The sequence below is a fragment of the Camellia sinensis genome, chromosome 15 (genome assembly GCF_055761805.1).
Source record: "Camellia sinensis isolate YWXY chromosome 15, ASM5576180v1, whole genome shotgun sequence".
Classification (NCBI taxonomy): domain Eukaryota; kingdom Viridiplantae; phylum Streptophyta; class Magnoliopsida; order Ericales; family Theaceae; genus Camellia; species Camellia sinensis.
The window spans coordinates 51518267-51590355 of record NC_138975.1 but is presented as its reverse complement, the minus strand read 5'-3'; the positions used below and the strand labels follow the sequence as shown (position 1 = coordinate 51590355).

The 72089-nt window shown below is 39.5% G+C and overlaps 1 protein-coding gene across 1 annotated transcript; it reads right to left on the bottom strand.

The window, feature by feature from the left end:
- Window positions 1–34564: 34564 nt before the first annotated feature.
- LOC145812991 (uncharacterized) lies at window positions 34565–36799 on the bottom strand. Its single transcript, XM_082908246.1, has 2 exons — window positions 34925–36799; window positions 34565–34810 (listed from the first exon to the last, which is right to left on the bottom strand). Exons 1-2 carry the CDS (start codon window positions 36797–36799, stop codon window positions 34565–34567), a joined length of 2121 nt encoding a protein of 706 aa, XP_082764372.1.
- Between the last annotated feature and the right edge of the window lie 35290 nt (window positions 36800–72089).

Sequence of the window (72089 nt, the reverse complement as noted above, 5' to 3'; positions counted from 1 at the left end):
TCCGATGGGCCCTTTTACAGCTGAGATTCTTCAACAATATCTGGTTGGTCGTCAAGCCACCCCGTGACCTCTGCTGACTCCTCAAAATCGAACCAGTTGACCATCATGTCCTCCGTATCTTGTTTGTTGAAAATTTGGAGGTCAGCAATGTCCCCTTCCAGAACTGCTAAGTCCTCTATCCTTTGATCAAGTCCGTCCCCTTGTAGTACCCAAATTTCTGCCCCTACCGGCAATTCTACATTTGGCCTAATCTACCGCGCTGACACAATGTAACCACTCGGGTTTTACACCTCCTCAGCAAAGCTCCCCAATTCCTCAGTCCCTGAATCCACTGTACCACTTTCCTCCGAAATCATCCCTATTTTGTCTTCAACAACCACCACCATTGGCTCGGGTTGGGTTCGGGAGATGTCTAACATGCACAAGTCAGTACTGTCAGGAAGGAACACCTCCAGCTTGGCTAGATGAGATGGGGTGATATATATGCTGGGGTCATATGACATGACCCCGGTCTGGATAAAGTTGACGTGTTTGGGAGGTAGAGCGTGGTTGTGTGGTGGGAGAGGGTTGGTTGTGACATTGGGTTTCTCTGGAGGCACAATCACCCTGTTGTCGATGTGATCCTGGATCTCGTGACGTAATCTATAGCATTGGTCGATGTCATGACCATGCTGTTGGTGAAACGCGCAGTACTTCATTGGGTTATGGGAGGGGGGAAGTTTTTCTGGCAATGGTCGCGGCTCCAGGGGTTTCAAGTGCCCTTTTCTGGTTAAAACCCCTAAAGCTTTGGACAGGGGCATATATAGTGGAATGAAGGCTCTTTGGTTCTTGGGTGCGTATCTGGCTGCTTGCGACCTCCTACCGAACACGCCGGAGAATGGTCTAGCCGCAAGGGGTCTTGGGGGAGTGGTGGTGACCATGCTTACTTCCGAAGCTCTAGTAGTTGTAGCACTGCTTGTGCCTGTATTGTTGTTTCGGTTGAAGTTTCTCCTGGGTTACTCTTTGTCATTGTTAATCAAACCCTGCTTCAAGGAATCCTCGATCTGTACTCCCATTTCATGCAGATCTAAAAAGGTAGGAAAGGGGAGCATGATCATTTTCTGCATCAGTTTGGGTTGGAGGTTGCGCACAACCATCCGTATTTGATCCTTATCCGTCAGCCTTATGGTCATCATTGAGGCCTTGGCCCTCCAGCGGGTTACGAATTCAGAGAAACTCTCCTTAGGCCTCTGTCTTGTGGTCTCGAGATCATGGGTTATAATTTCGATTTGCGTGTTATAGGAGTACTACGCAATGAAAGCCTCGGCCATCTCATCCCAGTTCTGCTTGACATCATCTTCTAATTTTGCGTACTAGATGGCCGCCACACCCGACAGGGTCCGGCCAAACAATGAAAGCTTCTGTAGTCAGGTGAGGCCCATCGGCCTTAGTATATCTGAAAACAGTTGTAAGTGCACCATTGGATCCCCGGACCCATCAAAGCGGTCGATATGTGGCATCTTAAATCTGTCCGGCAGCGTCACGGCTACGTCGGTGTACCCATCTTCGATATCTGGAATGGTCTTGACACCCTGAGATTTCTTGAACAGCTTTTCAAGCTTGCTTACTTTTAATGCCGTGGGGTCCACCTTGAATTCGAAGGGAGAATCCGGTTGATTAATAGGAGTGGGTGGTTGAGGTAGAATCGGAGGCAGAGCTGGCGCCGTTGGGATGTTTGTATCCTCCTGGGCGTTCTGGACATTCGCCGTCTCCCCGGGTATTGGGACTCTTGGTGGGGGGAATTCGGTATGAAGTAGATGCTCCGGTTTGCTGTTGTAGCCTGGTAATTTGCTTTGCCTGTTGGGCCATGACAACGGCCTGCTGTTTGGCAAATTCCGTTTGAGGAACAGCATCCTCCTACATGGCTTTCATGCTCTCCTGGAGCTGACGCACCATTTCTTCCATTCCTGCCATACTGTCCCAATCTATCTGAACCACAGGTATGTCTATCTCTGTAGTAGACTCGGAAATCTCAACCTGACTGTTCAAAGACCACTGATCTGGCAATCTCGGTACCGATACACTGCGTCTTCTCGACCTCCGCCTGACAACCGGGGGTAAGGAATAAAACACTGGTTGTCCGTCTACTAGATCCTCAGATCGATGGAGTCGACGACCTCCAGCCCAGAGTGCTTGGGGAATATCTGCTTGGTCGGATGCAATTGTGCTAAACTAGCTAGAAAAAAGATAAATAAAACAATAATAAGGAAATAAACAACCAGAAAGCAGATAGCATAACGGCTTAAATAAACACAACACATAGTCGGGTATAAAAACACTTAGTTGATAAGCTGAATACACTGGTCTCCATCACTGATCATTGTTCCCAAATTACTGCCCCCAAATCCGGGTCTGACACCCGTAAACAACTGATTCCCAAAATACCGATACTGGTGCCCTCAGGCCTGATACCCAAACTTACAAACTGATACATGTATTCCCTGTAGAGGCGCACTTTAAAAGCATATAGCAAACAAGTGAGAGCCAAAACACCCCTATGTTGGGTTAGGGTTTCCCTGTCCTATTTTGTCAGGAGCTAGGGTTTCACTACGCACGCAGCGGTTTCAAACAACCTATAATCGGGTAAGCAACCTGTCCTAGCTTGGAATGGTCACTATGGATTCTGAATATGCACTAGGCTGAATGGTCAAAAAGGGTGCCCCGGTAAAAACCAGGTTTTGTGTTCCCATCGTGGCAGAGCCCATAACCGGTCAGCCTTATGGCACACTTCTCAAAGCGAGCCTCCAGCAAACCGATCAGAAATAGCAGATGGCAAACACTGTGTCCTAGGCGCACCAATACACATGCAATGCAAAGAAACACATAAGTGCAAACAAAACAAGATATCATAAGTTCGAGTCAAGTTCTCTAACTCCCCAATAGAGTCGCCAGAAACTGTAAACGCGCCCCGAGCATCCCAGGAAAATCTCGTTTAGTTCATTGGGCTCACTACAGTTCAAATTTAAATGTCACGGTCCTGTATCTAATCTAGCGGAGTGCAATGCAAGACCGATGAATCATCAAAGAGTCCAAATCCGGCAAATCGTTTTGAAAAATTGATTTTTAGAAAAAAGTGTCAAACATGGAATGCTTTACCCGATACAGAGTCGCCACCTAAATATTTTATTTTGGGAGAATTTAGGAAACCCTGACTCGTGCCTAAGGCCACGTGTCCGTCATCACCAAAGTTTCCTCGGCTCGGGAACTTGGGTACGATTGGGGAAGGTTACTTGGTGAGCACCCCCGCTCGCCCGATCAAAGATCGGCCTCTACTAACCATGATATCGAGTTTTGAAAACATATGTGCTCTTATTCCGGTTATTAGCCTAGAATTACTATCTGATGGGCACATCATACAAGTATAGACTAGATTGCCTAAGTTGGAACAAAGCATCGCATATCCGTTTGTTTTGAAAATGGATTGAAGTTTGCTACTCGCAAGTAGGCTAAAACACGGGTTTCAACGAATCATTCCAATTCAGGCAATCCAATCTTCACCCATAGACATTCAGGCAGTTATATCACATAAGCAGATAACCTCATGGTAAGCATGCTATCATGGTAACACTCACACTCATGCAAGATGCTAAAGCATAAAGGCTTACCTAGCACTACTAACCAAAACAAGAAACTAGTTAGGAATCATTCATGATCCTAGTTCATGTTAAGATGGCTAATGTAACACATGCAAAATGCAACTAAAATAGGCTTGGCTATTCTAAGAATGGCATGTGAAATGCGGTAACTCGATACACGTATTCAAGTTGGAATTCGAATGCTATGCAACTAGTATGATGCGCCGAGCCCGGTTTGTGCAATACAAATGAATGTATGCAAACATGCTAACGTAAGGTATGCTAATCGAAACATGACCTAAAACTAACCATCAAAAGAAGGTAAGTAAAAGGGAGAAAGACGTGGGGTTGGAAGACATTCACACACGCACGCACACTTATTTCAAATTCGCCCTCTCGACGGAGGGTCCGAAAGAATAATACAAACCAAATAAATAATTAACTACTTTAGCTAATCAATTATTACAGACCCTTAATTAATTAACAAATTAATTACAAAATAAACTAAGTATGAAACCCAAAAGGCCGCCGCGACTCCACGTTGAAATGATTGGACGATGCATGCTCGATTTGCCTTGCTCGGAAACCCGTTGCCATGCCTCTGTTGCCTCTGTTTGCACTGTTCTGCACCTCTGATAATTGTGAAAATCCTAAGGTTGCTTCTGAACCACTCCCTGAGTACTTTGGGATGCCACCGGCCAAGAGAAAACACCACCGACCATGTAAAAATGGTCATTGGCCAAAAATGGGATCACTTGCTGGATATTGGTAGTCGGCCGGCACTGAAAGTTGCTGACCGGCCATTTCTTCCTGCAGAACACTGGTTTTGCTGCAACAGAGGACAAGCAGTGCATGGCATGGAATTTTCAAGCCAAGTGTATGCGCGACCACCCTCCCTATCATGCTATGAACTCAAGGGAGTATGGCTCTCGACCCTCGGACCACCAATCTCACATTTCGATGCATGCTGGCCAAAGATGTCAAGTGTGCAAATGAATATGAATGAATGCAACAAAATAAATGAATGCTACACAATCTATCATGTTGAATCAAGAGTGTCGGCGACTGAGGATTGAGGTACGTTTCGTCACTTCAAGTACGAACGTCCCTCATTCCTCATGTTTGGTTTGACACCCCAAACCAAACATAATGCAATGTATGTATGCCATATACAATGAAAAGCATGTAACAAATGCAATGCAACATGGGAATGTAAGGCAATGTAACATGAGTATGCCAAATACAATGTGATGCAACCTAACATGCAAACATCATGGCAATGCAATACTATAATGCAACCTAGATATGGGAATACACAAAGTCATAGGCATGCAACAATGATACCAACCACAGGGATGCGACAGCATGCAATGCGGTAAGCCTACAACAATGCATAAATACATGATCCATGGACTTACACTAAGGATGGATAGGCCTCAGCCATGTCCAAAACAGTGGCCAAAGTGCCAAGAAATGATGGACAAAACACACCCAAACGTGCACATGTGAAGGTCCAACACTTAGGCATGAAAAGAGTCGACTCTCAAGCACATTAAGAAGAGAGAAATATGGACAAATCACAAGCATGACAAGCTCTGAAAATGTGTAAAGGATGATGCCAAATCAACTAAGCAAGACAAGCATGGCATGCTAATGGACTTAAAGCTCAAAGCTAGCCAAAGGACTTGAACCATGGTCATATCAACCAAGTCCCAAAGGACCAAGGTGACCCAAAATAGTCCCATGGCAGGCCAAAATAATGCTAGAACATGCATGGGATGAGGCCAAAACATGCTAGGAAATGGGTGCAAAAATAAGGGGCATTCAAAGCCACAAAGAGGGCACTCCACTACAACTACCTTAACCACATATGGCATGGATTATTCAAAGAAAAAAAGAGCTATAATATGCCCAAAGAAGCCCCAAAACCCACTGATATGGCAGCCCAAGGACTTAAACAAAGAGGAATGCACAATGACCTATTTTAAGGTACAAAAGAACAACTCTTCAAAGCTTTGAAAGGATGGTAAATGCAAGCATACAGGCATGGAGCATGGACTGAAATAGCATGATAAATGATTCCAAATCACTGAAATAACCCAAATAAAGCATGCTCATGACTCATACACTCGAAGCTAACAAGCTAAGATACATGGTGGCTATACAAAACATGGCAAACATGACTGAATCAACACCAAATAGAGCTTAAACATGTCACAACATGGCCAAAAGCTTCATGAAGTCAAGCTAAAACATGCAAGTACGATGGTCTAAATGCATGATACATGTTATGACAGTAGAGGGGATTACAAAGCAAGTGCATGATGTATACAATGGGCCATTGAACCAACATGAAACAGAGGTCTAACATGATAGACTAACACCAAATACCCTCTGAAATGGAGCCAAATAAAGCCATGCAAACATGCTACCTTTATGAGCCCTACATGCAAGCAAATGAGTCACAAGGGGAGAGGGGTGTCCCTCCCCTATACAAGACCTCAAAACCACTTCTCTACCACTGAAAATCCTTTGGATTTTAGTGGTGATAAGGCCAAAACAAAAGGGTTACAAAGCCCAAAGAGGAAGGCACAAAAAGAGACCAAACAATGCCTAAGAGGGGGTGGACGACCCCCAACACAAAAGTGACCTTAATGAAACATCTTAAGCATGAAAATACAGAACTTTTATCAGTTATACACTAAGCTCAAAACAATATGCAAATAGGTCTAAAACCTTAAGCAAAAATGGGGAATAAAAAGGTAAGTTCTCACCCTTGAAGAACATTTCAAGAACACCAACTCCAGCACCTCTTTTGGATCAAAACCCAACTCAAAACTCTGAAATCAACCCCTTAAAACCTCAGCAACCAAAGTATAGTGTAACACTAGGTATTTTAGTGCAAAACTAGGAACAAAAACCCCTTTTGAACACTATTACACACACAAATATAGAGAGAGAGGGAGATATAGAGAGAGAGTGATATATAGGTTATATCTCAGAGTTGTTCAACCTCTGGAAAGGGAGGGGAGGCCCTCCTTTTATAGGAATTCAATTCCTAAGCTTCTTTGAGAAGCTAACATAAGGGAGCAAATCCTTCCATACACATGTATGGAGGGGGTGTATTGTGGATGCCAGCTGTGACAACTGGCATAAAATATCTGCCAAAAGCAGATGGAAAGGGGTCGGCTGGAAAATATGGCCGATTGACCAACAAAAATGGCCGGCCGACCAAAAGCATTGCCGACTGACCAAAATATTTGGCCGGTAGCAACAAAACAGGGCTGGTGGCCTCAAGCCAAGGCCGGTGAGGTGTGGGGATGGCCAACAAGCCATTCCCTGCCCTCAGAAGCAAAAACACAGGTGTTTGGTACACAACCATGCACAAAACAAACAAGTCGAGAGGTCTTGAGGCAAGGCGCGCGACCGAAACCTCCGAGAACTCAAGACGAACACGAACATGGATGATCATCGAGTGTTCAAACGATGACGTCCAAGTCCTGAGGACGGTCAAAAATGGGGTGTCTACATTAATCTATTTTAAGGACACTGTGGTATCACACAGAATTTGGTTTGATTCCTTGTTTTCTATATTTCAATTAAATATGTATTTTTGTTAATCATGTTTCATGCTCTAGAATGTAATTTATGAAATATGGATTTGTTTGATGTTCTATTATTTAATTTAATAAATCATGAATCTATTTATCTTGTTTAATTGTAAAATTTGGCTAACAATTCTAACTAAAATAATCTATTATGTATTTCAATCCAATCATTACTAAATCTGCTCCACACTTGAAAAAATAATTTTAGCTCAGGAAATAATCCACCACAACTTACTAAAATGCAAAGAAAATAAAATCGAATATCCTCATAACTGCTCGTTAGAAATGACAACACCAACTACCATATCAAACCCACTACGAAAAGTCTACACAACTCAGGACATTCAGTCTTGTGGTTACTTCAAAATCTCATCCAATACCTCTAATCAAAATCACATTTACACAACTCTAAAAAGGTACTACCACTTGCTATAATGCCACATGTTCCATAATAATTTTCAAGACAAACAAAATAACAAAAGTACTTTATACCAATTTATTCCTCGACAAGAGATCTGTCAAATAACTTTTTCCAAGATAACATCACCACAAAACACGATAGAATAAAATTAAAATAAAGAATCACCTTCTATCAAGCAAAACTAAATACCTCTTAATTAGGACCACCACTAACCACTCAAGATCAAATGTATCTAAATTAAATCCAATGACAATACTAGACCAATACCAACAACACAAATTCTCACCATACCTAAAGCTAAACAAAAAATTAGCACAAGGAGTTCACAACTCTTACACCAAGGATACAAGACAATCTTACAGCTAAAGGACAAGGGACAAACAAATAAAAAATAATAATCTCCATTTCAATTGCATAAAAACCACCGTCACTACACACGCCAAACATAACCCAAAATACTCACATATATTTCTCATCTTCACAATTTCTAACTCATACATAAAAGCAACTATAAAAGTTACCATCAATCACTCTCTATGTGTCAAGCATAAATTTCCATGGAAATACTCATATTACCGCCATACTAATTATCCTAAATCACCTAGTTATAATCTCCATAGAATTATAATATCCTCGCAAAGTAATCTTAAAAAATGTCCTCTAAGAAGATTGGTTGCTAACACAACTCTAAAACATCCATCCCATCATGTCCCTTAACACTCATTTATTGCTCTTGAGTACATCAACAACCAACTCTGAGAAGATGGATTTCACCAATCTCAAAGGCACTTGAAACTCGCCAACATATTACAAAATATAGACTCACAAGTCACTATTTTTATTACCAAAAATCTCTTCAAATGGCGCAACCCAAATCAAATTTAATCTCATCACAATCTATCCAAATTTTTTTTATCTAGTTCGCCCTTTTGAGATTTGCAACAATTTTCTGAATAAAACAAATTCTTTTAAGAAACACATCCCTTAATACACTCTGTAATTTCTATCATGCTAAGACAACGTTTATTTCTAAATACAAACCAAACAATTGGCCTAAAGCCCAAAACTATCCTCATAAATAGTCGATCAAGCTAATGGAACAACCCGATCATAACTAACTTCATCTATCCCAAGGAAATTTAGAACTAGCTTTACGTATTTCGATATCAACACTTCAAAACATTTTATCTTAGGTTACCCTAATCATCATTAAGGTCTCAACCAAACCATACTACTACAACAAGTTTAATATCTAAATTACTCCACTTCCAAGATTCTTTATCTAACCCACTCCCACAAATTTGATATAAAGATCAGAAATAATTAACTTCTCATTACAACAACCATTCACTATGCAAGAAAATCTCTACCATTTTAAGGTCACACTCATACATAAAAACATAGACAGTGGTCTTAAGGTTTAATACAAATCCTACAACTGGTCTACTACGTACCTAAAATGATTAGTTTTGTCGAATAAAGTGGCGGAACTAATTTAAGTCGCTGATACCTCTCAATTGAGATTACTCATGTCCTAACCAAATATTAACATTTCAATCCAGACCACATAAGCACATAGTCACATAATCACATATGGACTACACTTTTCAGATAGTATTTGTTCCACAAAATTCCAAGAGTTCCTATTAGAATGAGCATTGATCAAGTGCCCTTCTAACATGACTTCCAGGACTTTAATCGATGTAAATAATATCCTATAAGTCTAATCTCATACCCATTTAGTCAGATAAACATGTTATCACATAGCACATAAAACACGCAACATTTCTAATTAGTGAAATGTACCCATTGTGGTAAAGTCCACGTCCTATGAGCCCCAAGTATTCAAACCCCAGAAAGCTCTGATACCAAGTTGTAACGTCTCCAAATTGTTAACACATGATAACGCAGATGAGCTCATCAATAATCCTCAATCCTCATTAATCATGAATCCTTTACAATTAAAGAATCATATAATTTCCAATCAAGCTTCTCATACATGTATATTCATGACATTTATTCAAGAGATGTAAGGGTTCCACACGCCATTATGCTTTCATAATTTCTAAGATAGTATTTGGTAGCATGTAACGAGGATTTAATAGAAATTAGAACACAAAATAATGCTCCCATGGGCTACACGTTTTGAGGCTTAAGGCTGGTTACGGGGTATATGCCTTTTTAACCCATACAAATATAACCCTTAGCTTATCAACATAACAACAACAAGAGGTAAGAGCCTCGTGCTCCAAAAATAATTCTCCCTGCCTCTACTTTGGCAGGATCACAACAGCTTTTCCTACAACATATCCGCTAAAGGTGAGCTCAAAGCCCAGTAGAGAATTCTTAACAAAGTATATACATCTTATACAGTCTTATGAGATGGATGCACATGACATGCCATGCTCAAAATAGTTTTTCTCTTTTGAAAATCTCATGCACAATGCTCGTTCGAAAATATAATCAATCTAACGGTTTCCATATATCAACAAGGGTTGGTAAATACGACTCAAGCAAATCCTCAAGGCTAGTGTCTGGAAGTAGGCGTATCAAGCACTACCAAATCCTATCTTACCGGATTCTAACTGAAGGGCTTAGGCACCCACACGTACGTGTTTCTGGTCTTACACCAAGAACACTCAGGTCAACTTAATTCTCAAACTACACCCCTAACCGGATTTCCCACCGTATTTACCCTAAAACGGTTCAGTAACAATATTTGTTCTGCAAAACCATTTTCATTTAAAAAGTGATCTCAACAATGCCAATTCAAAAGAGCAATAAACATGAAATGAAATGCCAATGTAACATATATATATCTATATTAATTCCTTGGACTTTCTCAAATTTTCTCAATACTTTCTCATTTCATCCACACAATATTCCATTGTGATCAAGTTCCACATATCTACTCAATATACATGTATACAATATATATTCCAAGAAAAAGATCAAAGCACATCAACAAATACATTTCTTTTCTCTTTAAACCAAATAAATCTCAACATGAAAATCATCATTCCCAATCTTCATCTTTCCAAGATAAGTATAACAACATATTTACTGTTTTCTCAATATCAATTTCTCTCTTACAAGGGATTTTAACAATAGGGATAAATATAACAACTTTCTCACCATTTCTCAAAAATGGATCTCAAAAATTCATGATTTCACAAAATCCTAACTTTTCCCCAAATTTCCAAAATCTAGGTTTTCACAAAAGAAAAATAGAGTTTCTCTTTTTGAAAGATTTTATACAATTAAAAACTCCAACTATCACACAACTCATATTTTTCATCAATACTACTTTTTCCTCAACTTCCTCAACCCTAGGGTTTTCACAAAATTAGGATTTCCTCATTTTTTTTTAAAAAAAAAAGTTTTGCTCATGAAACTTCCAAAACATTCTTATAGTTCATAAATTAAAATATTTGAAGAAAGATTTGAGAAAACCCCTCTTTGAGCAAAACACAAACTCATAAAAATTAACCCTAGTTCAACACACTCCAAACAATATTAAAATAACCATAGACCTGCAAATATATATATATATATATATATAACTCAAAGAAAATCCCTACCACAAAAGCTAGAAGAGGAAACAAAAAATCCCATATTTTGACGTTGACGAATTCCAATCTCGACTTGTCAAAATGTAACTTTCACCGTGCTCTACACTTTGGCCTTAAGAACTAGGTTGAGATTCTAACTCTAAGTAGTTCCAATCTAAGCTCAAAAGTGTGCGAAATGGTGAAAAAGAAAGGGAAAGAAAAAAGAAGAAATGGAACCAAAAAGGGAGAGAGAGCCGAGAGAGAGAGAGAGAGAGAGAGAGAGAGAGAGAGCTGAACCACCAAGCTCTCTGCTGCCCAGACCAAAGAAATAAAGAATGGGAAGGGACAAAAAGAGGGGTAGCCACGTATTGCCTCTCTCTTTTGTTATTATATATATACATACATATGTATATGTATATATATTAATTGAAAGTATATTTTAACACTATAATAATATTTAGTGATATAAATAATAAAATGAAATAATATTTTCTCACCACAAAATATATTTTGTTTGATGATACATCGCATAAATATTTGCAACTTTCATATGGTAATAAAATAAATAATAATAATAATAACAATAATAATAGATGGTTACAAACGAGTCGCGATTCAATCAAATGGGTCCATAATGAATGGAGTTTAATAATTTAAAATAAATCTCCAACTAAGATTAAAGTATAAAATAATTTTTAAAAAACCTTAAGGTGGTCCCCACCATTAACATAATCAAATATGAACTAAAACAATATGGTTTGGGTTAATTAAATGAAATCCCAAAAAGTAAATTTATATCCACATTTATTACTCAAGACCCAAATAATTAAAATAAAAAAAAATTTACCAAGCAAGCATTACGAAGTCAAAAATCAAGAAGTAATATAATTTGTTTTCACCAATTTAAATAGAATGGTCCATGATACCACAACTATAATAATAATAATAATAATAATAAGGGCAAAAATTCAATTTGGTTCAACTTGTTACAGGATGTGACTTTCAAATTTTTAATAGAGATAAGTTGTTATATGATGGATAGGATCCTGGAATTTTTGGACATGTCAACAGGTCATATGGTGACAAGGATGGCCCATTTTTATTCATGTGGGAGCCTGTTTATCCTTGTCTCCATGGAGTAGAAGGAGTTATAACTAGGGTGAAGCAGTTGACGAATCAAAGGCCATCTAGTGGCCATGGTCATGCTCAATGGCCAATCCTTGTGCCATGACAATTGTAGAGGCCATATACAAACTCAAAGGTCAATGGATGGAGTGAGTCAGTTTAGGCCAAGTCAGTTCCATGGCTAGGGTGTAAGGTTTCCACAAGCCTATCCACCAGCTCAACCAAGAATGGTGAAACCACTAGTTCCTGCACATGCAGGTTAGCAAGGGGTCTTGCTTCCAAAATTTCCTTTGTCAGGTTGGAGACCTATGGGCCTAACTAGAACACAGGTAAAAAGGGAGCTAAGAAAATATCATGCCATGTTTTCAACAAAAGAATGTGATAATCCAAAGAGAGATGATCAGATCAATTTGATTTGGGTAAGGGGGAAAAAAAGGGAAAAGGTTGGTAAGCAAGCAAGGTAGAGAATATAATGGGTAAAATAGTTAAGAAGATACTTCTTAGAAGGCAATTAGAAGAGATTTATAAGGCTCTCCTTTCTGATGAAGAGAGTGAGAAAGATGAAATAATGGTAGATAAGGATGAAAATGTGGTAGGAAAGCTAGAGGAAGCTCCTATCAATAGTAAGAAGGACACAAAATCATAAAGTTCTGGGGAGTTTGATGAGAAGTTGGCTATAATTAGGTTTGGGCCTTTACCTCCAAACACTAAGTGTAACATGATCTTGGCTTTGCCTAAGAATTTTAAGGCAAAGCCAGGACAGTCAGAAAAACTTGATGGAAATGTGGAAGACTTATTCGAGTCTGTTGTGATGGCAATAGAAGTAAGTAAGTCAAGAGATAAAGTTGGAAAGTCTACCTAGGTGGTGAAAACCTATAATGGTGAGAAGGTGGTTGTAGACACCTCATTTTTGACGGACCTTACGACTTGGACGACATTGCTTACACACCCAATGATGAGTCTATATGCTTGTCAAGTGCTCGAAGTCCTCAGCGGAATAACGCAGCTTTGAACCTTTCAAACCTTGCACCTCTGTTGCCTTGTTTTTGGACCAAACCTGGTGATTTTCAAGCCTGCAACCCCTGGTGGCCTGGCGACCACTGCTTTGGGCTGTAGGCCATCACTCTTGGTTGTGCCAGCTGCTTGCATAAATGCTTGCATCTGCTCCTACGTGTATGGCTAGATGTTTATGAGGAAAATTCATGTTTTCTATATATAGATGACCTCCCTCTCATATTAGGAGGTTAGAAAAATTTTGAAGCAAAAATTTTCCTCTCTCTACAATTCTCTCTCTCTTTCTTGCCAATTTCTTAACCCTTGCTTATATATCCTTCACCTTTGCCTATACACTCTTAACCAAACCTCTTCATCTTCAAGTTGAGGTATCTTTGAGCCTTGTTTGAGCTCTTGAGGGTGTGTGCGCCTTGCTTTATTGCTTGAAATTGGATCTTCTCTTCAAGAGGTATAAAGCTTCACCTCTTTAGTTGTTGTATTCCCTCTTTTTCTTACTATTTTTCAACTGTTTTTGGGCTATAAAAACTCTGTATCTTTGGGTTGAAACTTGGGTTTTAAGGCCAATAAGGTTGAGGGGTTGTTCACCCTTCTTTACACCTTGCTTTCAAGGCCTTTTCCCTTGTGTTTCCCACCTTTGCACTATCTTTTTTTGAGCTTTTAAACACTGATTTTCAGAGTTATGTCAGTGGCTAAAATCATGTTTTGAAGTCCAAAATTGGAGGGGTTAGCCTCCCCTCCTTGTGTTTTGCTTACTAGCCTAGCATGATCCATGTTTTAGCCTATTAATCTAGCCATTTTTGTCTTAATTCCAACATATTTTAGGACTATTTTTAGACTATTTTAGGACTGTTTTTAAGTGTTTTTTGCATTTGAGCTTTGTTTTGCATGCTTGTAGTGTAATTGTCCTCATGAGTTTGGTGTTTTAGGCCATAGACACCATCTTATTTGAGTTGATAATGTTTATTTATGGCTTTCCATACTTGTGATCACTCTTAATCACCTCTGCAACCTTCCTCCTTTCTTGGCTTTTGTTTTTCTTTGAAAGTGGTTTCAAACTACTTGTATGTTTAAGCATGAGATTGAGATGTCATGCTTAGTGGTTTAATCTCTTTGGGGGTTCATTACCAACAGTACGATGTCTCTTTCACACCTAAAGCAACTCTTGGTTTGAGTCGTCTTTCCATTAGAGGACTTAACTTCGCCCTTTGGACTCAAGTGATTAAAGAATGGATGGTAATCTAAACTGAAGTAATAAAATTGAGGCTAAAAGAAAAGTGCAAGATAATAACTTGTTTGGGTTCAATCGGACATTAATCGAACCCTTGAGTCTTGAGTCATTTCATACTCATTAGTGATGAAAACAGTTCAAGATTCATTGTCAACTACTTCCCTTGATCTTTCATGATAAGGAGGTGGTTTTGAGAGTCTTGTTTTATTGCATTTATTGAACTTGCACACTTTGGTTCATAAGCCATCATGCAATGAAATTTCATAGATTGATGGTTTGTGAATCAAGTTTTACTACTCATTTGAGATGTTCAAATGATAAGGAGGGGCAAATTGTGCAAACAAACCCTTGAAAATACATTGTATCTGCTCTATTTGCTCTCTGTTGCAGTAGAAAAGTTCTGTCATTAGTGGCCAGTAGGCTCCTATTGGTGGCCGGTAGGCCATCATCAGTGGACGGCAGGCCCTATGCCAGTCGCCAATGCAAAATCCAGCAGTGTATTCCCCCAGCAGAACAGAGTTGGTCTGGAGGTGGAAATCAATGCAAGTGTTCTACTATGCAACAGAGACATTCAGCAGCAAAAATAGGGCATTTTTTGGGTGAAAATCGCATTCATGCATGAGCCCTCTATCGATCATCGGGATTCGTGTTAAATGTATTAGTGTTGTGATTAAAATAGTGGCTTTGTAATTAATTAGTTAGAATAGCTAATTCGTTTCGTATTGTAATTATTTTAATTAGCTAGAATAGTTAATTAATTCGGTTTGTAATAATTAGTTAAGTAGTTTAGCTATTTATTCATTTCATTTTGTAATAATTAATTAATTAGCTTAGCTTTAGTTAGTTAGCTAGTTAGTTCATTTGGACTCTCCTTCGTGAAAGCTCAATGTTGTAATAACGTGTATGCCTTCCAACCCCACGTCTTTCTCCCTTTTATTTACTAGCTTATGATTGTTAGTTTGGGGACATCACGTTTTGTTTAGCATATTCCATGATCTGCATCCACTTGTATTGCATGCACCGAGGCTTGATTCATTATTCTAACTTGCATCGTTAGTTTAGTGCTTCTTTGAATACGTGCTTAGACCACATGCTATCAAATTGATCCACATGCCATATTGGTAGCCGAGCCTAGTAATTGCATATTGTATGTGTTGCATTAGACATATTGCATAGTAAGGAATCATGCATTTTTCTAACTCATTTATCTTTCGGCTTGGAGTACTCGGTGAGCCTTTACTCGCTTTAGCATATTGCATGTTGATGTTGCCATGTCTAGCATGCTTGCCATGAGGCTAAGAGCTTAATTGATAAATTGCTTCAATGCTGTGGATGGAGGGTAGTTGCTTGAATATGAATAATTTGAGTAATGTTTATATGCGATCACATTTTCAAGTGGTACATATTTTGAAACAATTTTCAAAACAATTATGAACCAAATGTTCCAATTATTGCAAGTTAGTCCATACTTGTGTGTGTGCACATCACATAATAATGCTTGCATAAAAATCGGAACAAGAGCATATAATGTACATAAGATTCATATCATGATTAGTAGAGGCTGATCTTTGATCGGGCAAGTGGGGGTGCTCAATTCATGACCTTCCCCTCTCGTACCTAAGTTCTCGAGCTGAGACAATTTTGGTGATGACGGACACGTGGCCTTCGGCACGAGTCATGGGTTTCCTAAATTTTCCAAAAATAAAATATTTAGGTGGCGACTCTGTATCTGGCAAAGTAGTTCCATTTTTAGTAATTTGATTCAAAATCATTTTTTCAAAAGATTTACCGGATTGGGACTCTTTGGTGTTTATCTATTTTGCATTGCACTTGTGGAATCAGATTCAGAACCGCAAGAGTCTGACACTGTAGGGCTTATTCGTCTTCCGAGAGGGGGCACAAAAAAGTCGAGCTACAGTGGTACTTCAATCACCCAAACCTGAAGTGATGAAACACCTGAAACCCTTGTATGTCAATGCTCACTTGAATGGTTGCCCTTTGACAAAGGTCTTAATTGACAATAAGGCCATTGTGAATATTTTGCCAATAAGAGTTTTAAATGTAATTGGTAAGTCAATAGATGATTTAATTCCGACTCATGTATCTATGAGTGATTTTTCAAGAGGCTCTTCTAATACAAGGAGGGTAATTGCTTTACAATTACAAGTTGGGGGCAGAGTGTTGGGAGCAATGCTTTTTGTAATAGGCTCCATTTCTAACTATAATTTGTTACTTTGAAGGGATTGGATTCATTCCAATGGTTGTGTGCCCTCATCTCTTCACTAGGTCTTGATTTGCTTGACTGTAGAGGGCCAAGAAGGGAAAAGCGTAGAGGTTTTTTGAGCAAAAGAAAACCCTTTCAAGGTTGATGTCCATAATATGGAGGCTATGTTGTATGCTGAAAAGTTTAGCCCTGTGGTGTTGGAAAATAAGGAAATAAAATCAAGGGGAATTGGTTTAACCTATGACCAATTTTAGAAGTTCATTGAAGAAGGATTTCGACAGATAAACCAGGAAGTAGCTAGGCCAAGTGTCTTGAAGACCAAGCCTATAGATGAAGTGTTGATTGAAGACATTACCAATGAAGATAAAGATGAGTGAAAATGAATTTGATTTAGTTATAATTAGGATTACATTTATTTGGCTATTTTATTTCTTTTTAGATAGAATGTTAGATGGTATGCTACCCTAGTGTTTTTGGGAAATTGTATAATAGATGATAGCCCTCTAGATTATAAAGAGGTGCAGTATGGAAATCTAAAGGCAACTCCTACAAAGCTTAATGATCTTAAGGCTGATGTGCAAGATGCTTTAGAGGAGTTTAATTTGGGAAATGAGGCCTATAAGAGGCCTATTTATGTAAATGATACATTATTTAATGAATGTAAAGTCAAGCTAGTCAATTTGATTTTAGATTATTCTGGCTGTTTTGGTTGGAGTTATGATGAAATGCCTGGTTTAGACAAGTCTTTGGTTAAACACAAATTCCCAATTAAGCCAAACTATGTGCCACATAAGCAGCCTCCTAGGAGAATGACAAATGAAGTCACTCTCATAGTGAATGATGAAATTGAAAGGCTTTTAAAAGCTGGTTTCATTAGAGCAGCTAAATATGTGGAATGGTTGTCTAGTATAGTTTCAGTCCTTAAAAAGAATGACAAGATAAAGGTGTGTATTGATTTTAGAAATTTGAATATGGCCACACCTAAAGATGAATATCCTATGCCAGTTGTAGACTTGTTAATTGATTCATCTGCAAGGTATAAAATCTTGTCTTTCATGTATAGACATGCGTGCTAAAATCAAATCTTTCCTAACCCAGATGATAGTCATAAGACTACATTTAGATGCCCAGGGACCTTGGGAACTTTTGAATGGGTAGTGATGCCTTTTGTGCTCAAGAATGTAGGAGTCACTTATCAAAGGGTTATGAATTTCATTTTTCATGATTTGATTGGGAAGTTTTTGAGGTTTATATTGATGGTGTGTCCATCAAGTCAGATAAGTTTGATGAGCATTTGGATCATCTTCGACAGGCCTTCCAAAGGATAAGGACTTATCAGTTAAAGATGAATCCCTTGAAATGTGCTTTCAGGGTTTTTGTTGGTAATTTCTTGGGTTTTCTGGTTCATTAGAAAGGAATAGAAGTGGACCTAAACAAAACCAAAGCCATTAAGGCAACACAACCCCCATCTAATAAAAAAAGAATTGCACAGCTTCCCTAGACAAATAAATTTCTTGAGAAGATTTATTACCAATTTAGTAGGAAGGACTTTGGCATTTTCTCTCTTATTAAAATTGAAATCTGATAAGGAGTTTAAGTGGGAGAATGCACGTCAAAAAGCTTTGACTCAATAAAGGATTATTTGTCCAAATCTTTAGTTTTGATGCCACCTATCAAAGGAAAGCCCTTGAAGTTGTATATTTCAGTACGGAAACAATCAATTGGCTGTTTATTTGTACAAGATATTGAGAAAGACTGTGAGCAGGCTGTGTATTACCTAAGCAGAAAGCTAAATGAAGTAGAAATTAGGTATAATTCTATGGAAAAGTTGTGTTTGGCCTTGTATTTTCCAGCAATCAAATTAAGACATTACATGTTGTTTTTAGAAGTTAATGTGATTGCCCAAACATATGTGGTAAGATACATGTTATCAAGGCCAGTTTTGAGGGGAAGATAAGGAAAATGGATACTTGCTTTAATTGGTATTGTTGAAGTATGTTCCTCAAAAAGCTGTTAAGGGCCAAGCATTGGCAGACTTCTTGGTTGAACATCCTTGTAACCCTATCGAAGTAGATCTGCATGAAATGTTTTTAGTCGAAATGAAGCCATGGAAGTTGATGTTTGATGGCTTAAAGACTAAAGAATTTATAGGTGCTGGGGTGGTGTTGGTATCACCTCAAGGACAAGTATTTCAGTCTTCTTATCAGTTGGATGAGTCCCAAGTACAATCAAATATTCAAGAGGAGTATAAGGGCTTGATTATTGGCTTGGAATTGGCAAGAAGCCTTAGAATCACATACTTACAAGTGTTTGGAGATTCACAATTGGTGATAAGGCAAGTTATAGGCCAATACAAATGTAAGAATGCAATACTTGGGAAATACTTAGACCAAGTTTTAAAGTTGGTCAAGGGTTTTGAATTAGTGGAGTTTGAACATATGTTTAGACTGGAAAACTAAGAGGCCAATAAAATTGCCCAAGCAGCATCTGGGTTAAGAATTCTAGAGGGCTTTCAAGAAAGGATTGTGAGGATTCCGAAAGAGCAATGCATTGTGTTAAGTGTCGACAGTAACAAAGTTTGTCAGTCTTAGTTTTGGATGTGTTAGAGAATGATTAGAAATCATCTTTGATTAGATACTTGAGGAATCCAGAAGCAAAAGTAAATAGAAAAACAAAATATCAGGCCATAAATTATGTCATTTTGGGGAATTACTTGTTTAGGAGAACCCAAGATAGTTTAATTTTATTGTGTATTGGGGAATTAGAGCAAATGCAGGTCATGGAAGAAGTACATGAGGGCATTTGTGGTGCTCACCAAGCTGGTGAAAAGATGAGGTAGTTAATTAAGAGACATGGGTATTTTTGTCCATCTATAAGGAATGATTACATCAGTTATGCAAGAGGGTGTTAGCAATGCTAAAAACATGGCAATGTGCAAAAGGTGCCAGCTAAAGATTTGCATTCAATTGTTAAACTTGGCCATTTAGAGGTTGGGCAATGTATTTGATTGGCCAAGTGTTTCCCCCTTAATCTAAACAACATTCATTTATATTAGTAGCAAATGATTATTTTACTAAATGGGTGGAAGCAGTCCTATTAAAGGTAGTAAGTCAATCTCAGGTGATTGATTTTCCCTACAACAAGTTAGGTCTTGAATGACAATTTTTTTTTTTGTCTTCAAAGAGCTAATTTCGTCACTATAGATATTTGTGAGGAAATATTTTCCTCAACAATTTCGTCATTAAATGTTTGTCACTTAAAATCGTCATACCAATGAAATTACTTTAGTGACAAATTTTTTTTTCGCCAATGAAACAACATTTTGTCACTAAAAATCCTCATTTTCGTCACCATATTGTTATTCAGTACCATATTTATAATTTTAGTTAACGAATAAATTTGTCACATATGTTGATCATTGATGAGGAAATAATTTCGTCACAGTAAGATGTAAAGTTGACGAAATTTTTTGTCTCCAAAAGTCTGGCATGGGTGATATTTCATGGCAAAAATATGTATACGTGACAAAAATTATTAGTCACCAAACAACAAAGTCAATGAAAACTTTCATATATATGCTGCAGTAAATTTTGTCACAAAAACTAATTATTAGCAACGAATAATCACTTTGTCATAATAACAAGTACAAAACCAAACCAAACCATAATAACAAGTACAAATGGCCAAAACAATTGTCACTAAACTTGTACCATATTTTATATTTCAATTTAAATTATTATTTCACAAATATTCTTGCTCATATCCAAATGGCCTTTGAAATGTACTAAGAAATCCACTAGCTATTATACACCACTCTACACAAAAAAATTCACCAAACAATTTATATTATAAATCAAAAAATGTCCATCAAACAAATTTAACAATAATCCATTAAGTATAACAAAAAAACCATCATAGCAAATCCCAAAATGAACTAAGAGCATCTCTAATGGTATTTGCTATAATAGCATTGCCATTGCTATAATTTGGCAATGAATAGTAGTAAATTGCCAAATTATTACAATGGTGCTCCAATGGTCACATGTTATTTTCGCAAATCTAAACCAACTTTCCCTCTAAATCAACACTCGATCTTAATTTACAACTAGAGCTAACTATCAGTTCATTTAAAAAAAAAAAACAAAAACAAAAACAAAAACAAAAACAAAACAAAACAAAAACTAAAAAAAAAAAATAGCACTTGATCTTGATTTGCAAGTATGCTTTCAAATGTCACAAAAAAAAAAAAAAGGAAAACATTAACATATTATCAATTACATCTAAACTCATATAAATAATTTTATTTAATAAACTAATTTAGTTGAAATGCATATAACAATCCAAAACTTCAAAGAGTTTAGGTGATCCTCGATGATAAGCAACACGAATAACAAAAGATGCTAAAAGATTGTAGGAATACCATGTATCACTAGCACTGATGCCAACAAGAACCAGAGAGAATCACATGATGTGTTTGATACAAACTAATTAGCCCATGGCTTTCACAGGAGTTACCATTTTCATTTAAATTTAAATATTTTCCTATTTTATTTTTAACCTCAAGGTGCTAAAAAGGTCGAAACACACACATGCAAGCAAACATAAAAACAAAAACAAACACACATGAATAGATATTGAAATAAAAACATGATTCGACCTCCAAACAGTTTAGGTTAATTACATTTTACCCTTGTATGGTTTTGTCCAAAAACACTTTACCTCCTTCATGTTTAAGAATATACACATAACCTTATTGAAATTTAGAGTGAAATGCAAAAGTTGCAAATTCTGGTTAAGTTAACCGTGCGTGTACAACACAACCAAATTGACTGTGTGTAAATCTAAGAAAAATATATAATGACACTTTTGCCCCTCTTTAATTTGTCTTTTTCTATTCTTTTCTTCTTCATTCCCTCTCCCTCCTCCTCTTTTCTACAGTAACAAACTCTTATTTTCACTTCCTCTTACACCTCACATGCCACCACTGACCAATAGCCTCATGGGCCACCATGGCTATCAACCACCTCTAAAACAAAACCCAACAACCACTTCCTCAAACATCTTGGTTGGGTGACTCAGCAACCTCATAGACATAGTCCACCAGGCCACCACCGTGCATGGCCAAACCCAACCCCAGCACCTGGTGGACAAGCACCTTTCATCCCTCTCATCTTTTTCCCCCTCGCAGGAAAGTAAAATTTAAAACTCATCTCCCTTTAACAGTCTAAAAATAGAAAGTTCTTAACACAAATCACCTTCAAGTTCTAAACTGTTTTAAGACAGCTAAGCTGAGAACAATTAAGATGTTATTAATGAAATCATTGTACCAATGAAGTGTACTGATCCATGACTACAACCAAATTTTATAAACAAGGTTGTGGCGATCCATTTCAATTACTATGTTCATCAGATTCCAGAGAACCAATGAAACTCCAATAAGAAAAAGAAAGAGCAAGTTTTCATATAGGCTGCAAAGCAAGACCGGGACAAAATTTCCTAATCATGTCCACTTAAGAGCTGAAATCCAAATTGACCTATAAAAGCCAGAAATGTATCCAACATTTCCCATTCAAAACACAACTTATAGATTTGGAAGAAAAAAAATGCTTAATGACTTTAGGAGTCTTGATTGGAGATTATTGGAACACCAAAAATGTAAAGTTTCTCACACCTGAACAGTGCATGTCTGAAACATCATGTCAAGTCCAAGAGTGCCAACTTTGGGCATATAAGTCCTCATAATCTCATAACTTCCTTGAGCCAAAATACTGTGTCAGTACATGGATAGTTGATCTTGTATTCATATATCGATGTAACACCATGTTGGTTTTTCTCCTTTTGTGTGTGTGTGTGCGTGTGTGTGGATAATTCTGTTGTTGATGTTTGGCGTTTCTGCAAATTTACATATTTGATCCATGAAACTTATTAATAATATGAACATTGTTTTAATGTTTTTCGCATAATCTAATCTCTTTTTTTCCCCCCTTAATGTGCAAATTAATTTAGGTTTGATTTTTCTTTTCAAGCTCAAACTCTGCTCATATATGTAATTGAGTTGACTTGAGCTGAGCTCAAGTTTTTCAAGCACTAGGCAAGCTGAGCTTGGGTTCGATTCTTTGAGCTCAACTCAAGCTTGAGCTCGACTAATTTCAATGAGCTAAACTCATACACCCTAAAACTTGGCTCGACTTGTTCATAGCCCCAAAAACAGGTAAGCTAAAGGAGTCAAACAAAACTGGAACATGAACCTTGATGGGTTAGGCTTAAATCTGGGCTGTGCAAGCTGACAAGTATTAATTCCCTTTTGGTCCTAATTGATTCAAATCCTATGACAAAGTAATCAATTGTACCAGTGAGTTAAGTCTTTTCCAGCCAAATGTACTACAGGTCATAAGCCATGCTCAACTGGTGGTAGTGGAATAGGAAGCTAATCTGCAGCACAAACAACTAGCTCTAATTTAGAGGATACCATAAACCTGGTCCAAGTCACCAAGCTCGGGCAATTTATTACATCTTGCTTATATATAATTAGTACATCTTCCTAAAATTCCCCCAACAACATACGACTTAATACATGTCATCAAGCATGTGTTCTTCTTTCAGCTTCCTTCAACTCACATGTGATCCTCAAATATAATAAGCTTGGCCTTCCATAACATCATTTGTGATTTATGATACCATCTAGCGTAGCTAATAGTTCTTGGTCATCATAACAGAGACTTGAGATCAAATCCCACCTTCGTTAGAACCACATAAAAACAAAAAGCCATGATATATGATTTGATAATCACATACATTCATTTTCTCATGAATCATAATTGAAGAATTCCTAACATATTATATATCAACCATATGTCTTCATCTATATGCTAAAGTTATAGTTTCAGACAAACCTGATAAATATGTGAATTAACCTCAGCACAAGTTTGATGTAAAGTTTCAAGAGGTGCACCACTAAGCTCAAATTGGCCTCTTGGTTCCAATGATATGCTTTGCTTTCCCTACATGATAGTAATGTGAAGTCTTTGAAGTTGCTCTCCAAAAATACACCAAAAGCAAAAGGTAAAATTTGTTGCATGTTGCTTTTATGAAAAAAATTCAGAAAGAACAATAATGAATTTTTTTTTTATTGCTTTTGAACCAAAGAAATAGAGCATCATCATCCAAAAAGAAGTAATACATGAACCAGAAAATGGTTAAAAACTTTCCAAGTATTTAGAGAAGAATTTTTCATTTTTTTATTGGAAAAAGAAGATAGAAGAGTGTCTACCTGTTTGAGTCCAATAATGTTGTCACCCTTCATTATTTTATCCCAGTCAAATCTCTCAGCAATACCATTGAGCAACTCTACTATCTGTTCGTACTTCATGGGCCTTAAAGTTTCACTCTCAAAGCCAAACTTTTCATGTTCTGTACATATTCTGCAGAATCCACATGATGAAGTTCACAATTCAGAACAAGATAGAGAAAGAAATTCAATAACCAGTAGTAATTGGATTCTGAAATTATTTTGTGACACCAGAAAATGGAATTGGAATCTGCAAACCGGTCCAGAATAAACATTAATTGATGTGGACAATGGAATTCAATGTTTAGTTAATTGCAATATTGGAGCTCCATGTCCAGGCAACCAAAATACCTCCTAGGTTCATTTCATTTTTATTAAAGTTATTAGCTAACCACGGGGTCGAGTAATTTAGAAGTTAATCAAAAATAAATAAAAATAAAAAATAAAACATCAATGTATCTTCAAGTACAATATACAACAAGAGACGCGAACAAAAGTAATTATTAACAATTAACAATAGACTACTTAAATTAGTACTAAAAAAAATCACTGTAAACAAATTAATCCCTCACGACAAGTGCTGTGTAGTTGAGTCATTAATACATGATGTTTTCTTATATAAATTTTTTTTTAAAAAAAAAAGAACAGAGAAGGGGGGGAAAAATTCTACCAACTGAAAGGTGTAAGCAATGGTCAATACCTGTATTTTAATGACGCCTCCTAGGATACCCTACCCAATTATTGTTTTGGTTTTCAAGTTGATTGATGGACTACAACAACTCTCCTTATTTATATTAGATGCATAATTTTCAGCTGAAATACAAGCAAATCAGCTATGTATTTAAGAAACACATAGTGCATATGTTTGGTTTTCCATAAACAATCACTGTTGATCAAGGGACAGTGTTTAATGATGATGAAGTTAAGGAGTTTCCCAGGGAATATGGCATGCAAATACTCAATTCATCTCCATATTATGCCCAGGCAAATGGTCAAGCAGAGTCATCAAATAAGACAATTAAGGCCACATTGAGCAAAGTGATAGAGGATAACCCAAGGGATTGATATGAGTTGTTATCTGAAGTATTGTGGGGATATTGGAATTTTAAGAGGGATAGTACTCAAGCTTCCCCTTATGAGTTGGTATTTGGGCATGCTGTAGTATTACCCTTGGAGGTTACAGTAAGGTCCAGTAGAGTGGCTAGGCATCATGATATTCCTGTCGATGAGTATAATGAAGCCATTTTTGTGGAGTTGCAGGATGTAGAAAGTAATAGAATTGATGCTTTTAATTGTATGATGGCTCAGAAGAAGAAAATTTAGAGAATTTATAACAAGAACTTTTGGTGAGAGTGACCTAGTATGGAAAACTTTCTTGCCATTGGAGACAAAAGATCCTGAGCTTGGAAAGTGGTCACTTAATTGGGAAGGTCCTTTTAGAGTCCATAAACTCCTCACATGAGGGGCCTACCAATTGGAGTCCTTGGAAGGGTGACCACATAGAAGGAACATAAATGGGAAATATTTAAAGATATATTACCTAACCATGTGGGAAAGCTTTAAAGGGAATTAACAAGGAAAGCTTTAAAAGATAAAGACATTGATATTCATTAAAATGTTAGAAGATATTTACAAGAGCCAAGAATTTGTCTAGAGTATTTACAAGAAACAACAACAACAACAACAATAGCAGCAACAACAACAACAAGAAAAACAAAGAGAGAGAGAGAAAGAGAAGAAAATTTCAATTCCTTGGGAAAAGTATAGCAAGAATGTCCATTTTGATTGAGCATCAACAAGCATGGCTTGAGCTTGGTCAATTTTGTTTTAATGGCTTGAATGGAAGATGGGCCACTCCTTATTTGTGATAGCATCATCTTAGCTTCATGACCAAGTTAGTCTTTTTGCTGTTGCAGTTCAAACCTCTTTTGCTTCACAATAGCCAATTCTGCTTCAAGTCATGATTCTTCAAGAGCTAGTGCATTGTCTTGCTCAGAGAGGTTGGAAGATTTTTGGCAAGTAAGAATGAGATAATTAAAGTTGGTTTGAGCAATGGTTAAGAACTCTTTCTTAACCTGAATTTCCTTTGAACAACTCTGGACAATGTCTAGAAGGGTTGGCCATCCAGCAATGACTCTGGCCAGTTGCTTGAATTAGCTTAAGTTAAAAGGATTAGGAGAGAGATTCTGGATGGCAGTTAGTCCAGAGATTTATTGGTCTGGCTTGAGGTTATCTCTTCAAGAGGTGTGTTGATGAGGTTCAGGAAAGCGGCCAAAAGTTGTTGGACCTCAGGGTTGAATTGGTGAAGCCTTTGAGGAAATGGTGATATATGCTCAAGGTTTTTTTGAAAGGCAACAATCTCATCGCATATGCTTGAGGTTGTGTCAGAGGAAGTTTAAGCCTATCAACAATCAAAATTAAGTAAGGGTTGACAGGTTTTAGTCAAGAGAGAAAGAAATATAATGATTATACAAGTCTATTACCTGCATATTAGTGGAAGTATAGATGAGTGTGTGCGTTGCTCGAGTTGGTAGCTCTTCAATTGAAGTGTGGGAGTTCTTGTGAGATGCCAGTATTTGTTGCTCAGGGGACAATGCTGTCGATGTTGTTCCTTGGTTACATTTTTAGGAGTTGCCTCAAGCTCAATGTTGGTGGTGCCTTCATTCATGTAGTGGGAGTCAGTAATTAGAACCTCTTCAGTTGGTTGGTTTGACCCTATGATATGTTGTAAGGAATTAGTAAATTTGAGAAGAAAAGAATAATAATGACATGATAGTAAGGAATGTACTCACCATGAGTGAGTTGGTCTCAGGTTAGGGAGGCTTAGTTGATTGGTTCTTGGATGAAGTGTGAGGACTGTTAGGAGATGATTGACCATTTGTAGTTGGGTCAAGGTCAATCCTTTCTGGTTGTTCATCCTGACAACTAGTAGAATCAAATGTGGGGGGATTTTGGGAGAAAATTGATGGAAATTTGATGGGCTCAATTTCCCCAGGATAGAGGACCTTCATAGGAAAGGCTCCAAGGGTTACATCCCCAAGATTGATAGGGGGTGATTCAGGATTGGTATGTGGGGCAAGTTGGTTAGTGATTGGAGTGCTTGGCTCATTGTTTGAGAAGTTTCTTTGGGAGATGACATGGGGCTTTCTTCCTCCTCAACATTAGTTGAGATAAGAATTTTTCTTCTTTTCCTCTACAAAGAAAAATAAGATTAGAGTCAAGATCTAATTGAATTTAAAAGAATGCAAGTACAAGAATAAGGAATATACCTGATATGTATGGTCTGAAGGATGTTGGGTGGTTTGGCCAAGTACTTGGCTAAGTGGAATGTCACACTCATTAAAATTCTTTGGAGATGGATTGGTAGTAGGAGGCTCTTGTTTTTTTCGTAGCCCTTATCTCTTTAGATGGTGATTGTTTGTAGCTCGACTTTTCGTCCTCCTTTCAGAAGACGACTAGCCCTACAGTATCGGACTCCCCCGATTCTGAATCTGATTTCACAAATACAATGTGAAATAGATAAACACAAAAGAATCCAAATCCAGCAAATCTTTTGAAAAATCGATTTTGAATCAAATTGCCAAAAATGGATTGCTTTGCCAGATACAGAGCAGCCACCTAAATGTTTTTGGGAAATTTAGGAAACCCATGACTCATGTCAAAGGCCACATGTCCGTCATCACCAAGATTGTCTCAGCTCGGGAACTTAGGTACAAGAGGGGAAGATCATGAATTGAGCACCCTCGCTCGTTCAACCAAAGATCGGCCTCTACTAACATGATGTGAATCTTAATTATATTATATGCTCTTGTTCCAGTTTATTAGACTAATATTACTCTGTGATGTGCACACAAGTATAGACTAATTTGCAAAAATTGAAACATTTGATTTCATGTTTGTTTTTGAAAACGATTTTGTGAATGTGCCACTTGAAAAAGTGGGCTTAAATATGCATTTAATCAAACTATCCCAATTCAAGCAATTAGCCTTCATCCACAAGCGTTCAAACAGTTTATCATTTAAGCATATAGCCTCGTGGTAATCATGCTTTAAATGGCATCAACCACACTCATGAGATATACTAAAATAAATAAAAGCTTACCTAGTACTCCAAGCCAAACAAAGATGACAGAGTTAGAAAAATGCACGATCCTAACGATGCAATATGACAAATGAAACACATGTGATATGCAATTACTAGGCTCGGCTACTAAGATGGCATATTAAACAATTTGATAGCATGCAGTCTAAGCACGTATTCAAAGAAGTATTTATTACAATGCAAGTTAGAATAATGAACTGAACCTCAATGCATGTAAGACAATGAATGTAAGGCATGAGAAGTGCGAAACAAAATATGATGCTCTAAACTAACCATCATAAGCGTGTAAATAAAAGGACGTGGGGTTGGAAGACATACACATTATCACAATTGTGCCCTCGCGTAGGAGGCTTCGAATAAACTAACTAGCTAAGATGAATAACTAGCTATTACAAAACGAATTAACTAACTATTACAAACCAAATGAAATAAACTAACTATGCTAGCTAATTATTACAACATCACAGTTAATGAACTATTCTAGCTAATTAGTATACTAATTAGAACTAACAAAGTAAGTACACTAATTAATTAATTACAAATCAGAATTAACTAATTAATTACATCATGAATACAACATGAAAAAAGTAACTAAGCTAACTAATTAGCACCAAGAAGCGAGGAATGCTCATGCATATGCAGATTTCCACCCGAAAAGCCCATTGTTCTACTGCTAGAATGCCTCTGTTGCACAGTTAGAACATCTTTTCACCTCAGCCTCTGCTCTGTTCTACTCCAAAAAGTTGCTACTCAATATGACAAAAGTGGCCGGCAGGCTAGAAGTATAGTGGCCTATCGTCCAAAAAAAGTGGCCTGCCGACCAGAAAAAGTTGTCGGCTGGCCATTGGAGCCTGGTTCTTCCTGCTGCAATGGAGAGCAAATAGAGCACAAACAAGGTATTCTGAAGGGATGTTTGTACACCTTACCCCTCCATATCATCAAACAGCTCCAAGGAGTGGTAAATTTGATTCACAAGCCACCAATCGATGCAATTTCATTGCATGATGGCCTATGAGCCAAAGGATACAATTTAAATAATTTGCACAACAAAAGACTCTCAAACCCCCTCCCTATCATGTATTGATCAAGGGAAGTGGTTGACAATGACTCTTGAACCGTTTTCGTCACGAACAAGTATGAAACGACTCAAGACTTAAGAGTTCAATTAACGTCTGATTGAACCCTAAACAAGTTATTATCTTACATCATTTTTAGTCCCAATTTTATTACTTCGTTTTAATTACCAACCATTGTTTAATTCATTGAGTCCAAAAGTGATCTTTAACTGCTCTGATGGAAAGAAGCATCAAACAAAGAGTTGTTTTGGGCAGAAGAACAACATCATGCCGTTGATAATAAACCCCAAAGGGATTAAATCATTAAGCACAACACCTCAATCCCATGCTTAAACAAACAACTAGTTTGAAACAAATTTCAAAGCAAAGAAAAAGCCAAGAAAGAAGGGAGATTGCAGAGGTGATTAGAGGTAATCACAAGTATGGAAAGCAAGAAATAAATGCTATAAACTCAAATAAGTTGGTGGTTAAGGCCTAAACCACCAAGCACATGAGGACTACTACACTACAAGCATGCTATACAAAGCTCAAGTGAAACAAACAACCTCAAATAGCCCTAAGATAATAAAAAATAGTGTTGAAAATGAAGTACAAAGAGCTAAAATAGTAAGCTACAACATGGAGCTATTTAAGCTAGTAAACAAAGTATAAAGAGGGGAGGCTACCCCCTCCATTTTTGGAGTTCAAAACATGGTTTTAGCCATTGAAAAACCTCTGAGATTCAGCTGTAAAAGGCTCCAAAAAAAGTTAACAAAGATGTGGGAAACACACGGGCAATGGCCTAGGAAGCTAGGTGGAAGGAACGGTGATCCACCACTATACCCTTACTAGCCTTAAACCACAAGTTTCAGCCCAAAATTTCAGAGTTTATACAGTCTAAAAATTGTAGGAAAAATAACGAATAAAGCAAAGCGACAAGCTAAGACTTATACCCCTTGAAGAGAAGAACACTCTCTAAGAAACAAATCAACACTTACTATCATGCCCCCAACTTGCCCCTAAAAGTTTGGGCATGACCTATTCAGAAACGGACAGTTAACCTGATATACATAACATAAGGGGCCTGAACGAAAGCATTAAACATAAAAAAATGACAAAAAAGAATCTCCAGTGAGCTATCACTACTATGCTAGGATCACAAACTTTATAACAGGAAAATAATATACAGAAACATGCATCAGAGCATCGGTTATATACATACGTATATACAGACCCAGCCCTAAGATTGGGTGTATAATAAAACATTATAGACATCTCAATCTTAAACAAAAGCTTGACAAAAGTTCACAAAAAGAAAGGACGGCTCCACCTCAGTGCTTGGACACATTGAGGTTGACAAAAGATAGACGAGCCTCAGGAGTTAAGACTGGCTCCCGAGTTGATTACCTACAGAAATAGACAAGATGCGGAGTGAGCGAAGCTCAGTGAATAACGGTACTTATATAGTTCAATGTACAATTTAAATCATAATACACAACCACCCATATGTAACTGCAGAGTTCATAAGATTAATCCAATGCTGTGTTACTTTCAGAACGGCCTTAGGCCCAGATATAACAGAATGGCCATCGGCCCAGAAATAACAGAACGGCCATCGGCCCAGAAATAATTCAGATGTGCACAAATTCCTTTCACGTTTACATTCACATCAATTCCCAACCAATATATATGTAATGTAGTGACTTACGAAAAACAGAACGTTAATAACGATAAGCATTAACGGTAATGAATGCTTATCCATTGCACTATTACTCACAATGTTGTGGTAGGATGCTACTTCCTCCTGGAGTGTGCCCTACACACATAGAATTAACAAATTAATTCAAATTCCTCTTAAATTCACATTTCATTCGTTAACTTTCAGTAATTTAAGACGCACTTTAAAAATTGCAAATATTAATTTCAACATCCCAGAGGGTCAAATAGGTCAAATGGAGCAATCCATTTTTTTTCACCTTGGGCCGCACGTGCAGCAAATACTCCCGCACGTGTGGCAGTGATGCCCCGCACGTACTTTTTAGATAGTGTTCAAAACCCAAAATTGCACCATTTCCCCGCATGTGTGGCCATGACTCCTACACGTGCGGCCAAAGCTCCCGCACGTGCGGCGATTCTGCCCAAAAACAGTCCGAAAATTCATACAAAATCCCATTTTTTGGTAAGTATTTATGAGGCTCCAAATAGGTTCAAAACTTATGTTAATAGGATTACAACACATACCAATCCAACTTTAAACTAGATCTTCAACCCTTACAGCTCATAAACATAATTCAAAGCTCATAAATATAATTCAATTCATGAGATTGATAACATATACCTTCATGGCCATGTTCATATATTTTTGTTCATGTATGCCAAGGAGAAATGAAGTGCAATTTTCTTTACATGGTTCAACTTACATAAACAATAACATGATGAAAGACATTTATTCAACTCTTTAGGTGCCATAACACACACACACACACTAACACAAGCATTAATTGCATGAATACACAAAAAATCTCCTCATCCATATGCAAGAAAGAAGTTAATCAAAGTAAACCTCCATACCTGTAGCTTTACAATCTCTAACACTCTCTTTTAATTCTTCAATCTCTTCCTTGTAGGTCTTCTCCTCCTTTCCCTAATTCTCTTCCTAACCTTCTTAAGATGCTGGATTTCTTGATTCTAAGTCAAAAGTCCAGGGAACCATATAAATATATAAAAGTGAATGAGGACAAAATCCAATCGATTTAATTATTCCAAATCAAATTTCTACGGAAGTGACTATTATTACTTAAAAATTATGCTGATTTCAAATGTAAAATCAATTTCGGATTATCAAGCCTCTAGGACCCTCAATTTCTGAGTCAAACATTCTAATGGTGACATATAACTTTCTTACCAAACAGATATCGATTCCAAATCACATGACGCATGTACTTAAACTTAATTCCTCATTAAATTTCACAATAAACATTTAAATGCATAGAATGTGGGACTGAAAATATACCAGTAACAGATATGAGGGTCGGGTTATTACACTCTCCCCCCTTAAATAAGTTTGGTCCCTCAAACTTGTTGTACCTCAAGGTAGAAACAGATGCGGATATTGGTGTTGCATTTCCGCTTCTTTTTCCCAAGTAGCTTCGGTTCCATAATGTTCTTGCCATTCAACTTTCACCATTGGAATTTCCCGATTTCGTAACTGTTTCACCTGTCTGTCCAGAATTCGAATTGGCTTTTCTTCGTACTCTAGCTTATCATCTAGAACGATTTGGTGATAATCAATGATATGGGACGGATCCGAAAGATATCCTCGAAGCATAGAGACATGGAACACATTATGTACTTGACTCATACTTGGTGGAAGGGCAACTCGGTAAGCTACCGGACCCACTCTTTCCAAAATTTGGAAGGGACCAACATATCGGGGTGTTAACTTACCCCTTTTCTCGAATCTCGGATGTCCTTTCATTGGGGTGACTTTCATGAACACATGACTATCCATTTCGAATTCCAAATTCCGTCGTCGGTTATTCGCATAACTCTTCTGTCTACTTTGAGCCGTTTTCAATCTCTCCCGGATAATTTTAACCTTCTCAGTTGTCAACTGCACAATTTTAGGTCCTAGTAACGATCTATCCCCAACTTCGGTCCAACACACGGGAGAACGACAAGGTCTTCCATACAGAGCTTCATAGGGTGCCATTTCAATACTCGAATGGTAACTATTATTGTACGAAAACTCTACCAACGGTAGATGGGTCTCCCAGCTTTCTTAAAAATCCAGCACGCACATTCGGAGCATATCCTCTAGGGTCTGTATCATTCTCTCGGATTGACCGTCGGTCTGAGGGTGAAAAGTTGTGCTGAACTTGAGTTTTGTACCCATAGCTTCTTGCAGACTTTGCCAGAATCTTGAAACAAACTTGGGATCCCTATCCAACACAATTGAGACCGAAACACCATGAAGCCTTACAATTTCACTCACATAGATTACTGCAAGTTTATCTGCATTATATTGAGTCTTCACTGGTAGGAAGTGAACGGACTTAGTTAATCGGTCTACAATGACCCATATAGAATTCATACCCCGAGGAGTCCGTGGTAACCCTACAACAAAATCCATGGTCAAATGTTCCCACTTCCATTCCGGGATTGGAAGGGGTTGCAACAGTCCTGCTGGTCTCTGATGCTCTGCTTTTACTTGCTGGCATTGTAGACATTTTGAAACGAACTCTGCAATTTCCTTTTTCATACTTGGCCCCCAAAAATTCTGTTTTAAATCCCGGTATATTTTAGTACTTCCCGGATGTATTGAAAATCTTGAGGCATGTGCTTCTTCCATTAATTTTTGTTTAAGGTCCAACACATTAGGGACACATACTCTGTTTTGAAATTTGAGCACCGAATCCACTAAGCTAAACCCCGGTTTTGCTTTTGTCTCTAACTCATCATATGCTTTCCGTAGAGTTTCATCTTCCATTTGACGTAGCTTGATTTCTTCAAGTAAAGTTGGTTGAGCCATCATTGTTGCTATAACGGCCTCCTGTCCACGTATTACAAGTTCCACATCATTTTATCCAAGTCAATCACCAACTCCTTTTGCTTCGTAACTAGATTTGCCAAATCTCCTATATTTTTCCGACTAAGCGCATCTGTAACTGTGTTGGCTTTACCAGGATGGTAATGAATCTGTAAATCATAGTCTTTAATCAGCTCTAACTAGCGCTGTTGTTGCATATTCAACTCTTTTTGAGTAAAAAGGTACTTGAGACTTTTGTGATCGGTATAAACTTCGCAAGTAGTGCCATACAAATAATGCTGCCATATCTTCAAAGCAAAAACTACTGCTGCTAGCTCAAGATCATGTGTGGGATAATTCTTTTCATAGGGTTTCAACTGTCGAGAGGCATAAGCGATAACTCTTCCATTTTGCATAAGTACACAACCAAGCCCTTTATATGAAGCATCACTGTAGATTACAAACCCTTCGGTACCGGATGGTAAGGTCAGAACTGGTGCTGTCGTCAACTTTGTTTTCAACCCCTGAAAGGTAAATTTCCACTCTTCTGACCATTCAAATGCAACTCCCTTTCGCGTCAATTGTGTAAGCGGCACAGCGATTTTGAAAAAATCTTGAACAAACCTCCTGTAATAACCGGCTAATCCTATAAAACTACGTACTTCGGTCACATTGGAAGGAGGTGGCCAATTCATGATCGCCTCAATTTTGTGTGTATCTACAGAGACTCCATCCTTTGTTATTACATGCCCCAGAAATGCTACCTCATGTAGCTAGAATTCACGTTTCTTCAGTTTTGCGTATAGCTACTTTTCTCGAAGTGTTTGAAGGATCATACGAAGATGATTCTCATGAGCCTCTGCACTCTTTGAGTATATAAGGATATCATCGATAAAGACTACCACAAACTCGTCCAGATAAAGCTTAAAGACACGATTCATTAGATCCATAAATGTTGCCGGTGCGTTAGTAACTCCAAAGGGCATAACCAGAAATTCATAATGACCGTACCGGGTTTGAAAAGCTGCTTTCTCCGCATCATCAGCTTTGACCTTCAATTGATGGTATCCGAACCGTAGATCAATTTTAGAAAAGACCTATGCTCCTTGTAGCTGGTCAAATAAATCGTCGATCCGTGGTAAGGGGTACTTATTCTTGATTGTTACCTTGTTGAGTTCCCTATAATCAATACATAGCCGAAGTGCTCCGTCCTTCTTTTCCACAAACAAAACTGGCGCACCCCAAGGAGATACACTCGGATGGATGAATCCCTTATCAAGCAAATCCTGTAACTGAATCTTTAATTCATTCATTTCAACCGGTGACATCCTATACGGGGTCTTAGAAATATGTTGAGTTCCCGGCGCCACTTCAATTATAAACTTAATTTCACGATCTATCAACTGCCCTGGTAATTCTTCTGGAAAAACATCCGAAAATTCACAGACCACTGGAATCACGTCAATATCCCCATTCACCACTTGCCCCTCCAAAATACTGCATAAATACCCCTGACACCCTTTCTGAATTAATTTACAAGCCTTTGCTACAGAAATCAAATAAGGTGGAGAAGTCACTTCCTGTCCCTGAAAAATAGATTCTGGTTGTCCCGGAGGGTGAAAACTGATTTGCTTGTTTAGACAGTCTATAGTTGCACCATATTCACTCAACCAGTCCATGCCCAGAATAATGTTAAAATAGGTCAAGTCAAGAGGTAACAGATTGGCATATACCCGGATATCCTCAAGTTGGAGTTCACAAGCAAAATATATTGAAGCACAAATCATAGAGCCTCCCAAAGGTGAAGACACACATAACATATATGAAAAATGTTCCTCAGATTTATCTAAATTTTGCGCAAATAATTTCGACACAAAAGAATGGGTAGAGCCAGAATCAAACAATACATGAGCAAAATAACCGTGAACCATAAATATACCTGACACCACTGTCGCAGCATTCTGCACATCCCCCGGAACCAATGCAAATACTCTGCCTTGCCTTGCAGTGTCTTTGTTGTTAGTAGGTTTTGCAATCGACTTGGTGTTGGACGTTGGTGCAGACCCTACTGAACTTGTAACAGCTTTGTTGTTATTTTGTCGATTTCCTTGAGGACAATCCCTTATTAGATGGCCCGTTTTCCCACATCGGAAAAATGCTCCAGACAGTCGATGACAAACCCCACGGTGACTCCTTCCACATTCTGAACACACAGGGGCTGAATCTTGAGTAGAAGTGGTTATAATGGAGGTCCCTGAATTTTGCTTCATATTTGGCAGAGTAGTTGTGCCCTTTGACCATTGAGTATTCTGTCTTTTCCCTTTCCATTCAGAAATTTGGTGCAGAGTAGCGAGGTTTCCTTCTGCTATAACAGCCCTCTCCAACACATCGACATAAGTGGGTAACTTTAACATGTTGACCTTGTCCAGTATAGCGCTCCGTAATCCCCCTTCAAATTTACGTGCCTTATTGTAATCTATGTCCACCATTTGAGGTGCAAACTGTGCTAGTCCTGCAAATTGAGCTTCATATTTGGCAACGGTCTTGTTCCCTAGTCGAAGAGTCTCAAATTCGGTCACCTTCTTGTCTCGTATACTTTGGGGAAAGTACTTATCATAAAATAACTCCAAGAATCTGTCCCATGCTAATCCCGGATGTATAGTTCTCGTAAGCATCCACCATCTCCGTGCCTCGTCCTCAAGAGTGAAAGCAGCCAGTTGCACTTTTTGGGCTTCGGTGCAAGGAAAAACTTCGAATAACTTTTCTATTCCCAACACCCATGCCTCAGCTTTCATTGGTTCTATCCCTTCTTTGAATGACGACAGTTTCATCTTTTTAAACTCCTTGGTAAGGGTAATGGTTCGGTCTTCAGCATGGACATCTTGCACTACACGTGGAGGTACCAGTGGTGGTGGCGGGTGTGGTTGTTGCTGCTGTTGTTGTTGCCGTAAGGTTTCCACCATTTCCATAATCATTCTTTCCATTCTATCCAACCGTGCAGAAGTAGCATCTTCCAGGTCCTCTGTCCTTGTTCTCACCATATTCTACAAGACAATCAATTACAACATACACAAAAGATATACAATAGGCATGGCTCATAATCATTAATGTTAGCGAAAATCATTTAACGTTGTTATCGATCTTCCACGTACTTTCAGGATGTCATGCAAGACCAACCTTGAGACTCAGACGTCATCGATTGAGCGCTCGGTGATGGTGCATGTTGTGCTTGTTCTGAAGTTTCGGAGTTTTCGCTGAGAGCCTTACCCTCCGAGCCTCAGAATTTTTTGTTCTTTGACTCGGTTTGCGGACTAAGTCTTGTTTTCTCTTCCCAGAGGGAGGGAGAGGTCTTGTAGACCATCTCCCAGTGGTCGTAGACTACTTTTCGTGGTCCTAGGCCACTGTTCCTGTTTGGAGACTATTTTTCGATTTTCAGAGTCGCCGGCCGCGCGCCTCGGCTCGGGACCGCTTAACATTCTTTGTTTGGCACGGTTTTTGGAACACACCTTGTTTCCTCTGTCTAGAGGGACACTGTGGTCCCGGAGACCACTTTTGTGGCCGTACGCCACTTTTGGTGCTTAACATCCAATTTTCGGGGCACCTGGCCGCGCGCTTTGCCTCTCGAACTCTCGTTTTGCATCCGTGTTGGTTCATTTTTGGCCTGAACCTTGTTTTCCTTGTTTAGGAGGTGGTACAAGGGTGGGAGACCACCTTTTCTCCTTGGAGACCACTTTCTCCCCGCCAACCGGTTTTCTTGTCGGGAAGTTGGTTTTCTTGGTCTTTGGGCCACATTTGCTGGTCTCCCACCACACCACTAGCTTGCTTTCAAAGTGGAGACCACCATTTGCCCTGGCCAACCAGTTTTTATCTGGGAGACCACTTGACCTGGTCGGCCGACCACCACTTCTGGTCGGCCAGCTTCCTCCTGTTTTATCTGTCTGAGTGCATGCCAGTTGTGCCAGCTGGAAGGCACGGACTGGATCCTCCACACACGTGTATGGAGGATCTTGAGCCTTGTTTTTAGCTTCTTGAAGAAGCTTTGGCTTCGAAACTCTATAAGAGAGGCCCTCCGTCTCCTTATCCCAGGTTGAAAAATTGCTCTAAGGCAAAGCTTATATCTCTCTCTTTGTCTCTAAATTTTAGGCTTAGAAAGTGCTTTGTTCTTGGTCTATTGCACACCACCTCATAACCATACACCTCCACCAATGTTACTGAGTTGCTGGAGGGTTTTAAGAGGTCTCAAAAGTTGGGTTTTGGTTCAGAAAAGTTGCGGGTTTTGCTGAGCTTCAAGGGTAACTCATTTTCCCTCCTTTTAAGCATTGTTTTGACCCTTCTCTTAGCCTCATTTGCATGCTTATTTGAGCTTTGTTGTCAACTGAAAAAAGTTTCATATTCAAGTGTTTTTCATGTTTGTTTAAGGCTCTTTTGGTGTTGAGGGTAATCTACCCTCTTGCACGCTCTATTTAGCCTTGTTTTGTGCCATGCCATAAGGCATTCGAGCTAGTCTTTGCTTGGCCTTCCTACCACTGAAATCCAGTGGATTTTCAGTGTTGAGAATGTGGCTTTCAGAGAGGGGTGACCCTCTCTCTTGTTGTCTTGTTTACTAGCATTTTTGGCCTACCAAAGGGGCATATGTTTATACCATTTGAAGGCCCAGTTCAGGCACTTTTTGGTGACTTCTAGGACCTGCCTAGGCTCTGACCATGACTGGTTTGGTCCCCTTTTGCTTCTTCTTGCATGGGTAGAGTAATCCCTTTCATGGCTTATCAAAGGAACATGTCATTCTTACATGTATTGGTCTTGTTTCAGTGGGTTTTTGGCCATCATTTGGCATTCCATGACTCTATTTTTGCTTAGTTTGGTAGTCCTTCACATGCTTCATATGTTTGTAGTGTAACTCATGTTCACTAGCTCACAATGCATGTTGTTTTGGACCTCTATTCTAGCATATTTTGGCCATACTTCAAACTGATTTTGTTCATATTTTGGGCTTCCTTAGCTCTATTTTGAGGTCCCTTGGTCGAATGATGCTTTCCATGTATGGTTGTAGTGTAATAGCATTGACTAGCTTTGAGTTTGGAGGTCCCTTGCATGCTTAACTTGAGCTATTTACATGCTTTTGGCATCATTGGGATGATATTTTAGATCTTATAGGGGTGCTACACTTCCATATTTTTCATGCTTTAAGTGCTCTTTAGAGTTGTGCATTTATGCCCTATTTGCGAGCCATTGCATGAGCTTCACTTTTGTGCCTTTCAAGCCATCATCCCAACCCATTTTACTATTGTTTTGGGCCTGCATAGGGTCTTTTTGGGGTTGATTTCATCATTTGAGCATCGCTTTGCATGCCTATAGTGTAATGCACTTCACTAGTTTCAATGCTTGAGCCATTCAACATGCGTTGTGTGAGTTGTTTACATGATTCAGAGTCATTTTGGAGTCATGTTGTACGCCATTTCAGAGCTGGAATATATGCCATTGTACTCCATGTTTAATCCTTTCAATGCATGTGCAAAGTTGTGTTTTTGTGCCTTAGGCTCGGGGCCATTGTATTGTGCGTGCTGGCATGAGTTTTAGAGCTTTGTTTTCTTTATCTATGGCCACTGATTTGGGTGTGGCTGAGGCCCAGTCATTTTGGTTTAAGTCCATTTTTGCATTGAGTAGGCCATTGTATTCCATAGTATTGAGTATGCCCAATTGTCGCATGATTGATCATTGCATTGTGCATGCCTTGTTCATCTCATTGTGTATGTTAGTTCTTAGGTGCATTGTGTATGCTAAGTACCACATGCATTGAATATGCCATTGTTAGTTCATAGCATTGTGTATGCTAGTTGCGTGTTTGCATGTCATCCTTTGTATGTTTGTATCACTTAGTTGCATAGCATTTAGGTTGCATACTTAAAGTCGCATTGTGCATGCCATTGTTTGTTGCATTGTGTTCGGGATAGGAGTTAGCCCAAACACGGGAAACGAGGGACGTTTCATACTCGAAGTGATGAAACGTGCCTCGATTCCCGGTCACCGACACTCTTGACTACACATGATGGAGTTTAGGCATTTATGTGTTCATATGTGCATTCATTCTATATTAAAGTTATGCAATTTGATTCCTCAGCCATCATGCATCGAGATGCGTGATTGGTCGCCCGAGGATCGAGACCTACACTCCCTTGAGCTTATACAATGATGGGGAGAGTGGTCGTGTACACATATGTTGAAAATACCTTGCCATGCCTTTCTCTTACTCCTTGTTACAGAAAACCAGAAACCAGAGGCAGAAACTGGTCGGCCGACCAGCTTTTCTGGCAGGCCGACCACCCCTTTTTCTTTCTCCCACAAAAGGTGGTCGGCAGGTGGCCTCCAAGGCCAATAGCTGGTCGGCAGCCTTCCCACAGATTCCCAGGGTGGAGTTTCAGCCTTCTGGAGCCTTGTGCAGTGTTCTGAGGTTAATTGTAAACAAAGGCAAGTCGGGGCATCGCGAGGGATTTCTGAACAAGGCAATTCAAGCATGCATGCATCCTTCATCATCCAAGGCAAAGCTGAGGCGGTCCGTTTCATGTAGTTTGCATGATAGTTTAATTGCTTACTTAGCTAATTTGTTAATTAGTTAGAGTTATGTAATAATTAGCTATAATTTGTTATTCATTGTGGTTGTGTAATAACTAGTTTAATTAGATTAGCTTAGATTACCTAGGTGGTTTTTGTATTATTTATTCAGACCCTTCGTTGAGAGGGCACAACTGTTGTAGATAAGTGTGCGTGTGTGTGATGCATGTCTTCCAACCCCCATTTCTTTCTCCCTTTTATTTACCAGCTTACGATGGTTAGTTTTAGGGCATGTTTCAATTAGCATCCTTATGCTCGCATGTTTGCATCCATTCATCTGCCTTGCATACACCGGGCTCGGCGCATCATACTAACTGCATTGTATTTTAATTCCGAGTTGAATGCATGTTATCTGTAGCATCTCATACGCCATTTGAGAACAAGTCGAGCCTATTTTAGTTGCATTTTGCAGGTGTTGCATTAGCTATCTTAACGTGAACTAGGATCATACATTGATTACTAACTAGTTTCTGTTTTGGCTTAGAGTACTCGGTGAGTGTTTATGCTTTAGCATCCTTGCATGTGTGTGAGTGACTGCCATGATAGCATGCTCGCCATGAGGCTAACTGCTTATGTGATATACCTGCCTGAATGCCTGTGGGTGAACGTTGGATTATTTAAATTGGAACAATTCATCGATTGCGAGTTTTAAGCCCACTTGAGAGTGGCAAATCACCATGTGTTTCTAAGCCCACTTGAGGGTGGCAAAATCCGCATTTTAGCCTTCTTGCGAGTAGCAAACCGCTTTCAAAAACAAACATGAGATGTTTTGTTCCAACTTAGGTGATCCAGTCTATACTTGTATGTTGTGCGCATCACATAGCAATTCTAGGCTAATAAACCGGAATAAGAGTACATGTGTTTTCAAAAACAAGATATCATGTTTAGTAGTGGTCGATCTTTGATCGGGCGAGTGGGGTTGCTCATTGCATGACCTTCCCCAATCGTACCCAAGTTCCCGAGCCGAGGCAAGTTTGGTGATGACGGACACGTGGCCTCAGGTGCGAGTCAAGATTTCCTAAATCCCCCCTAAAATAAAATATTTAGGTGGCGACTCTGTATCTGGCAAAGCAGTCCATGTTTGGCACTTCTTTCTAAAAATCAAATTTTCAAAACAATTTGTCAGATTTGGACTCTTTGGTGATTTATCGGTCTTGCATTGCACTTTGCGAGATTAGATTCAGAACCGTGACATTTGAGTCTGAACTGTAATAAGCCCAATGAACAAAACGGGATTCTCCTGGGACGTTCGGGCACGTCTACACCTAAGTTTTTTCTAGAGACCCTAAAGCTCAATGGGTTCGTGTGTGAGATAGCAACTCATGCTTTGATACCACTTGTCACGCCCCCAACTTGCCCCTAAAAGTTTGGGCATGACCTATTCAGAAACAGACAGTTAACCTGATATACATAACGTACGGGGCCTGAACGGAAGCATTAAACATAAAAAAATAACAGAAAAGAATCTCCATTGAGCTATCACTACTATGCCAGGATCACAAACTTTATAATAGGAAAATAATATACAGAAACATGCATTGGAGCATTGGTTATATACATATGTATATACAGACCCAGCCCTAAGATTGGGCGTATAATAAAACATTATAGACATCTCAATCTTAAACAAAAGCTTGACAAAAGTTCACAAAAAGAAAGGACAGCTCCACCTAAGTGCCTGGACACATTGAGGTTGACAAAAGATAGACGAGCCTCAGGAGTTAAGACTGGCTCCCGGGTTGATTACTTACAGAAACAGACAAGATGCGGAGTGAGCGAAGCTCAGTGAATAACGGTACTTATATAGTTCAATGTACAATTTAAATCATAATACACAACCACCCATATGTAACTGCAGAGTTCATAAGATTAATCCAATGTTGTGTTACTTTCAGAACAGCCTTAGGCCCAGACATAACAGAACGACCATCGGCCCAGAAATAACATAACGGCCATCGGCCCAGAAATAACTCAGATGTGCACAAATTCTTTTCACGTTTGCATTCACATCAATTCCCAACCAATATATATGTAATGTAGTGACTTACGGAAAACAAAACATTAATAGTGATAAGAATTAACGGTAATGAATGCATATCCATTGCACTATTACTCACAGTGTTGTGGTGGGATGCTACTTCCTCCCGAAGTGTGCCCTACACACATACAATTCACAAATTAGTTCAAATTCCTCTTAAATTCAAATTTCATTCGTTAACTTTCAGTAATTTAAGACGCACTTTAAAAATTGCAAATATTAATTTCAACCATCCTAGAGGGTCAAACAGGTCAAATGGAGCAATCCACTTTTTTTCACCTTGGGCCGCACATGCGGATGTGATGCCCCGCACGTGCTTTTTAGACAGTGTTCAAAACTCAAAATTGCACCACTTCCCCGCACGTGCCGCCAAAGCTCCCGCACGTGCAGCCATGACTCCCGCACGTGCGGCGATTCTGCCCAAAAACAGTTTGAAAATTCATACAAAATCCCATTTTTTGGTAAGTGTTTATGAGGCTCCAAATAGGTTCAAAACTTATGTCAATAGGATTACAACACATACCAATCTAACTTTAAACTAGATCTTCAACCCTTACAGCTCATAAACATAATTCAATTCATGAGATTGATAACATATACCTTCATGGCCATGTTCATATATTTTTGTTCAAGCATGCCAAGGAGACATGAAGTGTAATTTTCTTTACACGGTTCAACTTACATAAACAATAACATGATGAAAGACACTTATTCAACTCTTTAGGTGCCATAACACACACACACACCAACACAAGCATTAATTGCATGAATACACAAAGAATCTCCTCATCCATATGCAAGAAAGAAGTTAATCAAAGTAAACCCCCATACCTTGAGCTTCATAATCTCTAACACTCTCTTTTAATTCTTCAATCTCTTCCTTGTAGGTTTTCTCCTCCTTTCCCTAATTCTCTTCCTAACCTTCTCAGGATATTGGGTTCCTTGATTCTATGTCAAAAGTCTAGGGAACCATATATATATATATATATAAGTGAATGAGGACAAAATTCAATCGATTTAATTATTCCAAATCAAATTTCTACGGAAGTGGCTATTATTACTTAAAAATTATGCTGATTTCAAATGTAAAATCAATTTCGGATTATCAAGCCTCTAGAACCCTCAATTTATGAGTCAAACATTCTAATGGTGACAGATAACTTTCTTACCAGACAGATATCGATTCCAAATCACAGGACCCATGTACTTAAACTTAATTCCTCACAAAATTTCACAATAAACATTTAAATGCATAGAACGTGGGACTGAAAATATACCAGCAATAGATATGAGGGTCGGGTTATTACACTTACACACCCTCAAGAGCTTAAAGTAAGCTCAAAAGTATCTCAGCTCAAAGACCACAAGGTTTGGTTTAGAGTGTATAGGCAAAGGTTCCAGAATTTACAAGAGAGAGAGAGAGAGAGAGAGAGAGAGAGAGAGAATTGTAGAGAGAGAAAATATTTTTCTCTCAAATTTTTTGACCCTCAAAAATGGAAAGGGAGGTCTTTTGTTTATAGAAAGACATGCAACTCCCTCAGAAACATCCACATATACACGTGTGGGCAGATGCATGAACCTGTGGGAACAGCTGGCACAACTGGCATAAATATCTGCCAAAACACACTTGTGGTCGGTAGGCCACTAATGTTGGCCGGCAGGCCACACAAGTGGTCAGCAACCCATAAAAGGGGGCTAGCAGGTCCCAAATTTTTTAGGCTTGAAAAACTGTGGTTTTGTTCTAAAATTGTGGTTTTGGTCCAAAACAAGGCACAAAGTATGTTGGGTTTGAAGGCTCAAAGTTGTGGCATTCTGCTGAGGACTTCGAGCACTTGACATGCATATACAAATTCATCATTGGGTGTGCAAGCGTGGTGCCCAAGTCGTAAGGGCGGTCCAAAATGGGTGTTTATAGTTGTCCCTTTTTGACAAAACTTGAAGTCATAGAATGACATGAGTAAATGTCAAAGCTCAAAGACGACCCATTTTGACAAGGCCGTAAGACTTGGGCAAACAAACAAAATGTAAATGCAATTGGTTAAACCCAATGGTTGCCTACGTATCCCACTGCAAGGAATCAAACCAGCGTAGTTCAGGGGTAGGATGCAAAACGATACATAATGCAATGCAATAATACAAAATAATCAAACCACAAGCAGTGCTTACCACACAAATACCATAAAGGGATGGAGATGCAAAAATCAAACTACGTTTTATATAGAAAAGAAGTGGGCACAGCCAAACGACGCCTAACATAGGCTAAGTGCCTGCATCCTCAATATTGCCCTCAGCACAGCATGGATGCTTACACATAATAGAACCGTGTTTTAACATGAAAGGGGTGCGAGCACCTGCAAGACTATGTTTTTCACAGAAAGAGAAAGAGTACGAATAATTGGGTAGTATGATATAAGTGAGGAATGATCTGCTGGGAAAAGATAATGATCCTAAATGCTGAATGGAACAAGACAAAGTATGATGCAATGGATATCGCGAATAAGGCGTATGCCGAACCACATCTTACCTAGAAAAAGCTTGCCCACAAAACAAACCACATCTAACACAAAAAAGGTGTTGACACCCTCGATACTGGCCTCAGCACATCGTGGGTACTTATACATGATAGAACCATGTTTCAATGAAGGAAATGTATGAGCACATGCTAAACTAAGCTTAACATGGAAAGGGTGCATGATGTAATGCGATAGATGCTATATGCAATGTAATAGAAGTAATAAATAATAAAATGCGATATAGTAGCTAGGAAGTGAAAGTACCTTTACAGGGGCAATCGGCGATGACTCACCTTAGGCTGCTGGGGATTTTTTGTTTCTTCTCAGTTTTAAGACTTCTTCCTTTATCTTGCACTTCCAAATTATGGGTACTACTTTTCTCCCTGGCTATGTTCGCAACTTTCCCTATTCTTCAACAGGGTGACGGACTAGGTTGGTTCAGTATCCAGAATTAAGACGCATACAAGCTACCTCAACCTATGGGGTTGCCATACAAATTTCAAGCCGAGGATACACCCCTGGGTATTTAAACCAAACTTTAGTCTTGAAAATCCCAAACCTTTTCGTTCTAGGCTGCATCCATTCGAACTCTAGTTTCCACCGTCTCAATTGATCTCCTAGGAATTCACTACAAGCACAGTCAGGTGGCTATACCAAACCACCGGAAGTCGTTCAGGCACGACACACACCAAAGAAATTGCACCTTTAGAGGATTTAAGGTCTCCTAGACCCAGTGAGTGCACAAGACAGTGCAGGTGAGGGTGAATGAATGCATAAAACAGTGCTATATGAGTGCAGAAGACAGTGCGATGCAAGGTGTACAAAATAGTGCAATACAAAGATGGATGCACAAAACAGTGCGATGCAGGGTGAATGCACGAAACAGTGTGATGCAAGTTTGCACAAGACAGTGCGATATGGATGAATGCTCAAGATACCACAATGCAGGTGCACAAGATAGTACGAGTGAGGTTGCACAAGATAGTGCGATGTAGGGGTGCACAAGACAGTGTGATGTGAGTGCAATGTACAAAATAGATGTGAATGCACAAGACAGTGCAATACGGGGTGCACAAGATAGTATGATGCAAGTGCACAAGATAGTGCGATGCAAGTGCACAAGATAGTGCGATGCAGGTGCACCAGACAGTGCGAGGAAAGTGAATGCACAAGACAGTATTGTGGAAGGTGCGATGTAAGTTAAGTGCACAAAATAGTGTGATGCAAGTTTGCACAATATAGTGCGATACAAGGTGAAATGCACAAGATAGTGCGATGCAAGTGCACAAGACAGTGCGATACAGGGTAGAATGCACAAGATAGTGCGATACATAGTGCACAAGATAGTACGATACAGGGTGCACAAAATAGTGCGATACAAGGTGAAATGCACAAGATAGTGCGATACAAGTGCACAAGACAGTGCGATACAGGGTGCACAAAATAGTGTGAAACAAGATGAATGGTATGCAGAGGGAAATGAGCAGTACATAAAGTAGTGCATCATGTACTGTATGAAATGAGTGTAGGGAAACTTGCCACAACTCATTGAAATGTAATTAAAAAACACTATGGAAGATAACTCAACAAAACTCTATTAAGTACAGAACAAAGTCAAGTGTAAGAGCAACTAAACACGTAGTTCAAATAAACCAGAGTGTATAAGCATGTAGGCATAATCCAAAGCACATGTATCAATCAGAGGGAAGACGGCAATCCCAAGAGAGTTTTGACATGGTTGGAGACAACTTTCAAAAGCTAAATCACATCAGAATTATCATGGGGGTGAGCCCACCCTAATTCGAGGAAAAGTGCCTGACAAATGGCTCTAAGCAAATTGAGAGAAAGGTTGGGTTCATGCCCCTTGTTCAATTGATAACCCAATCAAATGCACTGAAAATTGCCCCTAGTGTCCAGTCATTGGCCACTGGTTGGGTTCATGCCCCTTGTTCGTTGGATGGCCCAATCAGATGTACTAAAAATTGCCCCTAGTGTCTAGCCACTGGCCACTGTTTTCAATATTATGCAGGCATATGTAATAGGGATCATCAGATCCTGGAACATTTTCCAACTAATCAAATTCATGCTTCTCTTTTGTTCTAGCATGTTGAGAACTTACTCCAGTCCCCTCTGAAGCAGTGACAGATTCCTCACATACACTTTGCAATGATCATGAATGCAATACCCCTTGTATGGGCACTCTTAGTTTGTTTATGAATTCGATACATGGACTTGTTTGCGAACATTTGTGTTTGGAATTTTGACCATGCCACTCTGTTGAACTTTGAGTGACTGACACTCTATGGTGTCTCAAGGTGACTCGATAAGAGCGTAGACTAAAACAAATACCAAGCACAACACAACTGAATTCACAACTGACCCAAAAGAAGAAAAACGCAAGGTAACTGATCATTCATAGTGCCCCTAGTATTACTCATGCTCCCTTTAGAACTCAATTTCGCAAGACCCGAGTTTTGATTCACTTTTTTGTTCAAGTTAGAGATTCTACTGATAAGTTTGAGTATTGAAAATTGCTCCACTTGTTGATTCAAGCTAGTTCTTTTTTACCCAACGCAAGTATATGATATGCACAACAGTCGGTGTAGCTCATGGATTGATGAGAATCTGATGATGTGAATTAAGCAAGATGATGATTAGGTTGAGATGAATGAGATAGATATGGTTGAGACCAAACTTCAGGATAAAGTTGCCTATGTATCCCAAGAATGGAAATCAGGTCAATGTAGTTCATGGCTAAGGTTCACTTGGGTATTGACACTCTTCTTTTGCGCTCCAACTTTTGCCAAAGTTGCCTCTTTCGGGGTTTTCAACCTTGTGAGCTATATATATATATATTGATTTCTCATTTTTCATGCTCTAACTTTTGCCTAGGTCGCCCTTTTCGGGTTTTTGGCCTAACAAGCCTCTCAAGGACAGTGTTACAACACTTGTGGTGAATTTGATCAATAGTCATCCTTGCCCTAACACAAGAACTAGCTTCACCTTGATTTGAGCTTGGTTCTCCATTCTTTTATGCATGCATTCTCCCTTTCTTTTGCTCCATTTTTAGAGTTGGTTCTTCTCGCAATATGGCACCTTCTTGCATTAGCTTCCCCGAATTCAGACAGAAGTTCCCTTCCTCACAATTGATTGGATTCCATTTCAATAGATGCCCCTGGGTTGATGGTTGACTTCTTTCTTGTCTTTTTTTCTTTCTTCCTTTTCTTTTCTTCTTTTCTTCTTTTTCTTCTTTTCTTCTTTTTTCTTTCTCTTTTTTCTTCTTTTTCTTTTTCATTTTGGTTTCTTTTATCCTTTTGTAGCTCGACTTTTCGCACTCCTTTCGGAAGACGAGAAGCCCTACAGTTCGAACTCTACCTGTGGTTCAGAATCTAATTTCACAAGTGCAATATGAAACAATGAAAACACAAAAAGAGTCCAAATCCGGCAATTCTTTTTGAAATAATGATGTTTTGAATAAAATGCAAAAAATGGACTGCTTTGCTAGATTTCAAAGTCGCCACCTAAATATTTTTGGGAAATTTAGGAAACCTAAGAATCGTGCCAAAGGCCATTAGTTCGTTATCACCAAAGTTGTCTCGGCTCGGGAACTTAGGTACGAGAGGGGAAGATCATGACTTAAGCCACCCCCTCGCCCAATTAAAGATTGGCCTCTACTAATCATGATATGATTCTTATTTACATTATATGTTCTTGTTCTGATTATTAGCTATGTTACTATGTGACGCGCACACAAGTATAGACTAATTTTTGCAAGAATTGGAACACTTGATCTCATGTTTTGTTTTTGAAATTGTTTTGAATATGTACCACTTGAAAAAAAGTGATCGCATATGTACATTTAGGGCTGTTCATGGGTCGGATCGGATCGGTTTTCCTATCAATCCGTTAACCGACCCGACTATGATGAGTTGAAGATATAATCAACTCCTTTCGACCGATATGTTGTTTGAAATCGATCGTAAGTGACATTTGGTTTGGCAGTCGGTCTTGGTTGAGTTGCATGGGTCACCGAAAATCGTAAACAAAAAAAATAGCAAAAGAGAAAGGGGTTTCAATGTCAATTAGAGAAGAAGATAACACATAACATTAAAAAATAAATAATGTATTAGGGAATGATTCCTGAGAGAGAAACAAATGACAAAACAACAAAGGGAATAAGAAATTAACACTTACCAACAATCAACGAGTGTTCATCTATTTTGCTGAGTGATTTTGAGTGTTCAGGGCCCCTGTTCAACATCAATTTACTAGGAATAACGCAGTTTATGGTTTGGATCTTCATCATCAAGGCACGGTCACAGATAGGTTCTAGAAATCGGTACAATGGAAGTAGATGAAGGATTTTCGGGGAAGAGGGAGAGAGAAAGAGTGTGAGAAAAAGCTGAAGAGGCGTGAGGCAAATACAGAAAAATAGGGAGAGCGAAGCAGGTGTGAGAGACAAAGGAGAGAAGAGAGAGAGGGGTGAATGCATGTAAGTGAGAGTGAGAGAGTTGAAGAGGCGTGTGAGGGAGGAAAATAAAAATAAAAAATAAAAAGAGAGAGAGAGAGAGAGAGAGAAAGTCAGAAAACACGTGAAAGAAAGAGACACAAAGAGAAAGAGGGGAGAGAAAAGGACATCAATGTCAGGCACAACTTCTAAGAATCCCATCACTTGTAACCTACTCCCTAGACTTAGTCTATTACAATCAAGTGTTAAAAGTCATTATCACTTTGTCAGGTTATAATGTTTAGAGATAAAACACAATATGAAAAGCCAATAGCACACGTACACGAGTAAAATTATATAATATAATAAATACCGGTCAGATCGGTTTTTCAGTTATCACGTGCATGAAACCGTGGCCCGTCTGAGAAAATTGATTTTTTCACTAAAAGCACCCGCCACCGACCGTTGGTTATGGAAAAACCGTTCGTGGGTTGATTTTTCGGTTCGAATGGGTCGATTTCGTCAGATGGTTTGGATTTTTGTACAGCCCTATGTACATTACTCAAATTCTTCCAATTCAAGCAATTAGCCTTCATCACAGGCATTCAAGCAGGTATATCACTTAAGCAATTAGCCTCATGGCAAGCATGCTAGTCATGGCAACAGCAGCATACAATGCAATATGCTAAAACAAATAAAAGCTCACCTAGTACTCCAAGGCAAGCCAAAAGAAAAGAGTTAGAAAAATGCATGCTCTAACTAATGCAACATGACTAATGCAACACATACAAGATGTAATTAATAGGCTTGGCTATTAATATGGCATATTAATCAATTTGGTAGCATGTGGTCTAAGCACGTATTCAAAGAGGTGTAAGTAATAACAATGCAAGTTAGAATGATGCGTCGAGCCTTAATGCATGTAATACAAGTGGATGCAAACATAAGAGATGCTAAATGAAACATGATGCTTCTAAACTAACCATCATAAACAGGTAAATAAAAGGAAGAAAGACGTGGGGTTGGAAGACATACACGTTATTACAACATTTGCACCCTCACGCAAGAGGATCCGAATAAACTAACTAGCTAAGCTACGTACTACGAATTACAAACCAAATTAAATAATCAACTAAACTAGCTAATTAATTATTACAACAAATTAACTAACTAATTGAACTAACTATTTAATTAATTACAAATCAAAGGCCATTGTTCTGCTGTCAGATGCCTCTGTTGCACAGTAAAACACTTGCACTATTTTTCACCTCAAAACCAACTCTATTTTTCTAGAAAAAGTACACTGCTGGATTTTGCAAAGGTGGACAGTAGGCTAGAAGTGGTGGCCTGTCGGCCACTGATGACTGGTTTTTTCCGTTGCAATAGAGAGAAAACAAAGCAAGCATAGGGTATTCTTAAGGGTTTGTTTGCACAACTTATCCCTCCTTATCATCAAACAGCTCAAAGTGGTAAATTTGATTCACAAACCATCAATGGATGTAATTTCATTGCGTGATGGCTTATGAACCAAAATATGCAAGTTCAATAAATGCAACAAATAAAGACTCTCAAACCTCTTCCCTATCATGAATGATCAAGGGAAATGGTTGACAATGACCCTTGAACCATTTTCATCACTCATGAGTATAAAACGACTCAAGACTCAATGGTTCAATTAACGTCCGATTGAACCCAAACCAAATTATTATCTTGCACCATTTTGGTCTAAGTTTTCTTATTCCATTTTAATTACCTTTCCATTCTTTAATTCATTAAGTCCAAAGGTGAGCTTTAAGTCCTCTAATGGTAATAAGCATCAAACCTAGAGTTGTTTTAGACATTAGAAAAGTGTCATGCCATTGGTAATGAACCCCCGAAGGGATTACAATATTACGCATAAGACCTCAATCTCATGCTTTAAACAAGCAACTAGTTTGAACCAACTTTCAAAGTAAAGAAAAAGCCAAGAAAGGAGGGAGGTTGCAGAAGTGATTAGAGGTGATCACAAGTAAGAAAAGCAAGAAACAAATGTTATCAACTCAAATAGGTTGGAGGCTAAAGCCTAAACCACCAAGCCTATGAGGACAATTACACTACAAGCATGTAATACAAAACTCAAATGCAATGAACCACTAAAAACCGTCCTAAAACAGTGCTAAATAAGTCCGAAAACATGTTGGAATTAAAACAAAAATGGCTAGAATAATAAGCTACAACATGGAGCTATGTAAGCTAGTAAACAAGACACAAGAAGGGGAGGTTAACCCCTTCAATTTTGGACTTCAAAATATGTTTTCAGCCACTGAAATAACTCTGAACTTCAATATTTAAAAGCTCAAAAAAAAGATATTGTAAAGGTGGGAAACACAAAGGTAAAGGTTAAAGAAGCAAGGTAGAAAGAAAGGTGAACCACTCCTCCACCCTTTAAGGCCTTTCACCACAAGTTTCAACCCAAAAATCTAGAGTTTATACAGCCCAAAAATAGTAGAAAAACAGTAAGAAAAGAAACAACGAAAGCAATGAAATAAGCAAAGCCTTATGCCTCTTGAAGAGAAGAACACTTTTAAGAAATAATTCAATACATACACAACCTCAAAAGCTCAAGATAGGCAAAAAAGTACCACAGCTCAAAGATGGTAAAGTTTGGTTAAGGGTGCATAGGCAAAAGCTCAAGAAATTTCAAGAGAGAGAGAGAAAATTAATTTTTCTAACCCTCAAAAATGGAAGGGGAGGTCCCATATTTATAGAAAAATAGGCCACTCCCTCAGAAACATCCATCCATACACGTGGGAGCTGATGCAAGCATCTGTGCAAACAGGTGGCACAACAAGCATAAAATATCTACAAAATACACTTGTAGCTAGTAGCCACAAATTCTAGCCTTTAGGCCACACACTTGGCCGGCATCCCACAAAAATGGGCCTACAGGTCCCAAGTTTTTCAGGTTTGAAAGTCTAGGGTTTTGGTGCAAAAACAAGGCACAAGGTTTGCAGGGTTTTGAGGTTCAGAGTTGTGGCAATCTGCTGAGGACTTTCGAGCACTTGACAAGCATATACATTTACCATTAGGTGTGGAAATGATGGTGCCCAAGTCATAAGGGCGGTCAAAAATGGGGTGCCTACATATTTTCTCTTTGAAATAATGAAAACACTAGGGAAAAAATTCTATGATTTGTGAGGTCTGAAATCTGCCTTGTACTTGTAGGTTTGAAAGCCACCTTGTGCTTGCCAAAATGATCCCCTAACGGCGAAGAGAATCTCCAGGACAATGTAAAATACCACACACAATTCTGACCTTATCTTTGCAAGTTTTGCAGAAGAAACAAATTAAAGATTTTGAAATCATGAACGACTTGAAGCCGATAAGTCACAATTCACTCAAACCATTCGGGGGATCCTTCTCAACACTTGAGATTATTAACAGAATCTCATTCAAAAAATAAATTCAAAGCCTTTTTCTATTTTTAAAAGGTCACACATGCATCACTATAGGCACAATAAAATGATCAGAAACTTGATTCCCACTTTTTATAAAGATGAAGACTTGAGGGTACATGAGAGCGACTCAAAGGAAAAGACTCAACTTACGCAACAACGCAAGAAAAGATAAAGAAAATAAAACTCACAACAACTATTTGCAGGACACAACTCAAAACAAAATAAGCATTTCAAAGACAAAAGGGATTTTCCTTCTCCAAGTCCATCAGCAAAATTTCAAAAATCACTTCAAGTTGCCCACGGGAAAGTCTAGACCTGCATTCAATTCAATAATACGCATCCACACCCAGAAGGATTGATTATTGAATTTCAAATGGGGTCTCATAGATTGAATCTCACAAAACAATTGCTTTCACACCATGCCTCCAGTTCAGAAGGTCCTTTCTGAATGCTTTCGACAATTCCCCTAGCTGAGACTGAGGTTCCTCATTCCAAACATTAGTGCTGGCATCTGTAGAGAGCCCACTGCTTCATCAAGCTTGGACTCACCAAGATCGAGTAAACTTTCATTCTCTTCCAAGATTTCATTCTTTTTGCTCATATTGGAATCAGAAGATTTAGAAATGAACACAACTGGTTTGGGCTCATTGGTGGGTATGATGCGTTGGCTAGGGTAATGGTTGGTTGTTGGCAAGCTGTGGGTGGGATTTATGTTACGAGATGGAAATCTACTGCGGTCAGGGAGAGGGTTATAGATAGCTTTGGGATTTTCAGGTGGGGTGATGACCTTATTGTCAATCAAGTCTTGAATTTCATAGTGAAGGCAGAAGCAACGATAAGTATGATGACCATACTGCTGATGGAATGTGCAGTATTGGGTAGAGTCATGTTTAGGTGGAAGAGCATTAGGAAGAGGTCGAGGATTGAGCGGTTTGAGATACCCTTTCTCCATCAATACTTCAATGCACCGGTTAGGTTCATATGGAGTTGGGTGAAGGTTCGTTTTTGGGAGCAGGGAGCTCTAGTTTTGGAAATACTGGCAAATGGATTGGCAGGTGTTGGCCAGGTATTCATAGGCTTGGGACTAGAATTAGGATGTGTGTTTCTGGTAAAGAATCCCTTTTCATTGTTTGCCCCTAATTCAAACTGCTTCCAACCTGAGTGATAAAAGTGCCATCCACCGTCTTTGCAAAAACTTTGAGCACTTGCTGCTTATTCAACCCTTTGACCTTTAAAGTTTCAATAGCCCACCAAAGTTGTGCATAGGGATCAATACTTGTCCCAACCGTATTCTTGTAACTTGCTTCTGCTTGGCCAAGGGATTGGGTGGCTATATCAAAACGAGATAGTTTAGGGTTGGCCCTTGTCAACAGCAGCTCGCGCCAAGATTGGGGAGCTTTTTGACGAGATCGAAACCCCAAATGTTAAATCTGCCACCATTCCTTGAAGGTCTTCAATCATTCCCAACATCTCAGCAATAGTGGGTTTGGCCATTTGGCGCTCTTGATGTGCTCGAACTGGATTGGGTGCATCCATTATGCACAAATTGGTACTTTCTAGAATGAACACCTCAAGCTTGGGCAGATGGGCTGGGGTGATGTATATGCTATGGTTGAAGGTAGGAAGTAGTGTATGGATGAGGTTGAGGTGGGAATGAGCTACTTGGTCATGGATGGGAAGTAGGTTGGTGGTAACATTGGGGTCTTGAGGTGGAGCCATCATCTGGTTGTCGATGAGATTCTAAACCTCATGATGAAGGCAGTATCAACGATCGGTGCCATGACCGCACTGCTGATGGTACGCACAATATTTGGTGGGGTTATGTCTAGCAAGAAGTGGGTTAGAAAGAGGTTAGGGATCAAGGGCTTTGAGATACTGTTTTCTTATCAGGACTTTTAGTGTGCTAGTTAGGCTCATATGGAGGGGGGATGAAAATTCTGCCTTGAGCTCGGGTTAGGCTGGCTGTTTGTGGGTTGGATTTAGCAAAATGGTTGGCAATTTTGGGAGTGGTGATGGTGTTGATTTCAGTGGGTTTGGGAATAGTGCTACTCACAGCATTGGTACTCCCAAAAAAAACCCTCCTTGTTGGTTCGCTTGTTTTAAGAACAATCCTTTTGTTAAATGCACTCTCAATCTGAATCCCTATTTCATGCAAAGTTTTGAAAATGAATAGTGAAGCGACTATTAACTTTTGTAACATATCAGGCTCAAGGTTCTGCACCACTATCCGCACAGACCCATCAGTTTCAAGATGTTCAAGAAAAGCCGGATATGCACCATAGGATCTCCAGACCCTTCGAAACGGTTAATGTGTGGCATTTTGAATCTGTCTGGGAGTCTCACGGCAGCCTCGGTGTACCCATCTTCAATTTTAGGAATGGAGTTAAGTCCTTGTGCCTTTTTGAATTGTTTCTCATGGTTAGCAATTTTTAACAAGGTCGGGTCGAGATCATTAATATCAAGGGAAAAAGGCCCCTCATTAGGCTGCACCAGGGGTCTAAAAACTTGAGCTTGAGCCAACCCTTCTCTAGGATTTGGGCATTGCAAATCTTCAGCTGGAGGCGGATCAAAGTTCAGCTGGGGGCCCGAGACTAGATGTGTGGTAGATGCCCCAAATGAGCATTGCATGTCAGCATTGGTCTCATCTAGCATGGCAATTTCCTGGTTTCGGGTCGTCATCATGGCCACAACTTCTTCTGGACTCTGTGTCATCACAGATCTGCTGAGTTGGCAATTGGGGAAATGAATAGTGTAAGTTGAGAGCTTACTAACAAGGATTTCAACCCGATTTGTAATTGATGTATTTGGATTAGATTAGTCTAGGTAGACGGCTTTGACTGGATTGGGCTGTTTAGAATAGCTCTTTCGGTATTGGATGGATCTTTTATGAGTTGGCTTTTTTTGGTGATCCGATGGACGGGACCTTTGCTGAATGGGTTCTTTCTGGGATTGGATGAATTATGATGGGTTAAGGCTTTCCGGGTTGGATTGGGCTTGGCCTTTGTTGAGTTAGGTACTGCTTTTTCTCTGGCTCAAACAAACCTAGCATTAAAAACAAATGCCTCATTAGATCAGGGTACGAGGTATGCCAATCAAAGCAAAGCAAGATACAATTTTTGGCCCTGGTTTTGGTTTTGCTGAAAATTCACCCATATCAAACTCAAATCCTTGGATTTCGACCCAAATTCTAATTCTGATATGATCCTCCAATTTTGAAAGGAATCGCCTCAAGATTAAGACTCTCCCAAGATTGCATTACATATTGCCAAAGATTTCACATTTTGCATAAAAGCATTCAAAACACCCCTATGAGAGGTTAGGGTTTCCTTGTCCTAGCTTTGGAGTGATCTACGACTCTACTATTTAAACAAGTGGTATCATATCATCCTACATATGGGAGAGTATCCTATCCTAATTTGGAATATTCACTATGGCTTTACTATATGCAGTTAGGCCAAATGGTCAAAAGGGGTACCTCAGCAAGACTACCTAATATACGTGTCACACCTAACACCGAGAAGTGAAAGGAGGATCAAACGATACAGCGGTAGCTTAGAAGGGTTGTGTTTCCAACATGGCAGAGCCCATGACCGGTCAGCCTTTTGGCAAGTTTTCGAGCAAGCCTCCGACAAACTGTCTAGGAATAGCAAATGGCAAACACAGTGATTCAAACACACCAATGCAAATGCAATGCAAAGAACATATAAGTGTAAATTTCACATTATGAAGTTCAAGTCAAGTTCTCTAATTTCCCCAGCAGAGTCGCCAGAAACTGTCGCTCGACTTTTCATGCTCCTTTCAGAAGACGACTAGCACTACAATATCGGACTCCCGCGATTCTGAATCTGATTTCACAAGTGCAATGTAAAATAGATAAACACCAAAGAGTCCAAATCTGGAAAATCTTTTGGAAAATCGATTTTGAATCTAACTACCAAAAATGGACTACTTTGCCAAACACAGAGTCGCCACCTAAATATTTTTGAAAAATTTAGGAAACTCATGACTCATGCCAAAGGCCACATGTCTTTCATCACCAAGATTGTCTCAGCTTGGGAACTTAGGTACGAGAGGGGAAGGCATGAATTGAGCACCCTTGCTAGCCCAATCAAAGATCGGCCTCTACTAATCATGATGTGAATCTTATTTACATTATATGCTCTTGTTCTAGTTTATTAGGCTAATATTACTATGTGATGCGCACACAAGTATAGACTAATTTGCAAAAATTGGAACATTTGATTTCATGTTTGTTTTTGAAAAGATTTTGTGAATATGCCACTTAAAAAAGTGGGCACAAATGCACATTTAATCAAACTATCTCAATTTAAGCAATTAGCTTTCATCCACAGGCATTCAAACAGTTTATCATTTATATATATAGCCTCATAGTAATCATGCTTTACATGGCATCAACCACACTCATGCGATATGCTAAAACAAATAAAAGCTCACCTCGTACTCCAAGCCAAAAAAAGATGACAGAGTTAGAAAAATGCATGATCCTAACTTTGCAATGTGACTAATGCAACATATGCAATATGCAATTACTAGGCTCGACTACTAATATTGCATATTAAACAATTTGATAGCATGCGATCTAAGCAAGTATTCAAAGAAATATTTATTATAATGTAAGTTAGAATGATGAGCCAAACCTCAATGCATGTAAGACATTGAATGCAAGGCATGATAAATGCTAAATGAAATATGATGGTCTAAACTAACCATCAAAAGCGAGTAAATAAAAGGGGAAAAAATGTTGGGTTGGAAGACATACACATTATTACAACTGTGCCCTCGCACAGGAGGGTCCGAAGAAACTAACTAACTAAGTTGATTAACTAGCTATCATAAAACGAATTAACTAACTATTACAAACCAAATGAAATAAACTAACTATGCTAGCTAATTATTGGAACATCACAGTTAATGAACTATTCTAGCTAATTAGTATACTAATTAGAACTAACGAAGTAAGTACATTAATTAATTAATTACAAATTAGAATTAACTAATTAATTACAACAAGAATACAACATGAAAGAAGTAACTAAGCTAACTAATTAGCTCGAGAAGCTAGGAATGCTCATGCATGCGCGGATTTCCACCCGAAAAGCCCACCGTTCGGCTGCGAGAATGCCTCTGTTGCATAGTTAGAACATCTTTTCACCTCAGCCTCTACTCTGTTCTGTTCCAAAAAGTTGTTGCTCAATCTGAAAAAAGTGGTCGGCAGGCCAAAAGCAGTGGCCGGCCGACCACAAATAGTAGCCTACCGTCCAAAAGAAGTGGCCTGCCGGCCAAAAAAATGTTGTCGGCTAGCCACTGGCGCCTGGTTCTTTTGATTGCAATAGAGAGCAAACAGAGCACAAGTAGGGTATTCTCAAGGGATGTTTGTACACCTTACCCCTCCTTATCATCAAACAGCTCCAAGGAGTGGTAAGTTTGATTCATAAGCCACCAATCGATGCAATTTCATTGCATGATGGCCTATGAACCAAAGGATACAATTTCAATAATATGCACAATAAAATACTCTCAAACCCCCTCCCTATCATGGATTGATAAAGGAAAGTGGTTGACAATGACTCTTGAACCGTTTTCATCACGAACAAGTATGAAACGACTCAAGACTCAAGGGTTCAATTAACGCCTGATTGAACCCTAAACAAGTTATTATCTTGCATCATTTTTAGTCCCAATTTTATTACTTCATTATAATTACCAACCATTCTTTAATTCATTAAGTCCAAAATTGATCTTTAAGTCCTCTGATGGAAAGAAGCATCAAACAAAGAGTTGTTTTGGGCATGAGAACAACATCATGCTGTTGGTAATGAACTCCCAAAGGGATTAAACCATTAAGCACAACACCTTAATCTCATGCTTAAACAAACAACTAGTTTGAAACAGCTTTCAAAGTAAAGAAAAACCCAAGAAATGAGGGAGATTGCAGAAGTGATTAGAGGTAATCACATGTTTGGAAAGCAAGAAATAAATGCTATCAACTCAAATAGGTTGGTGGTTAAGGGCTAAACCACCAAGCCCATGAGGACTACTACACTACAAGCATGCTATACAAAGCCCAAGTGAAACAAATAGCCTAAAATAGTCCTAAGACAATCAAAAATAGTGCTGAAAATGAAGTACAAAGAGCTAAAATAGTAAGCTACAACATGGAGCTATGTAAGGTAGTAAACAAAGCATAAGGAGGGGAGGCAACCCCTTCAATTTTTGGACTTCAAAACATGGTTTTAGCCACTGAAAAACCTCTGAGATTTAATTGTAAAAAGGTCAAAAAAAGTTGACAAAGAGGTGGAAAACACAAGGGCGAAGGCCTAGGAAGCTAGGTAGAAACAAGGGTGATCCACCCCTCCACCCTTATTGGCCTTAAATCACAAGTTTCAGCCCAAAATTTCAGAGTTTATAAAGCCTAAAAACAGTCTGAAAACAGTAGGAAAAATAGCAAATAAAGCAAAGCAACAAGCTAAGACTTATACCTCTTGAAGAGAAGAACACTCTCTAAGCAACAAATCAACACTTACACACCCTCAAGAGCTTAAAGTAGGCTCAAAAGTATCTCAGCTAAAAGACCACAAGGTTTGGTTTAGAGTGTATAGGCAAAGACTCAAGAATATGCAAGAGAGAGAGAATTGTAAAGAGAGAAAATATTTTGCTCTCAAATTTTCCAACCCTCAAAAATGGAAGGGGAGGTCTTCTATTTATAGAAAAACATGTAACTCCATCAGAAACATCCATACATACACGTGTGGGCAGATGCACGAACTTGTGGAAACACCTGGCACAGTTGGCATAAATATCTGCCAAAACACACTTGTGGCCGGTAGGCCACTAATGTTGGCCTGCAGGCCACACAAGTGGCCGACACCCAAAAACAGTGGTCGGCAGCCCACAAAAGAGGGCCGGCCGGTCCCAGGCTTTTTTAGGCTTGAAAAACTGTGGTTTTGGTCCAAAACAAGGCACAATGTATGCATGGTTTGAAGGCTCAAAGCTGTGGCATTCTACTGAGGACTTCAAGCACTTAACAAACATATACAAATTTGTCATTGGGTGTGCAAGCGGTGGTGCCCAAGTCGTAAGGGCTGTCAAAAATGGGGTGTCTACATTGGGTGGCCATTTTCTTCCTTTGTTTTTGTGTATGGAGAGCTATGATGGAGTCTCCTATAAGTTTGGGCACAGAGAAAGGAGCTTTAGGGTTTGCATTAGGATCCAGTGGTGCCTTGCCATTGCTTTGATCTTTCATAGGGGTTTTAATGGCAAGATGAGGTACCATGAGAGTAGGGTTGACTGCAAGAAGCCAAAGGAATTAAGGGTAAGCAAGAGAAGCAAGTAAATATATATATATATATATATATATAACAGAAGTGAATTGGTAGCTAAAGTAAGCTAACCTGAAGTCTTGAGGCTTGAAGTGGGTGGTTTAGAGCCTTGATTGTCAACAAACACATCTCTAAGACAAGTCTCAAGAGGTTTGGAGAAAATGACTGCAGCCATAAGGGTCCACCAATGTTCAAAACCCTTGGTGAGGTCGAAATAAGTGCTAAAGGCTTGAAGAAGGTTTTTATTCTCCACCTGGATCAGTTTTTCTTGTGAAGAATCTTTAATGTTGATCCTTGTCCATATTTCTTCTTGAATGGTGAAGTGAAGGTAAGGGCATGGTGTGCATTGAGTGAGTCTAAATTGTCTGGCCCATTGGTTAGAGCAGTAGTTTTCAAAGCTACAACTAGACATCTTAGTGGAGAAAATAGAACAACCAACTACGATGTGTCTGCAAGTGAGAACATGTTTCCATGTTTCAACTTGAGACCTTATTGGGTCATCTGTTAGGTTAGAGGTGTCCATGAAGAGGTGTTCTAGTTTAGAGGATGAGAATCGACAGTCTTGAAATGACTTGAAGAGAAGGGGATCTCTACCAAATGGAAAGTTGAAAAATGTAGTGAGGCATTGAGAAAAGCTAAGTTTTGGTTTTTCAACAATGGTTAAGATAGATTCAGCTTAATGGGAATCATAGTATTTGGTTTGGGTGGTTGTTTCTTAGGAAAATAGGCATACAACCAGGATTGGAAAAACCAGAATGGTCCACCATAGTTAGAATATTTTCTTATCAATAACGGAAAACATGCCTTTGTAGAGTGTGGCAGGTAAATAGGGAGCAAAGGGCATGTCTTGGCCATCTTGAAGGCACAAGGCCAGAGTTTTGTAGCCAGGAACACAGAAAAGGAACTAAAAAAGCCATATGAGGTAAAAGGCAACCCTTTCTTGGTTATCGATACGTGTATTTCTTTTGCCTTTCTATTTTTTGGTGAATTCAGTGTAACTCATGTCAGTGTTAAGGGTGAAAGGCACTTGTAAGGGTTCTAGCAAAGCACTAATTTCCAGCACTAGAATGGCAAGTCTAGTTAGGTGGGCTACATCAAAGACAGTTGGTGATATCATCCCAAATCCTAAGAGCATAAAATTACAAGATAGGGACCAGAAACATGCAGCAGCAGCTATCAACCATTTATTCATATTAAATTTGAGGGTCGACAGATGGATTACCTCTCTGATGCTGAGATGTTTCCACACATTGGAGTCATGAGCTTCAATATATTTGACCCAACTCTGCCAAGTGGAGTTTAGTTGCCTCCATGATTGAAGGGGATTTTTGCTATTTTCTCAATTTGTCTAGTTGAGTTTGGGTTGGTTAATGAGTAGGGTTTCACCATTAGCAAGTGGATAGTATGTAGCCAATTCATCTAGAAAGTATGCTGTGAATGTAGGGCCACGATTTTCTTTCACCACGGTGGTGGTGCTTGGGATCAAAGTTAAGTCAAGTTTTAGAGAAATAGTAAGGTCTCTAATGTGTTTGGAAAATTGAAGATGGTCCTCATTGGTTTCATCCTCTTTGGTGGATTTTGATTTCTTGGGTGCCATTGTTTAGGGTTTTGTGTTGTTTGGGGTTCTAGTATGGAAGTTTTGAAAGGAAGAATGGTAGTTTGAGAGCTTCGAAAGAGAAAGATAAGATCTGAAGTAAGATGAAGTTGAAAAGTTCGGGCTTTTATAGCTTGTGTTGGGCCCAATGCTTGGATGGGTTGAAATTAAATATTTTCTTTATTTAGGCCCAAAAGGTAGACTTGTTTAAGTTAAAAATCATTATTATTTATTTAACTTAAACAAGGGGGGTATTGTTTGCACCCATTTTTGTTGAGTTCTTGTCGACAAGTGGATCAACTAGATGATGACACACGTCAAAGTCAACATGAATATTCTCCATTAGTCAAAGGGACAAGTGACATTAGAGGGGTTGATCATATGCATTGAATGGCCCAGAAGGTGAAACAATTATTAGGCTAAGTCATGGACTTAGTTGGTTGCTTGCAAAAAGGATCTGGTGTCGAATGAAGACTTGGCTCTATCGATGAGAGGCCAAAAGTGTTGAGGGACACGTGGCAACATGGAAGAAAGACAATTCGACACGTGAAATTGAAAGTTTAATGAAGTTTGAAAGTTTGGAAGTGAATGAGTAGTTGCAGTAGTTAAGCAATGGCGGTTGCAAGACTTAGGGAAATCATCCATTTCTGTGGCTCACCGTATATGGGAATATCATTTTCAGGTACAGGTAGCATGCCACCTCCAAGGACATAGCTTGGGAGGCTAGAGGGGGACACACTTTTGTTGTCTTATTTCTTTTTGATGTATTACATGTAAATTCAAGCCAAGGGCTTAATGTGTAAATGAGTTAGTACTCTTTTATTGTAACCAAGTGTTAACTTGGAAAGCTGTAAGCCCTTAGGGAATTTGCTTTTGTCGTTAACATGTAATACTTTTTGTAATGGAATTCTGATGAATAGAAGTATGTGGAGTTTTTATATATCAATGCATGTCTATATTGATGGGTTTAATGTTATTATTTTGAGGGCGTTACAACTTGGTATCAGAGCGTACCGGGTTCGAATACTTTGGGTACATGAGAAGTGATTAGGATCACAATGGGTTTGTCTCGCTTGATAGAGACTTAGATGTAGGGTCATATGCTATGTGCTTAATTGATAGCATGCTTATGTGACTATGTGGGTATGGAATGTAGTTTCTAGGATGTTGATTGGATCCTTGGGTTGCTGGGAGTCTTGTTGGAAAAGCACTTGATCAATGTTGTTTCTAACCGGAACTCTAGTAACGCCTCGGGACTATCATTATCCGGAAATGAAATTCGTAAATGCTTATGTGTTTATGTGCTTACGTGGAGTGAATTACAGTTGTCCATGCATTAGGACGCGAGTGCTATAGCTTCGGCACATTTGTGAACGTGCTAATAGTCTTGGTTACCTTTATTAGGATGTCAGGACGAGGGCGTGGTAGGCGTGGCGGGCATGGTAGGCAGGAGGTACCTGTACCGGATGACGTTCCGGCAGTGCAGGAAGGAGTTGGTCAGAGTTGAGAATCAGGTTGCTGAGGCAGGGCCTTCTTTCCTGAAGAGGGAATTCTTCCGATCTAACACGGACGAGTTTGTTGGGGATCCAAAGGAGCCACTTAAGGCTGACGAGTGGTTAGAACAAATGGAGAAGACGTTCAAGATGCTTGGCATCGAGGACGGGGCTTTAAAGGTGACCTTGGCATCCTTCCAGCTGAAGGGAGATGCGGGTCAATGGTGGAAGTACGAGAAGGGCAGTGTTGGTGGTGCATGGGAGGCATTTGTGAATACTTTCCAGGAGAAGTTCTTGTCTTCAACTACTAGAGAAAAGCTGAGGGAGCAGTTTTGCCAGCTTAGACAGCAGGGCTTGTTAGTGGCCGAGTTTGAGGCTACTTTTACGAGTCTGTCCAGGTTTGCACCTGAACTGGTGGCGTCCGAGGAACGCCGTTGCTTTGAATTTGAGTGGAAGTTGAGGCGAGGCCTCAAGTTGAGGGTTGGTGGATCTTTCATCCAGGAGTATAGACGTTTGGTGGATGCTGCAGCTCATATGGAGCTCATGATGCAGGAGGAGGATGAGGGGCAGAGAGGCTCCAAGAGGAGCCAAGATGGTCAGGGTGATGGCAAGAGACAGAGGGGTTCTAACCCTCAGCAGTCTCAGGGTGGTGTGGCTAGATCGACCTTTCCAGTACCGAGTACGGGCTTAGGGAGAGGTAGTCAGGGAGGCTTGACTTGTTTTGCGTGTGGCCAGCTGGGTCACAAGTCTTCGGTTTGCCCGCAGAAGGGAGGGGGTCAGCGAGCTGCTTCTTCTTCAGCTAGAGCTCAGGGCCAAAGTCAGGGCAGAGGCCAGCCTTTGTCTTGCTATCAGTGTGGTCAGCCTGGGCACCTGAAGAGGTATTGCCCACAGTTGAGTGCTACTTCAGGAGCGTCTGGTTCTAGACAAACGCAGGGTTTTCAGCCAGCTCAGTCTGTGCAGGCCTCGAGGGCCAATCCGGGAGCTTCGTCGTCCTAGTCAGTGCAGCAGTCGTATGCTCCGAGAGGTGAGCAAGTGGATCAGGGGCCTACGGGGCACGTGTATGCTGTTACCACGCAGGATCTAGTACCGGCTCCATCAGTAGTGAGAGGTACTTTTCTGTTTTGCAACTCGGTTGCTAGTGTATTGATTGACACAGGGGCATCTCATTCTTTTGTATCTGCTGCATTTGCATCTGTTTTAGAATTGGAGTTGGCACAGTTAGCATCTCCTATTTGTGTGGTATCGCCTATTGGTGGTAAGTTAATCTTGAAACAAGGTGTTAGAGGTTGTGATATAGAGGTCGCCGACCATAGGCTTCCTTTTCCATTTGTGGTCATGCCCATGAAGGGCTTTGATGTTATTTTGGGTATGGACTGGCTATCGTCATACCAGGCTATTATCGATTGCTACCGCCAGAGGGTCACGTTATGCACCTTGAGCGGGGAGTGGTTCCATTTCTTGGGAGACCGGGTTGGTTGTGTTTTGCCACCAGGGTATGATTCGCAAGGGCGGAGTGAGCTTAGTGGTCTACTTGCTAGCTTTGAGAGCGGTAAGTGTGATGAGACCCATGTTGTGTTGCCGAGGGTGGTTTGTGAGTATTCGGATGTCTTTCCCGAGGACCTTGTTAGTTTTCCACCTCATCGAGAGATAGAGTTCTCTATTGATTTAGTGCCCAGCACCGTGCCGATTTCTATGGCACCCTATCGTTTTGCCCCAGCCGAGTTGAGTGAGTTGAAGATTCAGTTCCAGGAATTGCTAGAAAAGGGTTTTGTTCGCCCTACTGTTTCGCCGTGGGGAGCACCGGCCCTCTTTGCTAAAAAGAAAGATGGTGCCTTGAGATTGTGTATAGACTACCGGAAGTTGAATCGGGCTACGGTCAAGAATAAGTACCCTATGCCCGGTATAGATGATTTGTTTGACCAGTTGAAGGGTTCCCGTTGTTTCTCTATGATAGACTTGAGATCGGGTTACCACCAGTTGAGGGTCAGGGAGGAGGATATTCCTAAAATGGCATTCCGTACGCGGTATGGCCATTATGAATTTCTAGTGATGCCGTTTGGGCTCACCAATGCACCGACAGTCTTTATGGATTTGATGAACCGGATCTTCCGGGAATTCTTGGATCGTTTTGTAGTCGTTTTCGTGGACGACATCCTGATTTATTCGCCTTCAGAAGAGGAGCACGAGGCACACTTGAGAGTGGTGCTTGAGTTACTTAGAGCCCATAGGCTGTATGCCAAGTTTGGGAAGTGTGAGTTCTGGCTAGGAGAGGTGAAATTCTTAGGCCATGTGGTATCCGGGGAAGGGGTGTCTGTTGACACATCCAAGGTTGAGGCAGTGCAAGACTGGGCACAGCCTAAGAGTGTGTTTGAGATCCGCAGTTTTCTGGGATTAGCTGGGTATTACCGTCGGTTTGTGAAAGATTTCTCCAGGCTAGCTTCGCCGTTAACTAGATTGACACGGAAAGGGGTTAAGTTTGTGTGGAGTGAGACTTGCGAAAATTCGTTCCAAGAGTTGAAGGTTAGATTGACCACCGCTCTGGTTTTGATTATTCCGGAGAGAGGGTTGGGTTATGCGGTTTATTGTGATGCCTCACGAGAGGGTTTGGGTTGTGTGTTGATGCAAGAGGGGAAAGTGGTAGCTTATGGCTCACGTCAGTTGAAAATTCACGAGAAGAATTACCCTACACACGACCTAGAGTTAGTAGCCGTGATCTTTGCCTCAAAAATTTGGAGGCACTACCTGTATGGTGAGAGGTTTGAGGTGTTCTCGGACCACAAGAGTTTGAAGTACCTGTTTACCCAGAGGGACTTGAATTTGAGGCAGAGGAGATGGATGGAGTTCATTGAGGACTACGATTTTCAGTTGCACTATCACCCGGGAAAGGCCAATGTTGTGGCTGATGCCCTTAGTAGAAAATCCATTAGTGATGTAGCTTGTATAGCCATCCGGGAATGGGAGATGTTGGGTACACTTGGCGGGTTTGATTTGCATCTGAGCGAATCTGTTGAGGCTGCGGCCTTGTTTTCTGTTGTTGCGCAGCCTACACTTGTGACTAGAGTGTTAGAGGCACAGAGAGGTGACCTTGAGGTAGAATCCCTCCGAGAGAAGATCTCAAGTGGGAAGGTGGAGAAGGGTTTGACGGTGTATCCCGACCAGAGTGTGAGATACCGAGACCGTTTGTTTGTGACGGAGTCTTGCCGAGAGGAAGTACTCCGAGAGTTCCATCATTCGCGCCTTGCGGTGCATCCGGGAGGCACTAAGATGTATCGTGATTTGGGTCACCAGTTTTGGTGGCGGGTTATGAAAAGAGATGTTGCGGTTTTCGTATCGAAGTGCCTTACTTGACTGCAAGTGAAGGCTGAGCTTCAGAGGCCAGCGGGTTTATTGCAACCCTTGCCTATTGCCGAGTGGAAGTGGGAGCATGTCACTATGGACTTCGTTGTAGGTCTTCCGAGGACTTAGCGGGGTAGTGATGCCATTTGGGTGGTTGTAGACCGGTTGACTAAGTCGGCGCACTTCATTCCTATGCGCCTGAGAGATTCAGTAGATCATCTTGCCGACTTGTATATTCGGGACATAGTGAGATTGCACGGGGTCCCAGTGACGATCGTCTCAGATAGAGATCCTCGTTTTACTGCTAGGTTGTGGCAGAGTTTGCAGAGTGCCTTAGGTACTAAGTTGACCTTTAGTACGGCTTATCATCCTCAGACTGACGGGTAGTCTGAGTGTACTATTCAGATCCTTGAGGATATGCTGTGGGACGTGGGAGAGGCACTTGCCATTGGTGGAGTTTGCCTACAACAACAGTTTCCAGTCTAGCATCGGTATGGCACCGTTTGAGGCCTTGTATGGCCGACCGTGTAAGTCTCCAGTTTGTTGGGCCGAGGTGGGTGATGCACCTTTGTTGGGTCCAGAGTTGGTTAGGGAGACGACGGAGAAAGTTGAGCTTATCCGTAGGAGGCTTGTTACAGCCTAGAGTCGCCAAAAGAGTTATGCCGACCGTAGGAGGAGGGCTTTGGCATTTGGGGTAGGTGATAATGTTTTCTTGAAAATATCACCTAGGCGAGGTTTGATGAGGTTCGGGAAGAGCGGGAAGTTATCCCCTCGGTTTATTGGGCCTTTTGAGATCCTTGAGAGGATTGGCGAGGTTGCTTATCGTTTAGCGTTGCCGCCACAGTTGTCCAGAGTTCATGACGTGTTTCATGTGAGTATGCTTCGGAAGTACAAGCCGGATCCATCGCATGTGTTAGATTGGACCGACTTAGAGGTAGATGAGAATGCCTCGTATGAGGAGAGACCGATTCGGGTCTTGGATAGGCGGGATCAAGTCCTGTGTGGCAAGACCATCCCTTTGGTTAAGGTTTTGTGGAAACATCACGGAGTGGAGGAAGCCACTTGGGAACGTGAGTTGGAGGTCCGCGAGAAATATCTGGACTTGTTTGTTGATGAGTAATCTGATATTTAGATTATGTAATGTTGTTGGACTTAAGAGCTTTATATATGTCTTAAGTTGTAAAACATTGGTAATGTTCTGGTTTAATGAAAGTATGTTGTAGAACTTACCTTGATATGGGAGTTGATTATGATATTGCATATGTTGGCTATTATTGTAGAATTGGAGTTGTATCATTTATATTGATTATGGTATGACTGTGAACCATGCATGTTGGAAATGGTTGGAAATGGAAGAAAACTGCATGTTGATAATGCACTTGTAATATTTGTTGTGAAATGCCTCTTGAAAAGAGATGGAATTGACCGGTAATGGGTCGGGTTGTTTAATATTTTGTTGAAATATTATTGAGAATGGAGAAAACCTGTTTTTGAAAAACTTGTGTTTAATTTCGGGGACAAAATTCTTTAAGGGGGGGAGGTTATAGCGATCCCGGTTGTCCCTTTACTGTTCTGTTGTATTCCGGACTCGGTTCCGTGAGGTTGGTAGTGGTATCTATCTTGTTATCGTCCTTTAATTCCGCTTGATTGAGTTTTAGGAAGTTTTGTACAGGGTTTTTACAAGTTGGTTAGGCTTTGGTTTCAATTCCTTGTTGTTCAGTTTTTAGGCGATCCGCTCGAGCGGGTCTTCTTACGCTCGAGCAGGGATTGCATACCTCCAGTAGTTCGGGTTCCTGCAAAACTTCTGCAGATGTGATTTTTACGCTCGAGCGGGTTTGTTTACGCTCGAGCGGTGGCGCTCGAGCGGATTTGTTGGCGCTCGAGCAGGTAGTACTTTCTGGATATAGGTTCTGGGAGGGGGAAATCTACGCTCGAGCGGACTAGTTTGCGCGCTCGAGCGGAAGTGCTTTATTCTTGTGTCTTGGCGCTCAAGCGGGCCTTATTGCGCTCGAGCGTGTCCAGATTTTGTTCTTGGCGCTCGAGCGTTGTGTTCTCCGCTCGAGCGGGTCATGCGTATATGAGTTATCCGCTGGGTGATTTTAAATCACTTTTTATTTTCTTTTCTCTCTCTTACTTTTCCAAAAACACCATTGTTGAGCTTCTCACTCTAGAACTCTACCTTCTCTCTAGGTATTGATCTAGTAGGAGTGATTTTCTCACCTTTGGCCTTGACAAAAAAGTTGTTGATCGTCGAGGGCTATCTTGTGATCCGAGAAACTCGTGATTTCGAGCAAGTTCGTTTTCATCATCTTCTTCGTTGGTTGTCATCTTTTGAGGTAGGGATTTCTACTCACTCTTATGGTCTTTAACCTAGATTTTTAGTTGTTTCGATAGAGTGTTGAACTTGGGAAATTTTGGGACTTAGGGTTTCAAAATGTGTAAAAGGGTTTGAGGATTTTGGGCTCATAATATGTATCTTTGGTTTCAAAATGATGATATTATTGTTGGTTGGTGATATTGGAACCTTTGGGTAAATATCAAGAGTTGAGGGTAAAAGCCCTAATTTGCTGTTTAAAATTAATTGGTATAATTAATTTGGGAAAATTGTGAACTTATGGAATTGTGTTGGAAATAATGAAATTGGCTCATTATGTTGTGAAATGATGGAGTTGGATTTATAAATCGCTCGCTTTTGAAAACATTGATATTTTATCTGTTGGAGCTTTTATTATCTGTTTAGAAATAATTGCTTGGGCTACTGGTGGAGGGTAGTTTTGATTGTTGTAGACAATGCATGATGATTAGGCAAACTGAAACTAATCAATTGGATATTTCATAGACTATGACGGTTGATAGAATACATTAACGTTATGTATTGATTGATTGTGTATATGACCTTTGTGTACATATGCATTGTGTGTGTGGGAGGAGATAGGGGATGTGCTCCACGGTTTAGGGGAAGATAGGGGATGGACCTCTAAACCGGATGTTGTGTGGGAGGAGATAGGGGATGGACTCCACTGATACAGCTCATATGCTTGTCAGATAATGTGTTGATACAGCTCATATGCTTGTCATTGGAAGTGTTGATACAGCTCATATGCTTGTCATGGGAAGTGTTGATATAGCTAATATGCATATCTGTTGAAGTGTGGATATAGCTTGTATGCTTATCTGTTGAGATATTGATATAACTTGTGTGTTTATCTATTGTAAAAATGGAAAACATTTAATATGAGTCTTGGTCTCATATAAGTGGTTGCCCAGGTTCTGAGCCATTGATGGAAATTGTGAAATTGATAAGAAATGGAAATGGATTACGAATTGGTTTATGGAACACTTATAAATTGCTAATGTCTTAGTCATTGCTCATACTGTGTTTAGCATATCTCTACTGGGCTGTGGCTCACCCTATATGGGAATATCATTTTCAGGTACAGGTAGCATGCCACCTCCAAGGACATAGCTTGGGAGGCTAGAGGCGGACACATTTTTGTTGTCTTATTTCTTTTTGATGTATTACATGTAAATTCAAGCCAAGGGCTTAATGTCTAAATGAGTTAGTACTCTTTTATTGTAACCAAGTGTTAACTTGGAAAGCTGTAAGCCCTTAGGGCATTTGCTTTTGTCGTTAACATGTAATACTTTTTGTAATGGAATTCTGATGAATAGAAGTATGTGGAGTTTTTATATATCAATGCATGTCTATATTGATGGGTTTAATGTTATTATTTTGAGGGCGTTACAATATAAAGGCCAGTAATTTGCAAGGAGAAGGACGTCATCAACTCAACAACACTTGCTTTAGATTTAGTTTTATCTTAGGAGCAGTTCGTCTTTCGAAATAAGAGTAGTTTATCACTGTAATTTGTAAACCTTTGTGAACTTCAGTAGTTTCACTTTTAAAATTACTTTTGTTTACTTTGTAACTTTCCAATTGTTCTAGAGAAGTCCTCATTCCTTTAAGGCGTTTGAATCAATTACACAGTTGTCTGGTTATTCTTGTTTGATTGTTTGGTTTGAATTGTTGTTTAATCCCTGTTGATTGGGAATAAGCATAATTTTTACTAACAGGTTCATAGACTCTTTAGGATGAAAAGTTGATTTACCTAATGTATAGTATAGATATAAATTATTATTGTTATTATCTGCTTGACGTTGTGATTTTCTAATTAAAATTTTTACAATTAAAGAGACAAAAAAATTATGGTGAACATAAAAATATTATTGAAAGAAAAGAAAATATAAGGATGGTGATAATATAATGATAATTACATATTTTTAATTTATCACGTGATATCTTATTACCACATTTATAACAAACATATACAGAGACCGATTACACTAATACAATGACATACATGATATGGTTATTAACATTTGATAAATATATGAAGTCTGGATCCTCTCCAGCCTTCCTCTCCGGCCCTCTCTCCGGTCAACGTCCAGGATTTGGTCACGTCACCCCTAACAAAATCTAAGGCTCAGATTAGCTAAAAAAAAAAAAAAATTTTGTGCTATATTGCTTGCTCTCTCTCTCTTTCTTCTCCTCTCTTCTCCGTCTCTCTGTTCCCAATGGTCGGCAACAACAACAAATCTACGCCACTGACGACCAATCACTCTTCTCTCTCCCTCCTTCCCTCCCTCCCTCCCTCCCTCATCTCTTCCTAACGCTGGCTGATCTAAAATATGCAAATTTACCACCAAAGTTTCAGAGATTTAAAAAATCATGATTTAAAAAATTTGCAAATCTTTTCTTTGAATCATGGATTAAAATCATGATTTAAAAAATCTAGGTTTGTTTAAAAGTTAAAATCCCATATTCAAAGAAACAGCTGGGTGTTAAAATCATGGGTTGAAATTTAACAGCTTTTAAAATCATCAAATGTTACAATCATCAAGTCACAAATTTGAAGAGTTATTGATGAAGAATGGGGTAGGGTGGAGAGTTATTGATTTGTACATGGATTTTGCTCTGAAAGAATTCAGATCTAGAAGAAGAATGGGTCAGGGTGGTGTTGGGTTGGCTGAAGCTAGCAAGGGTGGAGGTGGGGGAGAGGAGTCCAGCGGGTCGCGGTGGTGCGTAAGGGTTGCCGAAGGGTTTGGAAAAACTGAAGACCCAAATCTGCCATTGTGAGAGGGAAAGAAGAGTCAAAGCACTTGTGAGTGAACACACGAACTGTCCAAAGCTTCTTGAAATTCAATTTTATTTTTTTATTTTTTTATTTTTTAAGCTAATCTAAGCCTTAGATTGTGTTAGGGGTGACGTTGCCAAATCCTGGACGTTGACCGGAGAGAGGACCAGAGAGGAAGGCTGGAGAGAATCTGGACTCAAATATACGTGGTCAAAGCAATTTTAGATGAGTATGACAATAAGTACCCAAAATTTTATCCCGAAAAAAAGTATATTGTTTATATACAAACATCTTTTAGTGTTCTCAAAAAAAAAAATCTTTAGTAAAATTTACCCTTTGAATAAATATGAACCACACATTATTTTTCTGAATTAATTTAGGGGAAATAA

Excerpts from the sequence above, each read along its gene's own strand:
- LOC145812991 (XM_082908246.1), bottom strand. The coding sequence starts at position 36,799 with ATGGTGAGAACAAGGACAGAGGACCTGGAAGATGCTACTTCTGCACGG. Across the intron at positions 34,811-34,924 it reads ATTATAGGGAACTCAACAAG|GTCAAAGCTGATGATGCGGA; the intron begins GTAACAATCAAG and ends CATCAATTGAAG.